Source organism: Bubalus bubalis, chromosome 23, assembly GCF_019923935.1.
Source record: "Bubalus bubalis isolate 160015118507 breed Murrah chromosome 23, NDDB_SH_1, whole genome shotgun sequence".
NCBI classification, from domain to species: Eukaryota; Metazoa; Chordata; class Mammalia; order Artiodactyla; family Bovidae; genus Bubalus; species Bubalus bubalis.
This window is the reverse complement of record NC_059179.1, coordinates 39582031-39636315: the sequence shown is the minus strand read 5'-3', so window position 1 is coordinate 39636315 and position 54285 is coordinate 39582031. Positions and strand designations below refer to the sequence as shown.

The 54285-nt window shown below is 48.4% G+C and overlaps 1 protein-coding gene and 1 long non-coding RNA gene across 4 annotated transcripts; both read left to right on the top strand.

Annotated features, from left to right (window-relative positions):
* The first annotated feature begins 7126 nt into the window (after positions 1–7126).
* LOC123465311 lies at positions 7127–8412 on the top strand. Its single transcript, XR_006640532.1, has 2 exons — positions 7127–7252; positions 8102–8412. It is a non-coding gene; the product is annotated as an uncharacterized LOC123465311 (long non-coding RNA).
* A 2989-nt stretch (positions 8413–11401) lies between these two features.
* RGS10 (regulator of G protein signaling 10) lies at positions 11402–52964 on the top strand. Of its 3 annotated transcripts, XM_025273802.3 has the most exons (7): positions 12140–12238; positions 23097–23193; positions 25045–25163; positions 26330–26416; positions 37840–37983; positions 51902–51973; positions 52505–52964. In XM_025273802.3, the coding sequence occupies exons 2-7, from the start codon at positions 23172–23174 to the stop codon at positions 52649–52651; spliced, it is 591 nt and encodes a 196-aa protein (XP_025129587.3). In that variant the 5' UTR covers positions 12140–12238; positions 23097–23171; the 3' UTR covers positions 52652–52964. The 3 variants fall into 3 exon arrangements, with proteins under 3 accessions (XP_006048505.1, XP_025129587.3, XP_025129588.2); XM_006048443.4 differs by lacking the exons at positions 23097–23193; positions 51902–51973 and adding an exon at positions 11402–11615; XM_025273803.2 differs by lacking the exons at positions 12140–12238; positions 23097–23193 and adding an exon at positions 18714–18867.
* Positions 52965–54285: the final 1321 nt, after the last annotated feature.

The window sequence follows — 54285 nt, the reverse complement described above, 5'->3', positions numbered from 1 at the left end:
TAACTTTCTTGGTTGGGTTTTATAATTTTTAAAAGCATTCTGGAGATTAGTTTATATGTATAGAAGAATAATCAGAAGACTTTTAATTGAAATCATTAAAACTTTTATATTTTTCAATATCAATTAGGCTTGGGTTAAAAAAATGATTTTGTAAATGTTTTTCATTGAATTCTGTCTAAGCGGGCTGATTAGTTTACAAAATGTCCATTGGTTTTACTAAGTACCAAGGAACATTTGTGAGTATGTTATATGATGGCCATAAACTTCAGTAATGTAACTTTTTGCTTTCATAAAGTGAATTTTTTTTAATCATGCCAGATTTTACATATCCAAAATGTGAAGAATATGCTTGTCTTAAAAAGTAGTCACCCATAGTCCTCTTCCCAAATGTGGATTCTTAGGAAGTCATTTTCGAGAGTAAATTGGCCCAGCTATTTTAGAGCTGTGTCTCACCACTAGCCTTTCACCACTGTATCAGCCTCCTCATTCTTCCGTTTTTCATCAAATAGCTTTGAGCAGTTTCCTAAAACTAGTTACATCCATGTTGCTTGCTGTTAGATACACCCAAGCAGAGGTTTTTTAAAAGGTCTGAGCAGTGGCAGCACCCAGCTGTCTCAGGAGAACGTCTGCGGGACCACACTGAAGGGACCACACTTAGTGGGAGATGGGTTGCGATACAATTGTTCAAAAACACAGTATTACTATGTTAGTGGCTCAGTTGTGTCTGGCTTTTTGCAATCCCATGGACGGTAGCCCGCCAGGCTCATCTGTTCTTAGGATTTCCCAGGCAAGAATGCTGGAGTGGGTAGCCATTCCCTTCTCCAGGGCATCTTCCTCACCCAGGGATAGAACCCTTGTCTCCTGCATTTCAGGCAGATTCTTTACCTTGGTCATGCCTCATATGTGCATGTGTGAGTTTGTGTGCACTAATGCACTTACGTCTACCATTTCTTTTCCTTTTTGGCCTTTCAGAGCGCATTTTTCATCTGAATTCTAAGGGTTTAAAGGTTTAACCCTCAATTTTAAGGGTTTGGCATTTCCAAACCCTTTTCTCTTTTAATATTTAAAAGTAAGATGAGGAAACAGTGTTACAAAGTAGACACTAGGGATAGCAATTTAAAAAATCATTTTTTCATACATTCAGTTCAGTTCAGTCACTCAGTTGTGTCCAACTCTTTGCAACCCCGCGGACTGCTGCACATCAGGCTTCCCTGTCCATCACCAACTCCCAGAGCCTACTCAAACTCATGTCTATTGAGTTGGTGATGCCATCCAACCATCTCATCCTCTGTCATCCCCTTCTCCTCCTGCCTTCGATCTTTCCCAGAATCAGGGTCTTTTCCAATGAGTCAGTTCTTCGCATTAGGTACCCAAAGTATTGGAGTTTCAGCTTCAGCATCAGTCCTTCCAAAGAATATTCAGGACTGATTTCCTTTAGGATGGACTGGTTGGATCTCCTTGCTGTCCAATGGTCCAACTCTCACATCCATACATGACTACTGGAAAAACCACAGCTTTGACTAGACAGACCTTTGTTGGTAAAGTAATGTCTCTGCTTTTTAATATGCTGTCTATGTTGGTCATAGCTTTTCTTCCAAGGAGCAAGCACCTTTTAATTTCATGGCTGCAGTCACCATCTGCAGTGATTTTGGAGCCCCCCAAAATAACGTCTTTCACGGTTTCCATTGTTTCCCCATCTATTTGCCATGAAGTGATGGGACTGGATGCCACAATCTTAATTTTCTGAATGTTGAATTTTAAACCAGCTTTTTCACTCTCCTCTTTCACTTTCATCAAGAAGCTCTTTAATTCTTCTTTGCTTTCTGCCATAAGGGTGGTGTCATCTGCGTATCTGAGGTTATTGATATTTCTCCTGGCAATCTTGATTCCAGCCCAGCATTTCACATGATGTACTTATATGAGGCACATGTAGAAGAGCACCAGGAACCTGAAGACCTTCATTCCAGTCCTATTTTTTCAGTCTTTTATTTACTTCCATATAACAAGAACGATATACAATCCTGTTGTCTCTTAAGGCAACTGTATTAGAAAGCCTTACCACACTGTCCAGCATCTCTTGCACTTTGGGTGTCTTTGGGGTTGGGTTCCCTATTCCCAGAAGCCTGTGTTTTCCTTTCTTTTTGCATTTTCTCATATTATAGGGGCTTCTCAGGTGGCTCAGACAGTAAAGAATCTCCCTGCAATGCAGGAGACATGAGTTCTATTCCTGGGTCAGGAAGATCCCTTGAAGAAGGGAACGGCAGCCCACTCCAGTATTCTTGCCTGGAGAATTCCATGGACAAAGGAGCCTGGCCAGCTACAGTCCATGGGTTCACAAAGAGTCAGACATGACTGAGTGACTTTCACTCCACTTCATATTGTTGTAGAATATCCTCCAGTAGTTTTCTAAGAAATTCAATGACAATTTGGTTTCTTTCTTTTTTAAAAATATTTATTTATTTGGCTTTGCTGGGTCTTCACTGTGGCATGTGGAATCTTTAGTTGCAACCTGCAAACTCTTAGTTGCTGCATGGAGGATCCAGTTCCCTGACCAGGGATAAAACCCAGGCCCCCTGCATTGGGAGCGTGGAGTCTTAGCCACTGGACCACCAGGGAAGTCCCAACAATTTGATTTCTGAACCTTTGTATGTGAGCTGGTTTTGATCTTTAAAAATATATATATATATATATATATTTTTTTTTTTTATTTATTTTTGACTGCATCTGGACTTAGCTGTGAAACACAGTATCTTTCATTGTGGCACTAGGGCTCTTTCTTGCAATGTGGGGGCTCCAGAATCCGTGGGCTCAGTAGTTGCAGCTTGAGGGGTTAGTTACAGCGCAGCTTGTGGGATCTGAGTTCTCCAGCCAGGGACTGAATCCATCTCCCCTGCACTGGAAGGTGGATTCTTAACCACTGGACCAGCAGGGAAGTCCCCTGATCTTTGCAATTAAAAAACTTCAGCAATTTTGTTGAGATAAAATGTATATATCATAGAGTTAACCTATTTAGAGCATAAAATTACATGACTTTTAGTATATTTACAGAGCTGTGCAGCCATCACCATAACCTAATTTTAGGACTTTTTTTATCATCCACCAAAGAAAGTTTATATCTATTAACCACAGTTAATTAACCCCATCTACTCTCTGGGGCTTCCTTGGTGGCTCAGGAGTAAAACTTCCACTTGCCAATACAGGAGATGTGGGTTTGATCCCAGGGTTGGGAAGATCCCCTGGAGAAGGAAATGGCAACCCACTCCGTTATTCATGCCTGGGACATCCCATGGACAGATGAACCTGGTGGGCAAGGTCCATGGGGTTGCAAGGAATTGGCACAACTTAGCGACTCAGCAATAACAATAATCTACTTTCCATCTCTACAGATTTGTCTATTATGAAATGTACCTAAATGTGATCATACAATATGTGGTTTTCTGTGATGGTTCTTTCACCTAGTGAAATATTTTTTTAGGTTCCTGCATGTGGTATATGTCAAGGCTTCACTCCTTTTTATTGTTGAATAACAGTCTATTGCATGGTTATCTGTGTATCCATTCAACAGCTGATAGACATTTGGCTGGTTTCCAGTTTCAGGATATTACAAACAAAGCTGCTGTGAATATTCATGTATAAGTCTGTTATAGACATATGCTTTTATTTTTCTTGATTTAATGCCGAGAAGTGGAATATTTGAATTATATGGTCTATATGTTTGACTTTTTAAAAAATTTTCATATTTCCACCCGCAGTACACTTTCCATAAGCTTTTTGGAAAAAGCTGTTTGGAAATTTCATGCTGGTGTACTTTGTTGTAGGTATATCATTGTGCCCACTTTGTGGGCTCTTTCGGTTTGGAGATGAGTTTTCTTCCATCTGGACAATTTTGTGGAATTATATCTTTCGTTTCCTCTCTGCTATTTTCTCTGCAATGTCTTTCTAGGACTTCTATTGCTCAGGCTGATTCTTTCACTAGTCTTCTTTCTTTCCTATTATACATTGTTTCATTTGTTCTAATTTCTAGGAGATTTCTTTGACTTTTTCTTCCACCTTCCTTTAAAAAATAATTGTTTTTGTATTTATATTCTAAGCTCTGTTTCTTTTATGGATGCAACAGCTTCTCTCTCTCTCAGGTAATTACAATTTTTAAAAAAGATTTATTCTACTGTCTCCATTGTCTTTCCTCTGAATTCTTCTGTTTGTTCTGGTTTCTCTCTCAGGCTGGAGGCATTCCTTGAACGTCTGTGATCTTTGCATACCCCTCATATTTGAGAGGGAGATGTCAAAAGCTCTCAGAAGCTGCATGTGGATGGTGTACTTCTCTATGATTGGTTAAATGTGACATCTTTGGGAAATCCCTAAATATTAATATCTATTGCGCTTTGTTTGATATTTATTTGGAGGGAGATATTAAATGTGTCCAGGGCTCCCGACTGCTGGCTTTCTGGGTGCAGGGAGGGGAAGGGGCCTCCCAATTCAGGATGCAGAACTTCACTTCACCCTCATAGAGCCCAGAATCCCACTTGCATGTCAGCTCAGCCCCTGGTCCCTAAGTCCACAGCCCCCGTGCCTCCACATTTCCCACAGTCATTTCTGGTTTCCCGGGCCGGGGTGGGAGGGAGCCTGAGGCCTCCTTGGAGATTGATCCAAAACCCATTTCCAGCCCTTGCCTGTCCTGTAGTCCGTGGCACTGTGCCTTTTGGTTCACAGCTCACGGGTGGCTCTGCAGGGTACACTGGCCTCCTGCCAATGCCCAGCTGCCCACATTGGGTGGAAGCTCCTTTCTCTTGTTGAAGCAGTTTCTGCTGCTCCATCGGCTTTCAGATTGGCTGGCATTTTATAATATAATAAATCAACTACACTTTAATTACAAAAAGAAGAAGAAGAAATCTCTCTTCCGTTTTTGCCTCCTTTCTTGTACACCTCATCCAGGCAGGTTTGTACTTAAAAAAAAATTTTTTTTAATTATTTATTTTTGGCTGCACTGGATCTCCGTTGCTGTGTGCAGGCTTTCTCTAGTTGTGGAGAGCAGAGGCTTCTCTCTAGTTGCGTTGTGATGGCTTCTCATTGCGGTGGCTTCTCTTGTTGCAGAACTTGGGCTCTAGGATGTGCGGGTTCCATAGTTACAGCTCCTGGGCTCTAGAGCACAGGCTCAGTAGTGGTGGTGCCTGGGCTTAGTTGCTGCACGGCATGTGGGATCCTACTGGATCAGGGATAGAACCCGTGTTCCCTGCATTGGCAGGTGGATTCTTAACCACTTGACTACCAAAGAAGCCCAGGTGTGTACCCTATTATTGAATACACCTTATTTATAATGTCTTTTCTGTCATCTTAGTGGAGTTTGGGGAGAGAGGGGATAAGTACTTCTCCTCTGGATTCATCAGCGCATTGGTGTTCCCTGTGTGACAGGCACTCCTCCGGGTGATGGGACGGCAGCTGACATTCTAGGGAGAATGGAGACTAGGGTGTGTGTAAGGACTCCATGGAGAACAGACATACGTAGTAAGTAGGTAAGTTCCAGTGTGTTAGAAGGTGTATGTGCTACAGACAGATAGGGAAGGGATGGAGGAAAATGGAGCATGGAAGTTCAGGGATGAGGCTGCCATTTGAAACACTGAGGAGGTAACATTTGGATAAAGACCCAAAGAAGCTGAGGGCATGCACCATGCATACCCAGGGCAGGCTGCTCCAGACAGAGAGAAGCACCCCAGCAAAGGCCATGAGGTGGGATTGCTTGGGGTGGGGGGTGAGGGGTAAGGAGGATTTGTTGGAGCAGATGAGTGAGGGGACATAACAGGAAAGGAGCTCGGAGGTAGAGAGAGGTCCCAGTCACGTGGGGTCTTGTCAGTCTTTACAAGGTCTTGGGCTTTCTCTTGGGGCCACATGGGGAGCCACTGCCATTTTGAGCAGAGGGTTGACATGGTGAGACATCCCTTATTTCGAAAGGCTCACTCTGGTTGCTGGGTTCAGAACAGACCATGGCAATTGGAAGCAGGGTGACCTGTCAGGAGGCTGCTACAGTAAACCAGAGCAGTGGTGGATGGTGGCTTGGATGGGGGTGATGTGGAGATTGAGATGGAACATGGGCTTCTGGATTTATCTTGAAAGTAGAACTTGCAGAGTTCCTTGGACTCTGATGTGAGGTGTGAGAAAAAGGATGATCAGAAATGACTCCAAGATAATTGCCCTGAGCAAGGGTGGAGCTGTCTTTAGTCGCGATGAGAAGGCTGCGGGTGGGTTGAGTGGGTGTGGACGGGAAGAGGAGGTTCCGTTCCAGACACACTTGGTTTGCGATGTCTTAGTTGGCTTCCAAGAGGAGACGTCAAACAGGCAAGACCAGGCTGGAGATGGAAACGTGGGAGTCCCCTGGTCTAAGAACGGCATTTCACGTGGGCTTAGGTGAAACTGATGTGTCGATGCAAGTTCGATTGCTTGTAACAAATGAACCGCCCTGAGGGAGAAGATTGATGGTGGGGGAGGTTGTAGGGGTAGGTGAAGGGTACCTGGGAACTCTGAACTTTCTGTTTAATTGTGCCATGGGACCAAAATTCTTTTGAAAAACAGTCTATTTGTTTATGAGACTTGATGGTATGGCCAAGGGAGTAAGCGTGCAAGACAAGAGATCCAAAAACCTACAGTGCCCTCCTTCAGGAGGAAGGAGAGGTGGCGGTAGGGACAGCAAATGTGGCAGAAAGAAAGAAGAGTAGGAAAGCGTGGTGTCTTGAAAGTCAAAGGAAGAAAGTGGTTCAGGATGGGGGGCAGGATCCACAGGGTCAGATGATGACAGTGGGTCAAGTAAGACGGAGATGGAGCTGACTGTCGGAATTCCCAAGGGGGAAGCCAGTGTGACTTTGCAAGAGCAGTTGAGTGGGGTGGTGAAGATGCAAGCAGACTGGAGAGGCTTAGGAGGCTGAGAGGAGACGGTGACTACAGACAACTAATGGAGGCACTTTGCTGAGAAGCTGCAGTGAAATAGAGCAACTTTTTTTTTTTTTTTTTTGGCTTTGAGATTGGAGAAATGCAAGTATGACCGCACGATGCTGTAATTCAAATCTGTCTTTGCTTAGCAGGAATCCCAATTTGAATTTTAAACATACAGAAAGCCCTGCCTTTTTTGTAGGTACATCTTCATGGATACAGCATGATACAAGACAGAAAGAGCTAAGCCAAGAAGACCACCTTCTGATGACTCAGGAAAGCAAGCATCAATCCTTGGCAAAGTCATCTGGATCTCAGTTTCCTGGTCTGCAGCGTAAGACGCTGATCTCCAAGGATCTAGCTATGATATGGCATGAATGGGTGACTTGAAAAGCAAGGGAGATCAAAGCTGGGAAAAGCAGACAATGTCTGCTTGCTTCTTCCATGGAAAGTTAAGAGTTTAAAGAAAGCACAACTAATGTTGTAAAGATGTGGGCTTAAAAATTTGTAGATTAACACTAGTAGAGATTTTGATCAGTTTCCAACTACCAAACCCATCCCCTCATTGAAAAGCATATTCACCACAGAAATTTTATAAAACATGAAAATATAATAATGAATATTAAAATCACTCATTATCCCAACATCTAGAAATAAATGATAGTAACATTGTGGAGTCATTTCCTTCAAGCTTTCTATCTATAAATATAATACCGTATTTCCTCTCTTCCCTCAATGAAAAATGCCTCTATAATTGTATCCTGTTTTTTTCAATGACAGCCTCACAAACATGTTCTCTGCATCACCAAATATTCTTCACTACTTCTTGAAAAGTGAAAGTGAAATCACTCAGTGGTGTCCCACTCTTTGCGACCCCATGGACTGTAGCCTACCAGGCTTCTCAGTCCATGGGATTTTCCAGGCAAGAGTACTGGAGTGGGTTATCATTTCCTTCTCCAGAGGATCTTCCAGACCCAGGGATCAAACCCGGGTCTCCTGCATTGTTGGCAGACGCTTTACCCTCTGAGCCACCAGGGAAGCCCATACAGCTGTTCAAAATTCCATCCTAGGAATACACTGTAACTTAGTCTTTCTATGAATGGGCATTTATAGCTATCATAAATAGCGCTGATAAAAGAAGTGTTAGGATGTTCAACTTTGCACATAAATCTTTGTATTTTAGGCTTCCCTGGTGGTCCAGTGATTAAGAATCCACCTTGCAACACAGTGGACACCAGTTCAAGTCCATGGTCCAGAAAGATCCCACCCATCTTGGGGCAACTAAGCCCATGTGCCACAACTGCTGAGCCCGTGCTCCAGGGTCCCGAGCTCCAGAATCCCACTCTCCACAATAAGAGAACCTGCGGCGATGGGAAGCCCACGCACCGCAACTGGAGGGTAGCCCCCACTGGCCACAAATAGAGAAAGCCAGCACACAGCAACGAAGACCCAGCAGAGCCAAAAGGTTTAAAAATGAATAAACAAATAAATAAATCTTTGCTTGTCTTATTCTTTCTTTGGCATAAACAGCCACTTGTAGAATTATTCACTGGTCCAATGGGTGGAAACATTCTCAAGGCTCTTGGGTATATTGCCAAAAACCACCTGAACACACCTGCCTCTCTTACCTTCCAGAGAGGTTGTAACAATTTACTTTCCCGCCTTCACTGTGTGTGTCAATTACATCATGCTGTTACAAACCTTGCCAACTTCCTATGATTTCTTTTTAAAAGTCACCTTTCACTGAATATAAGACAAAGTTTATTACTTATTAAAACAGCATTGTAGGGGGAGTGATTCAGATTCCAGTATATTTTTGTGTGCCTACATGCTCTGGGCACTGTGCCAGATGCTTTCTTGTTTACTCCTGTTTATTGTGAACACCACACCCTTAGAATGTAGGTGGCATCCTTTCCTTGTCCAATCCTAGGAGTCTGTGTTGAAAGACACACAGTTGGGGAATTCCCTGGAAGTCCAGTCATTAGGATTCTGTGCACCTACTGCCAAGGACACAGGTTTGATTCCTGCTAAGGGAACTAAGAGCCTGCAAACTTCGAGGTGCAGCCAAAAAAACCCAAAAGACACACAGTTGGTCTGATATATGGTTGAGATCGATACCCAGGGCTCTTGATTCCAAGCTTGGGGCTTCGGTATTTACTTATTTTACTACACCTCACCTGCTTCAAATGGCTGAGAATAGTCTTTATGACTCTAAGCTATTTCCCATTTATTGTGTGTGCTCAGTCCCTCAGTCATGTCTAACCCTCTGTGACCCCATAGACTGTAGCCCAGCCAGGCTTCTCTGCTCGTGGAATTTTCCAGGCAAGAATCCTGGAGCGGGTTGTCATTTCTTCCTCCAGGGGATCTTCCAAACCCAGGGATGAACCCACGTTTCCTGTGTCTCCTGTGTTGGCAGGCAGAGTCTTTACCACTGCACCACCTGGAATCAATTTTATTGTAAAAGACTAAAAGGTATTCACAGCTTACCAGTTTTTGTTTTTTAAGGTTTTGCGAATAAAAAAATATCAAATTCTAGAGTCAGTGATAATTCTGAAATTCTGCTTTACCAGGAGACATCCTAGTCCCCTGCTCCTTGCCTCGTCAGAGTGAAAGTGGTTCAACAAAAGGTGAGTCCAACAGGGCTAGGAAGGGCCAAGCTGATTGTCCTCTTCTTTCCTAGACTGGTTGCTGCTACTGCTGCTGTTAAGTCACTTCAGTCATGTCCAACTGTGCAACCCCATGGACTGCAACCTACCAGACTCCGTCCGTGGGATTTTCCAGGCAAGAGTACTGGAGTGGGTCGCCAGTGCCTTCTCCACCTAGACTGGTTACCAGTGTTTGTAAAGGCTTGAGATGAGCTACAGAAAGTGAGTGACGCTATTCGGATGGAGAGTACCTTCAGGTACTGCAAGCCACAGGCAGCACTTGAATGCTGTGGGAAGGGTGTGTGTGTGTTTTCTTTTGGCAAGCCTTAGGAGCCATGAGGCTATATACTTCTATACTTGGTCTTCTGCACAGCACACATTGAAAACTGGCTGTTGGATCTTCAGACACTTGAGACAAGTATTTATAGCAATTTCATGAGGACAGTCTTTTCATGCCCCGAAACAAATTTTAAACTGTGACCGTTGACCGATGGGTCTTTATTTCTGTACTCACTATCTGATGGGAACAGTAAAAGTGAGTTGAAGCTGTTCTATTTTCCCTTCACTTCAAAAAGGCCTGGCCACAGTCTATAGTTCAGAACAGCTTAATATGGATGTCCTAGGCCACATCAAGTGTGTTTTTTTTTTCCAGGACACAGCGAGGGTGGACTTGGAAACTGGCATAACATTGGGCTGTGCCTAACTTTCACCCATTGCCAGTCTCTCTATTTCCTGTGTTAGGATGACTTGTAATCTCTCCTGAGGAACTTTTGGGGAGGTTCTGCACAATTCCCTGGTTCTTGCTATGATAATGCAGCATCATTTAGATGCTGGACTCTGCAGGCTATAAAAGTCCTGCTCTCACAATGGCTGAACCTGCTGTCTATTTAAGCAGGATATTTAAGCACCACGATTCAATCCTGTTACAACAAAGAGGAAAGAGGAGGCCCAGAGCAGGCTGACAGCAGGAGAGGCTTCAAAAAAAACCGAGCTTCTCAGACGGTTCTCACTCTGTTCCTGGTCATGGTGGTCTCCTAGAATTGCAGCTGAAAACCCCTGTAACCTTCACGAGCTAGAAAAGCTTCTCTCCAGCAGTAGAGAGGCAGGGTGCTTAGAAATACTCTGAGCAAAATACTTTGAGAGGGGAAGGGATGGGAGGGACAGAAATGAGAAGCAGTCATAGAAGGCCAGAGACGGGGTGGGATTGGGACCAAAACGGTGGGTGGAGGGAGGGAGGAAAAATAAGCGGAATGGGAAGCTCAGAACAGAAGATATAAAAGAAAGTGCCAACTAGTGAAAATCTTGAGAAAGGATGGTTGGACGGGGGGGACCGACGACTGGGGAGCAGTTGAGAAAAATAGCAATTAGTACTGCTAAAAATAAAGACCAATTTAGAGACAAAGCCAGATACACAGGAGGAAAATAGGACTGCCAGAAAGACAATTCCTCGTAAACCAGATCCTCAAGAAAGTGGGGCTAATGACACCCCGTCTTGGGCTGTTTTGCAGAAGAAATGAGATAATAGATTTGAGGGGAGCTGGCCACGCGGAGCAGGTGACAGGCGGCGGGAAAGGAGGAATCAGAAGTGTGGCCCGATTTCCAGGGTTGATCGCCAAGGCCCTGCCGACAGGTGCACCACGTGAGTGGCGCCCAAAGTTAGGGTCTCCCGCCAGCCGGCGTGCCGGGCAGAGGCATCGCTCAGCGCGGAAACCGGAGGGGGTCCTACCCTACGGAATTCGCCCGAGGCCGGCCCTTGGAGCCACAAGACCAAGGGCAGGAGGCGCCCAAATTTCGGTGCCCGCCCAGCGCGGCCCGGGAGAGGGCGCCCACCGGCGCGGGCTCGGCTCGCTCCGCCCGCGGACATCGCGGCCCGGGGCCAGGCGACGCCCTCTCTGGCTTTCGCGGCCGTGGGAGGGCCCAATGCCCACGGTGTCGGGCAGGCCGGGGAGCGCAGGGATCCTGGAACCCGAGGGCAAGAGGGCGAAGGCCGTGGGCTGCACCTGGGCTTTGCAGAACCACCACATCTCAGCTTTCCGGTCTCGGAACCAGGAGGTGACCCTCACCTGCCGCCCAGCAAAAGCGCGCGGAATCACGAAGCGCAGTGCGCTGGAGGATCCGCGCCCGTTTCTCGGGGCTGCAGGGAGAGGGCGGGAGGCCAGGATGGGCGCTGGAGCTGGGAGCCGGGCAGGGCTGGGCTGGGCGGGGCTCTGGCAGCATCTCTGGAGAACCCCGCCAGGCGGCGAGGGATCCCCGGGACGCGCGAGCCGCCAGGGCAAGGCTTCTAAGTCTCGGGCGGCGCGGGCCACTTCCGAGCGAGTGCGCGCCTTCTTGGGCTCTTGGCCGTGCTCTTGGACTCCCCGCGTTTGGGAGTCACCCGGGTGCGCCCTGCCCGCCCAGGCACCCCGGGCGGGACCACGGGGCTCCCACGGGGGCGGGCCGGTAGGGCGCACTGATCGCGCCACGCGGCGCTTGGCCGGGAGGAGGGCAGCAGGGTGGGGGCCGCGCGCTCCGGGGCGGTGCTGAGCCAGCTCCTCCTCCTCCTCTGGCCTCCTCCTCCTCGTCTTCCTCCGGCTCAGCCGCCGCGCAGCCCGGCTGCTCCTTCTTCCTCCCCGGGGTGCTCGCGGCGATGTTTAACCGCGCCGTGAGTCGACTGAGCAGGAAGCGGCCGCCGTCAGGTAAGCGGCTTCCAGGGTTCCGCGGGCTGGGGATTGGGGCGCCCCCAGGGGCCGCGATGAGCCGCCCGGGCTGGTGCTGCCTGCCCCCACCTCCCCGGGCATCCTTCCCTCCTGCCCGGGGTCGGGCGCGGCTCAGCGATGCCCCGGGCAGGACGCACCACTTCTCCCTGCTCTGTCCAGCGTCCCCGCGGTCCCAGTCTCGGCGGGAGCGCTGAGTCCCGAGACGCGCGCTGGGGAGGAAGTTTGTCTGAAAGGAGGAACAACAGCCGTTTTCTTTTTAGTGATGGTCTGGGAGAAAAAGGAGATCCAAAACACCTCCAAACTTTGCAGGTAGTATGGGCTCTAGATTCCGAAAGCAGAACGGAGTTCTGGAGGTCTTCGCCTCCGCTGCGGTCGTTGGTGCGCAGCGCGGAGCCCGCGGAAGGCACGCCCGGACCCGGGGCATCCGACTGGGCGGCCAGGCCTGGGTTGCGGGGAGTCTTCGGTTCTGCGCCGAGGAGCCGAAATGTAGGGCGGAGAAGGAGGGTGAATACCGGGTGAAGGGCGCATCTGCAGTTCGCGCCAGGAAACAACAGAGGTTACAAAGGATTCAGCTTGGCTGTCGCTCTGGACCAGCCTGTCACTCTGGACCAACCACAGTTGGGAGCGTTTCGATCGGACAAAGAGCTTGTGGTGAAGATGAAACCATGCCCTTGATTCCAACCACCTCACCCTTTTTGTTTTTTGCAGCTCAGCCCCTTTTAGCGCTCCAGGTGGGACCTAGAGAATTCTCTCTTCACCCTTAGGACAACCCATTGAGATAGGCATTGTCCTCAGCCCTCGCCACCAGGGAGCTGTTAGGTAACTTGCTCCAAGTCACGCTTAGGTGATGCAGAATCTTTCAAACCCAGCTCAGCCTGACTCTGGGGTTCAGAGGCTTTTCTGCCACCTCCCACTCCAAGAGTCGCTTCTGCTGGTACCAAGAGAGTCTGTACATGTTGGCCCCTATCTTTTTTTCACCTCGTGTCTTATTTTATGAGGGACACTGTGGTTAAGAGGATGAGTTGAAAGTAGATCGACTGAGTCCAAGTCCCACCTCCACTACGAGGTACACTGCTGCTGCTAAGTCGCTTCAGTCGTTTCCCACTCTGTGAGACCCCAGAGACGGCAGCCCACCAGGCACCCCCGCCCCTGGGATTCCCCAGGCAAGGATACTGGAGTGGGTTGCCATTTCCTTCTCCAATGCATGTGTGCATGCTAAGTTGCTTCAATCGTGTCCGACTCTTTGTGACCCCATGGACAGCAGCCCACCAGGCTCCTCCGTCCACAGGATTCTCCAGGCAAGAATATTGGAGTGGGTTGCCATTTCCTTCTCCAACTAGGTGCACTATCTCTGTGCAGACAAGGATCTGCAGAATGGCGATAAAATACCCCTCCTTAAACGCTGAATTGAAACTGCTTTCCCATCCATCATATTTTGCAAATTATTCCCTCTAATATTGAGAACAACTCAAAGTAGGACTCCATAGAGTTATTGTAAATTGCTTATATTAGTGTTAGTATTAGGGGTCATGTAAACTTTTCTGTGTTGCCCGTGAGTCAAAGGATTTCCCTGTTGGGTGTTTGCTTTGAAAGTGATAGTCACTCAGTTGTATCTGACTCTTTGCGACCCCATGGACTGTAGCCCACCAGGCTTCTCTGTCCATAGAATTCTCCAGGCAAGAATGCTGAACTGGGTAGTCATTTTTTTCTCCAATGGATCTTCCCGACCCAGGGATCAAACCCAGGTCTCCTGCATTGCAAGCAGATTCTTTACTGTCTGAACTATTCGATTTAGCCATTCCCTGTTGTTGGATGTTCACAGGCTGAAGGAGTGGTGCTCAGAGCCTGGAGTCTGAAGTTACTTACACCCCTGGTTCCTACCCTGACTCTAGTATTCAGCTGCCTTGAGCAAGTTACTTGACCTCAGAGCCATTGCTAAATGGGAAATTTGGGACCTGGTTGCTAAACCATAGGTAGCTTGAAATTGGCTATTTTAGTGGCTATTTCCACCATGGAAATCAGCAGATGTTAAAAATCACGTTTTTTTTTGTTTTGTTTTGTTTTTTTTATTCTAGGAGAGCTGGTGTCCATACTTATGTGTCCATTTTCCCATCTGTACAATGGGTTTCATAGAGTTGTGGAACTAAATATACAAAAGCATATATATAATATAATATATATATATATGTATATATATATGAAGCCTCCAGTACAGTGCCTGGCATAACTGAGGATAATGGTTAGCTGTTATCTTTTCCACCTTTTTCCTATTATAAATAGAGCTGCTTTGAACATCCCTGCACAGGTCGGTTTTGGGGTGAGGTCTTCCAAATAGAACAAATGAATTATGGATCACACATGGTTTTAGGGTGCTATTGCATATGTGCAGATTGTACCCCAGAAAGACTAGGGGCAGTTTTAGGGATACCAGTGAAGTGTACCTCTTTCAGAGTAACACATTTTAAGGCTGATGAAATGTGGTTAGGTCACTGATAGAAAGATCAATAGGTACAAGTCGTGGATTGGTGTTAAATGTCTGGCTTCCAGGAGCCTGATTTCTTTATGATTTTTAGGTTTAACGTCTGTCTCTGGGTAGGAAAGGACAAATGAGCCTCTGCAAGTTTGGTCATCACCACCCAGCAGTGAGAAAGGGGGAATGTGGGCCCTGAGGCAAAGGCACTGGGAAGCCAGCCAAGTGATCCAGGGGACTGTGGACTGAACTTTTTTTTTTTTTTTTTTCTTTTTTGGTGATTCTGAATTATTTTCCTAAAGTGGCTGTCCAAATTGTATAAGCATCTGGCCCCACAAAAACTCGATCCATCCCTGCTGGACCCTGACTCAGACCTGGCTGCAGTCCTGCCTCCCAGCTCCTTTTACTCCAAACCTTTTCTGTTTTTCCACAAAATCTAATTGGAGACCATGTCTTTAAACTGAGGTTTGGCACTCCCAACCCTTAATTCCAAGTTCTGAAGTGTGATTCAAAGTGTGAATGTTCTCCTTTCTGAGGTTTCTCAAAGTGTGTTCATGAACCACAAGGGGGTGGGGGTGGTCTGATAAAATGCAGCTTTCCAGGCCATGACCCAGACCTCTCCCCTGTCTGATTCTGTCTTGGGCACCCAAGGTGGGAGGGAGTGTTGGCTGCATTTTTGACAAGCGCTCAGTTGTTTCTTAGGCTACTGAAGTGTGAGGAACCCTGGATGATTCCCTGCACCCACCCTGCCCCCCACAATGACTTGTGACGTTGATGGTACCTGGGATGCTCTTCACTTGAAAAAAAAAAAAAAGCCAAAGCCATAGCCTTCCACCGCCCCGTGTGACCAGAACAGGACTGAACCACCGGGGGAATTCCCCACCTAGCCCTGAGCCTGTTATACATTATCCCATTAAACCTCTGGGACCAGCTGCAGATTTATTGCTGGGCTTAAGTTTTTATTTTAAGATGACAGTTGACATAACAATTTAATGTCTTTGTTATAACACTCCAACAGTTGGCTGCTGGGGGAAATTTTCCCTGCAGAACATCACTGGGCTGGCCTGTGGGCTCAGAGAGAAGGAAGGAGACAGAGAGGATGGTCTGGGAGAGGGGCATCGTTTATACACGCGTGTTCCATGCCGGCTGAGTCCTCGGTGCCAACTCTGAACACGGGCACGGGCAGCTTGCAGGCTGGTGGGTGCCAGGCGCTCAGGGTGCTTTACTTGTCTTCACAGACTTTGTATTGGAACCGATGTGTTTTTTTTTTCCCTCGCTGTTACAAATTGTGGAAACTAGGCAGGTGCTGGGCTGGCCATGTCCTCGGGTTTCCTGGGTGAACTGAGTCACTTCCCTCCCTGGGGTTGAGTAATCCCCTTGGGCTCCTGCTGCTGGGCTCTGGGAACTTGCTGTTTAAACTGTACTAAATTTACTCCCACCCATTTCATCTGCTTCCCCCAGATAGCTCTCCAGGGCAGCAACCCCGGGGGTGGCAGTGGGGGGCAGAGGGGCCCACGTGGGCGACAGCAGCAGCTCCCCGATAAGAGCTGTCAGGAGGCGTTCACTGGGCCAAAACAGTGCCTTGCAGGCTTCCGGGGACCAGTTTCCCTCCCGAGCAAGTACCCTGCTCTCGAGGGCCCAGTGCCTGTGGTTCGGTTCTGCTGCCCCTGGTCTGGAGTGCTCTCAGGGAACCCCTCATCTGGCCTGCCTTCTCTCCCAGTGCCCCCATCCCCAGCTCTGCTCCTGGTGGCTGGACATCCCTCCGCCTCTGACCTGTGTCCTCCCAGAACTCCAGGAGACCCACTCTTCCAGACCTCCTGCCTCCCTCTCTCAGCACCAGAAACACAGCCTGTCCATCTTGTTTCTGCTTGAACAGTGCAGAGACCATCAGGGGACAGGGACAGTCTGGAGCCGCCTATTTGAGAAGGACTCAGAGCTCTGACCTGAGCCCAGAGCTGCTGGTGTGACCTCACGCAGTATCCATTTTGTCCTCCTAGCTCACCTGTATTAATATTGAGAGTGAGTGTGATGCGCTGGCTTTTCTTTTTCCTTCCCTGCCTCCCTGTTGCCTTGCTTCACATCCTTCCTTCCTTCTTTCTGTCTCTCCCTCTCCAATCAGGACATTAAAAGCCAACAACACCATCATCAACCGTCTTTCAGTTCAGTTCAGTCACTCAGTCGTGTCTGACTCTCTGCGACCCCATGAACCACAGCATGCCAGGCCTCCCTGTCCATCACCAACTCCCAGAGTCTACCCGAACTAATGTCCATTGAGTCGATGATGCCATCCAACCATCTCATCCTCTGTCATCCCTTTCTCCTCCCGCCTTCAATCTTTCCCAACATCAGGGTCTTTTCAAATGAGTCAGCTCTTTGCATCAGGTGGCCAAAATATTGGAGTTTCAGCTTCAGCATCAGTCCTTCCAATGAACACCCAGGACTGATCTCCTTTAGGATGGACTGGTTTTATCATCCCACATGTCTTTATCATCCCACAAATGAAGGATGTTTCAACACCCTCAATAGTAGGAAAGATACAATCTCATGTAAAGAACTGTCCTGATAACAAGAATCTTCTCGAGGCTGTTGCTTCTAGCGAGAGGCTCTGGGTTGTTGAGGGACAGGGAAGATAGGAAGACCTGTCCCACTGTAGCTCTTGTCTTTTGTACCATGTAAATAAATGCATTTATTTGCTTAAAAAAGACAACCCCAGACTGCCCTTACTTGGTCAACACAGCTCACTTTGGTAAATATTTCCTCCTGCTCATTCTCATTCCTTCATAGACCAGTGAAGAAAATTTCATGCAGTGTGTGGCAAGGCAGGCAGTGGCCATCAGGGAATGCCTGGCTTCATCTTCTCTGTCAATTTTAAGTTCCCTGAGAAAAAGGGCCTGCCTTTTATTTCTTGCATCTTACTCTGCCCTTCCCTTTGAAGCCTCTGCAGCCAGACAGCCTAGGGTTGAGTCCTAGCTCATCTAGCTCCTGGCTTGTTCCTTTGCTTGCCTTGGTTTCCTCATCTGTAATGGGCCAGTGATGGACCCAGGCTCCAAGGGTTGTGGTCGGGTTGAGACGGGAGGTAATCGGTGTTCAGTACATGCTGGATCTTTATACAACCATCATCCTCCTTTCTGCCTTACCCTCCACCCCAACAATCTATCAGAAAACTGTTATCACTGTAAATCTATACATGAATGCCAAGCACTGTGGACCCTGAGGGAGACACAACTGTTACTCTCAAGAAATACACAGTCTACCCTACTGACACTGGAGGGAAAAAGTTGCTTATTTGCCCAAATGTAGGGGCCGGGGTTGGGGGTGGGCCTGCCCTGTGGCTCAGTCGGTAAAGAATCTGCCTGTAATGCAGGAGACCAGAGTTCGATCCGTGAGTCAGGAAGATCCTCTGGAGAAGGAAATGGCAGCCCACTCCAGTATTCTTGCCTGGAGAATCCCAGGGACAGAGCAGCCTGGAGGGCTACAGTATGTGGTCACAAGAGTTGGATGCAATTTAGGGACTAAACCACCACCAGGGGCCAGGGGAGAGCGAGGGCACATTTCTGCATAAATGTCTAGTACCCTGATGCTGGGAAAGATTGAGAGCAGGAGGAGAAGGGGGCGACAGAGAATGAGATGGTTGGATGGCATCACCGACTCAATGGACGTGAGTTTGAGCCAACTCCGGGAGACAGTGAAGGACAGGGAAGTCTGGCGTGCTGCAGTCCAGGGGGTCGCAGAGAGCTGGACATGACTTAGCGACTGAACAATAACTGGTTCCAGAGGAAGCACAGGGGCTTCTGGAAAGTGAGAAAAAACACTGTCAGGGTCTTTACTTTCACCTCCAGAACTGGGCTCTTGGGGAGTTTTTATTTTTTCTGGGCTTTTGCCTAGAAAGTGAGGACTCTAAGAGGCTACAAATAACAGTCTGGCGCTCTTATTTCCTTCCCTCTGGTAGAAACTGGAAACCAGTGGCCATCTGTTGTTTAGTCCACTCAAAAGAGGATGTTGAGGCTTGTTTTTCCTCTGGACCCAAGGGTGCTCAGGAGCCCCGTAGCCCCTGCATGTCTTGTACAACTTGTCTCTGAGAAGACGGCGGAGTGTGGGGCTGCGTGAACGTCCCCAGGCGGTCCCCAGGGCATGGCACGTAAGGAGGGTTCCCATCCCTGGAGCTGATATGCTCTCCACTTAGCCATCGCTGGGTGCTGGCAGGCAAAGTAGGGTCGGGGTGTGCATGGTGCAGTCACAGGTACACAGGGGGCCTTTTTGGGGGTCGTTGAGCACTTGACTTTTTTTTTGAGGCTTCAGAACTCGTGGGAAAATGCCAGTGAGGCCTTTTCTGAGCTGACCTCTCCAGCCTGTGGGCCTGTTCTGGTCTTTGATGCTTTCTATTAGTATGATTATTTCAAAACGTTTTTATTTTTATTTTCTGCTAATGGCAGTTCATGCAAACCTCCCAACCAAGGGAATTGCATGCCTGAGGGTCGTTATTCTCAGAAGCTAGATACTGGAGCTGATAAACACTTAAGGAATATTTAGATAGAGGATTTCCATGACCCAGTTTCTCTGGAGCCTTCCATGGATCACCAATTTTAAAAATGGATTCTCCGCTTCTAAGTTGGGATGACTTTTAAAAAAATGTAATGTTTGGCGTGATGTAGGTGATACAAGGATTTGAATAAATTCTGTGGGTTGTGTACTTTCCCTGCGTATTTTAAAGGAGTCTGGTGTGTGTGTGTGTGTTTGTGTGTGTATTACCAACCACTTCAGAATTTAGAGCTAATGTTTTTGCCTTTTCCTGGGCTTGAATGTTTATTTTTAAAAATAAGCTGTGCATTTGGGGGGGGGTGCCTTTGACAAACCTTTTGAGGATGTAAGTTGACTCTGCTGTTGAGGAAGCTGGATATTGAGATTTTACTAAAATCTTTGGCTTGGGGAAATTGTCTCAGGATCATTACTCAGACCTTCCTGTAGACTAACAGCAAGAATTTATACTGTAAGCACTTGGTTGTGATGAATGTTAGAGATGCCTTTTGAATGTGGATTTCCAAGGAATTAATGTCTGGAGAAGGTCTCGGGTAGATATGACATCATAACATCTATAAATAATGCATCACAGAATATGCTACAGGCAACCAGCCTCAGGCCTCTGCACCTGGATGGTGCACTGGCTTTGCAATATTAGCTTTTACTGAAGTCAGAGACTGCAGAGAACAGCACCAACGTAAATGAAAGCATATGCCCGTTGTATTTATGTGCTGGATGATTCTGGCCCAGTCGTGTGTGGGATTTTGTCTGCGAGGAGTTAGACTCTTGTTTCACTGTCTTCTCCCACATAATTGTTACCATTCTTTTCAAGGCTGGCATGTTCTGGCCTCTGTGAGGGTGAAGATCAGCAGATATCAAAAATAAAGATGGCAGTTGAGCCAGTGGCAAATGGTGTGTTGTGCTTTGGAGCCAAGGCTCCCTGGCCTTGGACCATGAGTCCCCATTTTCAAAGCTGGGTGACCCTTGCAAGTTAGTGTGCCTCAGTTTCCTCATCTGTGAAGTGGGAATAATCGTAACTACATCAGAGGGTCATTGTGAGAACAAGATGATTTAACCTATGGAAAAAGCTCAGAATAGCTAGTGCCCAGCATGCTGTGAATAATTTTTAAGTGTAATGGTTACTACTGCTGCTGCTGCTGCTAAGTCGCTTCAGTCATGTCCGACTCTGTGCGACCCCAGAGACAGCAGCCCACCAGGCTCCCCCGTCCCTGGGATTCTCCAGGCAAGAACATTGGAGTGGGTTGCCATTTCCTTCTCCAATGCATGAAAGTGAAAAGTGAAAGTGAAGTCGCTCAGTCGTGTCCAACCCTCAGCGACCCCATGGACTGTAGCCTACCAGGCTCCTCCGTCCATGGGATTTTCCAGGCAAGAGTACTGGAGTGGGGTGCCATTGCCTTCTCTGATGGTTACTACTAGCCCATAATAAACTCATCTGAAGATGAATTTCTTGAAAAGTAAGTATTGTGCTTGCAAAAATCTGAAAAGCTAAAATACTTTGAAGAGCCCAGGAGGTAAAAAACCTATTTTTTTCATTGCAAAAATGCTTTGCAGCTGATCTAAATGACAGCAAGTGTGCAGAACTGAACAAAATTGAAACAAACAAATGTTATCACCAACAGTTCTTTACTAACTTGAGTGGTCTTAAAGCTGCTAGATAGATAGGTTTAACTTTTTTCCTCCTGTGCTTTTTTTTTTTTTTGACTGTGCCCTGTGGCATCTTAGTTCTCAGACCAGTGATCGAACCCATGCCTCCTCCAGTGGAAGCACTGGACCACCAGGGAAGTCCCTCTACCTGTCCTTTCCAAACCTACCTTCTTGTGTAATCCATCTAAAATGGAAACTTTTGTCAATGAAAAAGGAAAGAAGGGTGTTGGGCCTTTGTGTTTCCAAGTGCTAGGGACTGGGAAGGAATTGGGAAGCTGGGTACCCTTGTTATAGTTGCTCAGTTGCGTCTGGCTCTGGGCAGCCCTATGGACCGCAGTCCACCAGGCTCCTCTGTCCCTGGGATTCTCCAGGCTAGAATACTGGAGTGGGTTGCCATGTCCTCCTCTAGGGGATCTTCCCAAGGGGGATTGAACCCTCTGCTCCGGCCACATCTCCTGCATTCCAGGTGGATTCTTTACCTCTGGGTTTTGCTTTATTCTTAAGCTCAGAAGTATATCTGATTGCTATGAAGAAAGGTTATTTCTTTCTCCTGGACATCACTGGACTGATTGTAACATTTACAGTGAACCAAGTTGTCTTAGGAAGTCCTTACTTGTATGCATTGGAAAATAGTGGAAGTCTCCTTGTATAGAGGCTCCCGAGGAACGGAAATGCCTCAGGTGATGAGGCAGTCTCTAGGGCAGTGCCAAAGGGAGTGGACCTCTGTCAGGCTCATTGGAAGCTGGGGATAATGACTTGGAAAAGAGAGACACCATTAAGTGAATGGAGTTTGCAAATGTAGCTCTAACTAGAGCTATCTATGTATATTGATACAATCAAGAAGGATTTTTTTTTTTTTTTTGAGGCAGAGGCAGAGGCCTTAATCAAAATTGAAAGACAATCGGGAAGTCTTTGCAAAATTTGAACCAATATTTCTGGAGAAGTGAAAACACATGACAGTAGAGTGTGAGTAGAAGATTCTTATAGTAAGGACTGTTAGGGCAGAAGGTGAGCAAAAAAGCAAGAAGGAATTTTTCTTTATCCAGGGCATGAAAGCCAGAAGGCAGTAACCATGGTTATGGGGGTACCTACCGTATCTCCGTGTGCTTTCTGAGCTAGCCCTAAAAATTCTATGCCTTTTGTAACAGTGTCGGCCATAGATATATTTCACAATGTCTATGGAAGGGAACTGGTAGTCCAGGAGGGAACTGAAAGGAAGGGTCACCCATTTGCAAACTCCTGTATTCTGAGGAACCCTGGGGTTCCAAGGAGGTGGTCCTGGTGGGGACAATTGCCTGTACATTTAAGTCCCAATACTGATTCCATCCACCAGTTCCTTAGCTGGGTCACCTTACCCTCTGGACCTTTATGTCTCAGTCTATTAAATTAGGAGACGAGATCAGATGAGTGGGTTTTGAGCTGTAAAACTTTTTGTCAAGTGGCACAGAAAGCTGACCCAGAAACCTAATGTGCAAAGTGAGTAGAGTATGAAATGAAACGGGGGAGGGAGGAAGCGATTGGCTCACGGTGTCTCATAAGACAGCTGTCTTATCTCTCAGTTAACCAGAAGATCTAGTTAACCAGAGCACTCCGTTGGCTAAATGGGAATCCACCAACTATATTTACTTGCTAGACTGTGAAACTGTGAAAGCCCAAATGTGGTTTCATGTATTATTGAAAAGAATGTCATAGAGTTTTGGAATCACCACAGGCCAAGGTTGAAACCTTATAGACAAAGGAGTTGTTCTGCCACGGCAAGAGAAAGTTCTGGCTGCCTAAGTTTATTCCTGGAACAGCAAATTGTGTCTCTAATTTATTTACTTAAGAGAAAACCTGCTGGGGAAGTGGAGAAAACCATCAAACTGTATTCTTCGGGCAGAGAACAGAGAGTAAATTTGTGAAATGCTTGGCAGAATGAACCCTGCTGCAGAATTCCTTATGATAATGATCTTTTAATTTGATTTATACTTCATTGGGAAGAAACACAGTGTTCAGAAGCTTGCCATTTTAGCATTTGCAAAGAGAGCAGAGAACTAATTTAATATCCACGAGCTGGAGATTCACTTTAGAGAAGCATCAGGTCCATTTGTGATGTTTGAGTCAGTTTGCCTCTCAAAGGAGTGGCTTTGTCCCAAACAATTCTCTTACTCTGTCACCAAAGTGTATTGCTTCTGGTTTATTTAGCCTAGTGGCAAGATGCTGGGAGAACGCAATCTCTGCTGTTCACAGACATGAACCTGTGTTGACCCCCAGTAGTGCATGAGAGATCACGGAAGCGGAGGTACTTCAAAGTTCATTGTATTCTGGGTACAACTTTCCTCTAAAAGCATTTCAAACCATATGGCCCCCTAGCTACCTGCAGCAATTAATATTCGTAAGACTTTTAAGATTTATCCTTATTTTAAAATGATTTGTTTTGCCGATTCCTTGCAGCAATCCCCAACCTTTTTGGCACCAGGGACTGGTTTTGTGGAAGACAATTTTTCCATGGACCGGAGTGGTGAGGGGATGGTTTCCGGATGATTCAAGCGCATTACAGTTATGATGCACTCTATTTTTATTACATCAGCTCCACCTCAGATCACCAGGCATTAGATCCCGGAGGCTGGGGAGCCCTGATTTAAAGTTTGTTTCCTCCCAGCTTCAAACTTTTCTTTAGAGAGACATAACTATACTTTGAAAAAAAAAGCAATGAAAAAAGAAGTGTTAGTTATAAAAATATTCACTTGATAGATCATACTTTTAAGGAAGCAGAGAGAAGAACTAGTATTTCTTGAGGGTCTGCTGTGAGCATCTAGTTACCTAATGAGTTTCCTTCTTTAATCCTTACGATAACCCCGAGGGATGTGGAGATTATCTTCATCTTACAGACAGTTTTGCCCATGTTCACATATTAATAGTTCAAGGGCTTCCCTGGTGGCTCAGTGGCAAAGAATCTGCCTGCAATGCAGGAGATGCAGGTTCGATCCCTGAGTTGGGAAGATCCCGTGGAGGAGGAAATGGCAACCTACTCCAGTTTTCTTGCTGAGTCAATCCCATGGACAGAGGAACCTGGCCAGCTCCAGTCCTCGGGGTTGCAAAGAGTTGGACACAAGTGAGTGGCTCAACCAGGCACGTAGTTCAAATTGGCCAAAATGGCTTTGGAACCTGGGCCCATCTGAAGCGACATTCCATGGTTTTTCCCTTGACTCCAGGGAGGGGCCAAGTGAGATGAGATGTGTTTGTGCTGTTGCTTCCTCCTTCAGGCAAGTAGCCGGAGTACGTTAGTTGGAGGTGCCAGTCCCCTTTCCTTTAATCAAGAGGCTCTTTTTGGAGGCAACAGGAAGAGAGTGCATGAGCTGGGCACGTGCAGTCATTAACTCATTTAGTCTTTATCCTTTGTGCCAGGGTGACGCCAAGCCATACTGGAGTCTGAGAGGCACAGGAAAAGTCAGTTATAACGACTCTGTCTTTAGTGTTTGCTCATTATGGAATTTTTTGCATTAATTTTGTTTTTTCAATATATTTTTGCATGAAAATCTCTTTTATCTGATGCCTGAGTTTTTTGGCGTCCCCTTAAAATTTGCACCTGTGTCCATTGTCTCCCTTTCCCCACCTTAGTCCCAACTCTGGTACTTTCTTTATGTGCCAGGCAATGAGCTCCCTCCTGAGATACAAGATCAAGACACAGAGGAGCTTTCAGACTAGTGAGAGCCGACTGTGCAAACAGTCACAACACAGCAGGGTAATTACAAGACTGCGCACAGAAAGCAATGGGGACGAGTTGCCGTTGAGTCAAGGTCCCTGGAAGGAGGGCTTGAGGGAGACCTGAAGGCTGCCTGTGGGTCGGCCAGTGGATATGTGGGTGGCGGAAGGATGTATGGGGAGTGTTGGAAAGTGACAAGTCCCTTCTTGACTCTGAGCCTCAGTTTTCTGCATCTGTAAAATGGAATGGTAGCACCCACTTCATAAGGTTGTTGTCAAGAATGAATGAATGAATGAATTCCCTGTGTTAGCCCAGAGAGTAGATTCTGGTGTGTAACCTGATACTATGTCTTAGTCACAATGGTGGTGATGATGATGAAAATAATGCTCCTTACAAGATGACAGTATCTTTGGATCACATACACAGTCTCTGAACTTTGCTTTGCAGACATCCACGACAGTGATGGGAGCTCCAGCAGCAGCCACCAGACCCCCAAGAGCACAGCCAAATGGGCGTCTTCCCTGGAGAATCTGCTTGAAGACCCAGAAGGCGTGAAAAGATTTAGGGTGTGCCTTTTTCCTTGTTGACCGGAAATGACACACCACACAAAGAAGTTTAGAAGCCTGTAGGGGAAACACAGGCCAGTTTTTGATACTGTCCATCCCAACTTGAGAGAAAGAACTTCTCACCTGTCATGACCAACATGGGAATGCTTTCCCGGGTGCTCATGGACCAGCACTGAGGGGCTTGCACTGACTGTGTCTGGTTTTTATATAACTGGGAGGGGTGGGGGATGGGGAAGAGGTACTGTGCCATGGGCAGAATCTGCAAAGAATTTCCAGCTCCGTGACACCTAGGAGGGGGTGGTCAGGGTCTCCCTGACGTGAAGGTTTGTTCTCTTGTGTGTTGGGGCTTCTCAGGATACACTGCTCATAGAGTGAAAGAGCTGGACAACAGCTGGTAAAGTGAAGCTGAACTCAAAGGAGGACAGGCGGGTGGGGAAATGTCAGGACTACCTAAAATGGCCTCCAGAAACCCCAGGTGTCAGAAGAACTTGTAAATTTCAAGAATGCCTGTATCTGCCTGAGTCGCACTGACTTCTGTCTTTAGCCCTGGGTCAGGCCATCAAAAGCCATCATGCTGTTGATTCCCTTTGCAGACTCCAGGGAGCGGGTGGCAGCCACCCCTGGACACAGGGCCTTTGTAAGCACCATCTAGATCTTGGGGAGAAAACTTTTCCGTGCACGTTAGGATAGCTGGCTGTGCCACTGACCCCCAACATCTGCCGAAAGAAAGCGCACCTCCAACTTAAAATAGTTTTCATTGTGGCGTTTTTAGACATGCTTAATATGTTTTCTTTTCTTTTGTTTAAAAAAAAATGAGCCTGATTTTAGAGGAATGTACTTTGTTTAAACACTGTCTGGAAGGAGCTAATATATCTTCCACTTTAATTTACTTTTTGGTAATTTATTGTTAGTTGAGAACTGTTGAGTAGATTCCTGCTCCGTTTTTACACTTCTTCACAATGTTAAAACCATTAAGTTCGAATGCATATGAAATTCTAGCTTTTAACATTAAGCATAACTCTGTTTTGGGGGTGGAGCTTTTACAGAGTGAATGAACGTGCTCATTTGTTGAATTTTGACTTATCACTTTTTGAAGGAAAATGCGTTGTTTCTTTGTTTTTTAAGTAGAATACTGTTTGATATTTTTTTCTTCTCTTCATCCATAGGAATTTTTAAAAAAGGAATTCAGTGAAGAAAATGTATTATTTTGGCTAGCATGTGAAGATTTTAAGAAAACACAAGATAAAAAGCAGGTACTTCTTTCATTCTGTAACCATGTTCTTGCTAACTTTTTTTCTTTCTTTATAAAGTTACAATTGCCTTTCCAATAAATTTTGAAATTGCCAACAGAAATCCAAACCATATTAGATTTAGGGGAGGATTTAAGATTCAGAATAGCTTACCTTGTGTTGATCAAATATTAACAATTTTTAAAAGAGTGTGTTAATCTATTTTCAAATGGACAGATATTTAAAGTAAAAATAACGATTTAAGTCACTGAGAGTCTGTCATCGAGTATGATTTTATTTTTCATGAATAATTTATGTGAACGCTCCCTCCGGGGCTTGGCATGTTGGCGTTTTGTATGGACATCGTAAAGCAGATGCGTGGTGATAAAAGCACAAGGCGCATCAGATGGACCGTCAATTATTCAATCTATCTTTACAAAACATCTTGTAGTTGGCAGGCATCCCACATAGAAAGCTTCTGACTGTTCTCCTGGGTGAATATGTGCTCTTTGCAGGAGGTAGTCTTTAATTCCAATGTCAGCCGGATTTTCTGCCACTGAAGGTTGGGTGTCAGGGGAGGTGGAGGAGATTCTGGGCAAGGAGGCTTGTGGATTGGATGTGTTTACAAGGCTCGTGCTTGTGTCTTTCTAAGAGGCTCATGGCTAAATGCCTACATGCATGCATGCTAAGTGGCTTCAGTTGTGTCTGACTCTTTGCAAGCCTATGGACCTATAACCCACCAGGCTCCTCTGTCCATGGGATTTTCCAGGCAAGAATACTGGAGTGGGATGCCATTTTCTCCTCCAGGGTATCTTCTGGTAATAATGTGCATGAAGGAGGTTTTTGGTGTGAGGCTGTAGGGAGTGGTGGGGATTGGGGCATTAGGGGGTGGCCTGTCCTGCCTCCAGTGGCTGGTTGTTTAGCTGACTTTGGCAGCAAATGCTTTGTGGTCTGTGGCTGTCTGAGCTTTCCCTGCCTTGGGTTCTACTCACTTAGGTCTTCACTTGCCCCAGAACCCTGAGGGACCTTGCTTCTTAGGGCATCTTCTCCCATCTTCAGTCCAACCGCTGCCTGTTTTTCCAGAGAAGCTGGATGTTTGGTTTCTTATGTGAAACCATCCAATCTTATAAATGATGGAACTAATTTAAAAAAAATGTAAAACCTTTCCTGCCAAACAAAACATAGCCATGGGCAGATGTGGCTTGTGGGCTGCCAGTTTTTAAGCCTCTGGCTCCAAAAAGCTGGAATTCATGAAGCCAGAAGCCATTATGTGTTTGCAGAAAATATCTGTCATTGGTTTATTCAAAGGCTTTTCTGCCTCAGACACTCTTTCCCCAAGATGGAGTGGTGTGGCCTTTGTTCCACGCCTTCCCTTCTGCAGGGGCAAGGATAGATGGATTCCGAGATTCCTGGAGCTGGAATTCCCAGGTTAGCCCAGAAAGCCATCCTGGGCATGATCCTTGACATTGGCTTCCTTCTTGCTTCTCCCCCCTGGATGACTTTGCCTGAGCCCTTTGGGCTTCCCTGGTGGCTCAGATGGTAAAGAATCTGCCTGCAATGCAGGAAACCTGGGTTGCATCCCTGGGTCAGGAAGATCCCCTGGAGAACGGAATGGAAACCCATTCCAGTATTGTTGCCTGGAGAATCCCATGGACAGAGGAGCCTGGTGAGCTGCAGTCCTGGGGTGGCAAAGAGTCAGACACGACTGAACGACTAACACTTGGCTGTTGTCTCACCCATAGCTCTCCTTGGCCACCAGCACCCAGCCCAGAGCCCAGGGGCCACTGTCGATAAATGCTGACCTGAGCAATGGATTCATCTGGCTCCACCCTAAAGCCCTAGCTCAGAGTCAAGTGGGACAGATGGCCATTCTTCTGCCTCAGTTTGCATGTTGGAGGTGCGAGGGGCTGACCAGTTAGCCAGCCACTCCTCTATATCGCAAACCAGGCAGCGGAGGTCCCTGCACGGCTGAGCTGGGACTTGCCTCCTGAGCCTCCCAGGTGTCCCTGCCCGTGACGCTGACATGCCCTTCCATTCAGTTGAGTTTGCCAGACCTCCGCAGTGCACCTGCTCAGGGCCAGGCCTTGTAGAAAGCATGGGCAACATGCGGGGACAAGACAGCCGAGCCTCTTTAGGGAACAGACCCCGAGAGGGGAAGCTCCCTGTTCACCAAGCCTTTGCAAGTGCGATGAGCCCAGAAATGGGAAGTGCAGGTTCCGTGGGAGCACAGGCAGTCGGTGTTGGGCAGGGCTCTGGGGAAGTGACTCTTCAGCTGACACCTCAGTGGAGTCTGGGGATGGGGGTGGGCGGAGTGTTCCCGGAAGAGGGTACAGCCTGTGGGGAGGAAGGCCTGGAGAGAAGAGCTGAATGAAGACCAGGTGACAGGAGGCTCGTGTTTGGGGGCGGGCTGGCTTCGCTGTGCCTGTTTGCACGTTGTGCTGGGAGGGAGGTGGGGTCATGGTGGGAGAACCCGGGTGCCAAAGTAAAGACTGGAAAGCCATGGGCTGGGGGTGCATGAGCCCATCCAGCTCCTACAGCCAGAGCCTCCAGAATCCAGCAGCCCCTCTCTGTACCCCCAGCCCTGACACCCAGGGTTTCTGTCCTGAGGTCTGGATGTTGCTTCAGGGCAGTGAACGCTGCCTCGCCCATCAGCTGCATGCGGATGTGGACGGCTCTGGGACAGACGGAGCATCCCATCCGGGAGGCCCGTGGGGTCCACACCTCCTTCCCGGTCATCACACTCAGCGTCCTGACCGTTCCCCCTCCTCCCAGACACCGGGGCTGCAGTCTGAGAGGTTAGGCTGTGGCTCGCCCACGGCCCCCCAGGCTCAGTGCAGAGCTGGGAATACAGCCCGGCTCTCTCTCCAGACCGTCTTGCGGGTCCGGCCGCAGGGAAGTAAAACCAGAACTAAGTTCTGCTTCAGTAATTTTAAGATGCAGAGGAGGACATGGCCCAGGGAGAAGTCAGCCCAACTGCATTTCACAATCAGACTCGTCACGTCTGAGCCGGCAGGGAGTTTGTTGACTGTCTGTCTCTACCGTGAACTAAGGCCGCTGTAAGATGGAGGCCGGTCTCACCTTTGCCTGGTTTAAATTGGACCTGTGCTAGGTGTTGTTTTCATTCTTTTACTATCATGATCCAGTCAGATGGCTCCATAAGCTCTTACTAACTTACCTGGTACCTTATATTTATTTATCTCCTGTGCAGTTTGGCTTTCCCTTTATCATGAGGGCTGTCTAAGGTTGGCGAGCTTTGTTTGTCTTCTGTCCCAAGCCTAGGATGGTCCCTGGCTCACTGGGTCCTCCCTGATCTCCACTCAGGTCAGCTGACCCCTGAGGACCCACGATGGGCAGGATCCTGGCCTCCCTGCTCATCTTGAGCAGCAGTCACAGTTTTAGGGGTAGACTTGAGAGAGGGGCGTGCTCTCTGTTCTTCTGGGATTTGAATTCTCAGAAACTCCAAACAGTGGACCCATCTGTGCCCTCACTGCCTTCCCTGGTCTGTGCTTTGCCCCCTGGCAGGCAGGAAAGCAACCCTTTAGTTTGGGAGGGTCTCAGTGCTCTGTTTATGGTGGGGGGTGCTGGGGCTTTAGGAAGTTGGGAGGTGATGCCTGCCCCCCTCCCGTCTCGGGGTTCCTGAGGGTTGTAACTGCCATGTGTTCCTATTCTGCAGACAGCTTTCAGAGCCGTTCTCTCCCTTGGCAATTTCTTTATGGTTTGACATTTTTCTATAAAGGGCCTCTTCCCTGTGAGTTAGTACGGGAGATACATCTACCTTCTAACACAGAGCAACATTCATGTCTTTTAAAACCTCTGAAAAAGCTCCAAGAAGGTGTTTGTTCTTTGGCCATCCCTCATTCATTCATTCATTTTTACTCATTCATTCATCAGCACATGTATAAAGGGCCTATTTACTATGTGACAGTGACTGAAATGGATACAGCAGCTCCTACAGATTTGTAAAAACCAAACTGAGTGGGGGTGGGGAAGTGGTGGGGTGGTGCAAGATTTCTAATAATCAAAGCTCTGAGAGCAACTTGCACTGGTATTTAAATGTAACAAACAGTAAGTACCTTGCCTTTTTATAGTGGTTTAGAGTTAACCAGAGGGAGGGGTCTATAAAAGAAGAGTGAAGTCGCTCAGTCTTCTCTGACTCTTTGCTACCCCATGGACTGTAGCCCACCAGGTTCCTCTGTCCATGGAATTTTCTAGGCAAGAGTACTGGAGTGGGTTGCCATTTCCTTCTCCAGGGGATCTTCGTGTTTATTAATTTTATTATATTTAACACTAAAACTTGATCCAGGATTTTAGTGTTTGGTGTTCTTATTTAAAGTAACCGTAAAGGTCTTCCTAAAAAGACTAACACATCATCTTCTTTATTAAATATATATATATATATATATATATATTATTTAAAGATCCAAAAGTGCTCCTTACATGAAGCTCATTCACTTCACAAGTGAATGGAGTATGAAGGTCTCGTTCCCGTCAGCCCTCAGGAGCCTCCAGATTTCCCTCTCTCTCTGGTTTTGGGCTGTGTCTTTCTGACCTTTGACAAGGACATGGCTGGGTCCAGGCAGGAGCGGATAGGAGCTCAGCGGCTCATAGTGTGGTCTGGGGCCCGGTGTGGGCCTGGCCGGCATCTCCACCCCGTCCTGGCTCACTTCATCATTCTCCAATATCCTCTCCTCATGTCTTTTCACCATTACTATGAGTTTCTACTTACTTTATAGCCCTGTCTACGGCATTTTCATTATTAAAACTTTATTGTGTATTGTTTGCTACTGAGCCAAAGAAGATGCTACGATTACATTTTTTTTTTTCCTTCTTGGATCATTTTTTTTAAATTTATTTATTTATTATTTATGGCTGCACTGGGTATTCCTTGCTACTTGTAGGCTTTCTCTGGTCACAGCAAGTGGGGCTACCCTCTTGAGCGCGGCTACAGCAGTTGTGGAGCATGGACTTAGCTTCCCCGAGGCATGTGGGATCTTCCCGGACCAGGGATCGAACCTGTGTTCCCTGTATTGGCAGGCAGATTCTTAACCACTGGACCACCAGGGAAGTCCCTGGACTGTTTTTTGCTTTTCTTCTTTTTATACTTTCTAGTAGCCTGTGAAATGCTTCTTGTTATGATGTGGCTCAGGCCTCTCGTCATCTCTGCAGTCCAGATTCCCCTGGGGGCCCTTCCTGGGGCCCTCAGACCACAGCTCCCACCCAGATGTTCCCAGGTCTTTCTTTGCTGCCAGTGGCCACTCCCTTTGCCCCTCTCCTGTCATCTGGACCCAGGCCCTCACTTGTCCTGAGTCACTTCCTCATCTTAATGGAGCAAGACCAGTCATAACTTCTTGAGAAAGGGCACACAGCAGGTAGACCTTTAAAGATCTTATTGAGTGAAAATGTTAATTGTTTTCCTATTTTCCTGCTTCATGGGTAATCCAAGGGCATAAAATTGAATTCCAGGTTAAAACTCATTCAGAACTTTGAAGGCATTGTCCCATTATCTTCCATTTTTGTCACAAATCAGTGTGTTACATGTAAGCTGTTTCATTTTCTTTGCTTTTTCTCTCCGGAATGACATAAGGCCCTCTTTTCATCACCAGTATTCTAAAGCTGTACAGTCAGAGGCTTGGGAGCTGGGCGAGGTGCATTCATTGTGTGGGACATTTTCTGGAGCCTTTTCATCTGGAAATTTGTAGTTCTGGGAAATGTTCTCGTATTTTTATTGTCATTATTTTTTTTGAAACTTCTTTCCTTCCGGTCTCTCTGGTTTCTCTCCCAATGATGGCCCTCCTCCTCTGGACTGAGTCTTTAGTTTCCTCGTCTTTCCCTCTGAGCTTTTCATCTTTGTACCTTTCAGTTCCTACATTTTCTTTTGGAGATTTCAACTTTATCTTTAAATCTTTCTATGGAATTTTTTCCGCTTCTGTTTCCTATAGACCGGGGCCCTCTCGTCCTGGTGGTGGCAAGCCTGATAGGCTTATAAACTGAACATATTTCCAGTGAGCTGGGTTGGGAGAAATTTGCTGCGTTCCCTGTATTGGCAGGAATCTGTATGCGGATTTTCAGTTAACCCTTGTATTCAGTTTGGCATCTCTTCCTTTCCCTCCCGCCTTTCTCTGTCTTCAAGAGAAGAAAACTCCAGGCTGGGGGGTGGGGGTGGTAGGTGGGTGGGGAGGGAGGAGATGACTGCTCAGCGCTATGGGTCAGAACCTGGGGGTCTCACGGCTTCTTCCTGCTGCCCTCTTCCTCCCTCCCGCCTGGGTTCCCAGAGGCCCTTGAGTCCCTACCATGTGAGGATGCTACTTTGCAACCCCACAAACTTGCAGGGCCTAGGTTTCCTCCTGCTGCTGTCTGCTGTGTCGTTCACTGTTCCTCCAACTGCTTTCTGTTTCCTGAGCCCCTTCTCAGAAGTTATCTCAAATCATTCACTTGACCTTTTCCTTGCCTCAGTCTCTTTCTGAAGCTGATAGTAACACAGGTAGTGTGTGGCTTGATCTTTGCCTTTTCTTATTGTCCTGTCCCATTGTCCATCTCTGGCAGAGTGATGGGAACAGCAGGGGAGGGGCTGACGGAGGCCAGGTGAGCAGGACTCAGTGACAGGCAGGGTGCAGAGATGAGTGGGGTGTTAGGGGATCACCACCCCCAGGTTCCTGCAGTGGATACAGGGAGACCCCCCCAGGCCAGAAGGGGACCATTCCTTTCCTTGGTTTTAGGTGTGAGATGTCTGTGGGATATCTAAGCCCACAATTCTAGACACCAGTTATCTGCATGGTAAGTTGCTTGGGGCAGAGGAATGGGCTGGAATCTTGGAAGACCATGTGGTTAGGAAAGTGGTCAGCCTAGGGCCAAACTCAGGAAACCCCAGAATTTGCAGGGATGGGGGGGACAGAGGGACAGGAGCTGGCAAAGGATACAGAAGCAGCGAGGTGTTGGAGAATCCTGAGAGGGCAATGGGGGTGAGCAGTGTGGGGGCCTGGAGAGCGGTCCAGAAGAAGGGTATCGGTGAGCCGGTGGGAGGGCAGGAGCCAGGGATGGGGGAGCAGGTGGAAGGGAGAAAGTGGAGACAGAAAGTGCACTTGTGCTTTCTTTTGAGATGTTTCAGTGAGAAGTCATTAACTACAGGGGCATGTGGAGTAAAAGCTTTTATTTCTCCCAGTGGATAAAGTTAAAGCACACTTACTAATGAGGGAGAGAAGCCAGAACGTCCAGAGGAGTGCTCATCTGCACTATGGTCTGCGAATGCCTTTGCCTTTGTTCTGGGTCGATTTATCTTTCTGGGGCTGATGATACTCAAGTGAGTTTGCTTCTCCTAAACGTGCACTTGCTGGGAGCGGCATTTGAGTGCTGACGTTGCTCTTGTCTGATGCGCTGCCGGGCTGGGAGGAAGGCCCTGGGCTAGGGACCATGTCTGGGAGGCAGACCTGGCTACACACGGCTTCTAACGGGGGTCTTCAGGTTGATACCGGGAGTCATCACCTGCACCCAGGGGTGATCCTTTTCCAGCACCTTCTGGGGCAGGAGTGGGAGCCGGGTGTGGCTGCTGTCCATGGCAGTGCAGATGCTCTGGTGGAGGCTGAAATGACTGGAAGAGAGTGGCCAGCCATCCTTCCACATCATACCTCGGGTCCTAGACCCTGGGGGCCCCCACCAGTGGGGGATGGTCTCACCCTTTCCCGACAGGAACTAGAATAGGGTTAACCACGCTCTGGAAAATATCCCCAAATAACTCGAGAGACCCGCTTCTTCTTTTTTGTTATGCATCCTCGGCGTGGACACCAGGCCTTCCTGTGACCAACTTGTGGTCAGCAGTCTCAGGGTTTCCCTTCTCAGTCACGCTTCCTACCCCGGCCAGATAAGCTTTGCCCATGAAGCTGTCACCCCGAGCCATCAGCCAGAGATGAGAGTGGCCCATGTCCAGGCACCTCAGGGATCCTGCACTCTTCGACAGATCCTCGAGGTGGTTGCAGACACACGGTGGGGCTGAGAGGCCCGAGGCCTGTATACCTACAGGCGTCCCCCACAAACCTGCTTCCTGCTCTCCCCCCACCCCCACCTCTAAGCCTCAAGCTACTCAGTACACTTCTTCTTTTCAGAACCACCCAAGACAGCCTGGATCCATCTGGAAAATGTGTGTGTGTGTGTGTGTGTGAGTGAATGTTCAAGGGGGAGGGGAGGCCTAAAGCCATTTCTTCTTCTAGGGCCCTACATGGAGTTTGCTAATCTGACTGGTTAAAAGTCTGCTTTTATGAATTATCGTTGAAACAGGAAGTGGTTTTCCAAAAACGTTCCTTTCTGACAGAATGGGGGTGGTGGGAGGGAGGCTCAGAGCTTCCTGAAATGAGTGGGTCTTGGAGGGGTGTGTGACCCTGACGCACAGGCCCCCTGGGTCTCCTCGATGGCCTCCTGGCCTGCCCCCCCAACAGCCATGTTACCTTAAGGCTCCCACCTGGGTGGTCTTCCCACACTTCTAGCCAAGGTTTTCTTCTGGGGGATGGGAGATGGGTCAGACCTCCTTCTCATGAGATCTTTTGTCTGCTAGTCCCCGGAACCAAAAGAAGTGAAAGGATTGCCTTTGTCCTCCTTTCAGCATCAAGTGTTGAAGCCTTCCGGTGGTTTCTATGAGCCCAAAGGGTTTTCAGAGCCTGGGGTTTCCTAGGCCAAGTCCTGCAGCATGCAGGACCCCAGGTGGGCTATCTAGAGAGAGTGAAGTTTTCCACATAGACCCTGAGAAGCCCCTGACTTCCTGTGCAAATCATAGCTCCATAGCTCCATTTCTGAGGCTTTTATTGTCTGGCTTCCTCTGTAGGGTGGGCTACTCCTGAGGCTCTAATGTTTGGAGAAACAGCCTTGTGCGGGGTGAGCACAGGAAGTCAGAGAGCAGACAGCCTTCAGGGAATGTCCTGCAGACCCTCGCATGGAGGCCTGCTGTTTGTAAGACAAAGCGTTTGCCATCATTGGAAAAGACCCTGATGCTGGGAAAGATCGAAGGCAGGAGGAGAAGGGGATGACAGAGGATGAGATGGTTGGATGGCATCACTGACTCGATGGACATGAGTTTGAGCAAGCTCCGGGAGTTGGTGATAGACAGGGAAGCCTGGCGTGCTGCAGTCCATGGGGTCGCAAAGAGTCAGACATGACTGAGAGACTGAACAGCACGTTCCTGCACCAGTCACTGTTGGCTTTCGGTGCGGCCTGAGTGCAGGTGTGCATACCTTTTCCAACCCCGCTGACAAGCCCTCCCAGGGCAGTGCCTATTTAGGGCTGATGCCTTCTGGCCTGACTGCTCTTGGGGTTCAGGGCAGGCGGCATGTTCTATCTCTTGCTAACGCTCATCTCTAGTTCTGGGAAAACAAACCCCGGTCCTGCAGGGCTGACAGTGCATCACCAGGGGCAGGGAGGGGGCAGATAATGTATGTCACAGGTGTGAAACTGAGCAGAAATGCAAGGCTCGGGAGTCAGATCGTCCCATGTCTCTCTGCAGGCTTCATGGATAACCCATATCACCCCTCCTGGCCTCTGTGTCCCCATCAGGGACATGGCAGCAACAGGAAGATGGCACTTTGCTGGACTCCTGAGGGATTAAGGAAATTGGACCATAGATGTAAAATGCCTAGCTTGTGTTTGGCACTTAATAGGGGCTTGATCACTGGCTGGGATATGTGTTCATGGTTTAACTTGATTTTTTTGGTATTGTGGTAAAATAAAAGGGGCTTCCCTGGTGGCTCGGTGGTAAAGAATCTGCCTGCCAATGGCTGTAAAGAATCCATGGCCTCTTGGGTGGTTCTCCCCATTTCTCCCTCCTCGAGCCAACCACTTATCTATCTCTCTGTCTCTGTGGAGTTGCCTAAATATTTCATATGAATAGAATCATGTAACATGTAGCCTTTCATGTCTCGTTTTCTTCACTGAGCATAATGCTTTCAGGGTTCATTAATGTTGCAGAATATGTCAGTCCTCATTCCTTTTTATGGCTGAATAATGTTCTCATGGGGCTTCCCTGGTGGCTCAGTGGTAAAGAATCTGCCTGCCAATACAGGAGAGGCAAATTCAATCTCTGGGTTGGGGAGATCCCCTGGAGAAGGAAACGGCAACCCACTCCAGTATTCTTACCAGGATAATCCCATGGATAGAGGAGCCTGGCAGGATACAGTCCATAGGGTTGCAAAGAGTTGGACATGACTGAATGACTGAGCACACCCATGGTGAAATAGACATACATTTTACCATGCTAACCATTTTTATTCTGAAGGAGATCAGCCCTGGGATTTCTTTGGAAGGAATGACGCTAAAGCTGAAACTCCAATACTTTGGCCACCTCACGGGAAGAGTTGACTCATTGGAAAAGACTTTGATGCTGGGAGGGATTGGGGGCAGGAGGAGAAGGGGACGACAGAGGATGAGATGGCTGGATGGCATCACTGACTCGATGGACGTGAGTCTGAGTGAACTCCGGGAGTTGGTGATGGACAGGGAGGCCTGGTGTGCTGCCATTCATGGGGTCGCAAAGAGTCGGACACGACTGAGCGACTGAACTGAACTGAACCATTTTTAGGGCTCTCATGTTTAGCATTTTAACCATTTTAAAGTTCAGTGGCATTGAATACATTCACGGTATTACACGGCTGTCACCACTGTCTAGTTCCAGAACTTGTTTATCACTGCAAACAAAGCCCTTAGTCGTTAAGCAGTCACTCCCTGTTTCCCCCTCCCCGAGCCAACCACTTATCTCTCTGTCTCTATGGAGTTGCCTATTCTAAATATTTCATATGAATAGAATCATGTAACATGTAGCCTTTCATGTCTGACTTCCTTCACTGAGCATAATGCTTTCAAGGCTCATCGATGTTGCAGAATGTGTCAGTCCTTCATTCCTTTTTATGGCTGAATAACATTCTCATGGGGCTTCCCTGGTGGCTCAGTGGAGAAGAATCTGCCTGCCAATGCAGGAGATGCAGATTCAATCCTTGGGTTGGGACGATGCCCTGGAGAAGGAAATGGCAACCCACTCCAGTATTCTTGCCTGGGAAGTCCCATGGACAGAGGAGCCTGGCCGGCTACAGTCCATGGGGTCACAAAGAATTGGACACGACTGAGTGACTAAACAACAACAGCAAAATTTTCTCATGAGGCCTTAATTTGGAGAATTCACAGCATGGTCATGAATGCTACTGAATGTCCCACACTGGGCTGGGATTCTTCCTGTCCTCATTTCGGAATGAATAGTGTAGATGTTGAGGCAGGTGATGTGGCCACAGATGCATTGAAGGGGAGGGGAAGGGGCAGGGTGACCATGAGCCTTCCGCCCCCCTGACCCCCTCATCCAGCTTAGCTCTGGAGCCACAGCCAGATCCCCCAGGGCTCTTCCAGCAGTGGTTCCTTCTGGGCTCCGACTGGCAAGGGCTGTGCTCACAGATGACAGACAGGCTCTCCGTGTCTCCCCGCAGATGCAGGAAAAGGCAAAGGAGATCTACATGACCTTTCTGTCCAGCAAGGCCTCGTCCCAAGTCAACGTCGAGGGCCAGTCCCGCCTCAATGAGAAGATCCTGGAGGAACCACATCCACTGATGTTCCAGAAGCTTCAGGACCAGGTAACCTGACTTCCCTAGCTGCACCTTGATGGCAAAACTGACATTTCTGCCCACCCCTGTTTGGAAGAATTCAGTTAAAACTAAATACTGAGCACCCTAGAAGCAGTCCCATCCATCTGGGTGGCCTGGGGCACATGGAGGGGCGTGGTTGGTGAAAGAGACAGGCTGGCTTGCCAGGCCCAGGATTTGACCCGTCGGATCCGCCCGCAGGCCTCTTTCCTCTTGGTCTACTCACACTTTGAGCAGGGTTGTCAGTCTTCTCAACCAGATTAGAAGGGAGGCTGGAGCTGTTTGAGGCACCCACACTGAGGAAGCAACATGTGATAACTGCTAAAGGTGGGAGCAGCCAGATAAGTCTAGAAAAGCAAGCACAAGACCCAAAGTGGCAGGAAACCTGAGGCTTTTGTAAAAATATCCAAACCTCACCACCTACTTCAGTTGGCCCGTGGTCCACTTTGTCAAGGTAGTCCACTTAATGCAGGAAAAGTTAGGTTTAAAAAATGGACTTCTAAGGGATAAACTTTAGTTTTCTGGCGAATTGTCATATGAGGAATGCCAGCAATAAAATAGGCAACAGGCTGAAACTGTACTGCAGAGGTTTTTTTCGGATATGTGTTTGCAGATGTGACTATTCATAGCAGGTTCTGTTCTTGTGAAACGTTATATACACACCCGTGGACCATGGAACACTGACAGATTGCTAACTTCTGCTGGCCCTGTTCTTACTGGGGAAGCAAAGGCCTTCTTTGGCACACAGGTGGAGACTAGCTCTTAGCTTAATTTAGCAATCCTCCAACATGAGCAAGCCCAGAGCCACCTGAAGGGCTCGTTAAAAGAGAAACTGGGCTCCACCGCCAGAGTTAACTAGCAGACTTGATGGTTTCCAGGTGAGTTGAGACCTTGCTCTCCTAGCAAACCCCTAGGTGATCTGACACTGCAGGTTCTGAGACTATACTTTGGAAACCACTGGTCCACAGCATCAGTTGGCCTTTTTTTTTTTTTTTTGATCAGCTGGAGTGTGCACAGAGCCCAGAGCATGTCCCAGCATCCAGAAAGCTTCATCTGCTCAACATCAGATAGAAAACAAACAGGTAGAAATTACAAATATGAGAATTAACTTGAGAATGTTTTCCAGTTGATACAGTGGCAAATGCAAATTCCACATGAATTCGACCTCAAATTGGGGTGTTGAAGGGACTCTATAGTTAGCATGAGAGACTTGTTGAGGGCCTCCTGGAGGTGGTGATGTCGAGCGGATGGGAGGGATGCCATGGACATGGGCTTGTGGAGGGAAAGGAAGGCAGGGTTAAAGGCAGTGCTTGTGGCTGGAGCCACACGGAGGTCTCCGCTTCGCCTGGACCTCAGAATCATTTACAAGCTTCCTAGGGTATTGTGAAGGGATGCCAGGGTGAGACAGACTCTGCACTGACACCCCTGTGTTCTAGGTGTTCTCCATAAGAACAATATCCACGCTTCAGGGGTGCCCTTCTGTGCCCTCTTGGCACGTATCATCTCATCTAATCTCCAGTGACGAGCTGTACTCCCGTTCTGATGATGAGAAAAGCAAGGATCAGGGGGACTACATGGTTTGTTAGCACAGAGTCCCACAGGTCTAGGACGTGCCGGAGGCCGATGCACCTGCCATCAAAGACTGTACTCTGGGGGTTCCCTGGCAGTGCAGTGGTTAAGACTCTGCGCTTGCACTGCACAGGGCTCAGGTTCGATCCCTGGTCGGGAAAGTTCCACACAGCGTGAAGTGCGGCCAAAGGGAAAAAAATAGGACTGTACTCTGGACTCACACAGCCCGTCACAGCTCCTCAAAGCCCCAGGAGCTGGAGCAGAGGGGTTACCATGTGAATACAGCCCTTTTCCGGGACTGCAGAAGCCAAGGCAGCAGCAAGGAATGAGGTGGGCTGCTGTCACCTCGGTCTCCCAAAGACCCTGCTCTCCTGTGAGAGTTAGGCCTGCAATGCATCTCAAAAAGGAGCTGGGCTGCTGGGACCAGGGCACTCCCATTGGATTCAGACCTCGGGAGGTTTAGCTGGTGCAGAAAGAAGGAAATACAAGGGACCGAGGATGATGTTTTTAAGTGACAAAAATATTTTAATTTAATTTTGTTTTTTGGCCACACCATGCAGCATGTGGGATCTTAGTTCCCTGCCCAGGGATTGAACCCATGCCCACCTCCAGTGGAAGCCTGGAGTCTTAGCCCCTGGACCACCAGGCAAGTCCCAAAAACATTTAAAAAATAATTTTTGTTAAAAAAAACTTTCATCTGGCTAACTAGAAACATTATATGTACTCAACAAAAGAAACTTGAGAAACCAAAATATAAAAATGAGAAAATTCGTAATTTTATACTTGGAGTGAATCACTAAGTAACATCTGATGTCTAGACTTTCCATCATTTTTTTCCTGTAAATATGCATGTGTACACACATCTAACAGATGTGGCATAATACAGTTCAAACTACTTCCTGTAAAGAAAGTACTTTTATATCCTGTTGTTGAACGTCATTTACTTGAGAGGGAGAGAGAGGTGCTAACTGTCTTCCTTGGGCATAACTGGATGGAAGCAAGGTACTTGGAGGGGCTTCCCTAAATGGTTCAATGGTAAGGAATCCAGAGCTGTAGGAGAAGTGGGTTCAATCCCTGGGTTGGGAAGATCCCCTGGAGGAGAAAATGGCAACCCGCTCCAGTATTGTTGCCTGGGAAATCCCACGGACAGAGGAGCTTGGTGGGCTACAGCCCAAAGGGTCACAAAGAGTGGGACATGACTGAGCAACTGAGCACAGCACAGGGTGCTTGGAATCTGAGTTGATTCCGTAGTGAGTCCCTGTGAAGGCCTCTGGGTTCTGTTTCACTTCAGAAAACTCTGTCTCTCAGGGGCCTTGCTGCTGCTGCTGCTGCTGCTGCTAAGTCGCTTCAGTTGTGTCCGACTCTGTGCGACCCCAGAGACGGCAGCCCACTAGGCTCCTCTGTCCCTGGGATTCTCCAGGCAAGAATACTGGAGTGGGTTGCCATTTCCTTCTCCAATGCATGAAAGTGAAAAGTGAAAGTGAAGTCACTCAGTCGTGCCCGACTCTTAGTGACCCCATGGACAGCAGCATACCAGGCTCCTCCGTCCATGGGATTTTCCAGGCATGAGTACTAGAGTGGGGTGCCATTGCCTTCTCCCAGGGGCCTTGCTGGTAACCATCAAAATGCATGCTCAGCAGTTTGTGGTTCTTTGCTCCTCAAGGCCCCCACAAGAGCCTGTTTTCCTAAGGAGAGTGAAGCAGAGGAGAGCATGTTTGGAACCACAAGACTTCAGATAACTTAAAAACCCTCCTCAGCGGCTCTGACTTCATTCAGCCAGGCTCTTCTGTCCATGGAATTCTCCAGGCAAGAGAGTACTGGAGTGGGTTGCCATTTCCTTCTCCAGGGGATCTTCCTGACCCAGGATCAAACCCAGGTCTCCTGCATTGCAGGCAGATTCTTTACCAACTGAACTACTAGGGAAGCCTTGATTTCATTCAGCACCACTTGGTTTTATGGCTGAGCTTTCTGAGCAGGCTGCTTTCAGCACTAGCTCACCAGGAAAGCGTTAGGGAACCTTAACCCCTCCCCATGCTGGACAGTGCCCAAGCCCTGGAGGCTGCTATTAGGGTAGCATGGACTTTGGGGCACAGGTGAAGCCTAGAAGGATGGGAAAATCTTCCCTGAGCATCAGATGAGATGACTTGACATCCATGAATCTCATTTAAAGGAGAGCTTCTTGGGTCTTTGCTCAGGTCCTATTATTCTTGGTTTACACACAGTTCTAACACATTTTGGTTTTTCAGTTCACAGCCTATTTGAAGTGCTGGTAGAGGCTGTGGAGTGAGGAGCTGCAAGAAGCAATGGCTAACAGCCAAGGAGGAGGCAGAAAAACGATACTAAAAACACAAAACCATAGCACAGTGATTGGGAACCACCAAGGGTGGGGGACCACAGTCCCACACACCACACTGGGGGCATCCCAGTACTGCAGGATGGTGATGCACTTAGTGATCCTAATGACCCTAAAATTTCAAGCAAAACTTATACTGTGGTCAGCATAGTTACTGTAGAGCATGTTAGATGTTTTAATAAGAATTGCATACTTATTAAAATGATATCTTAAGAGAAGTGTGGAGGCTTAAAACTTTGTTATCTAGAAAATTTGTCATTGGAGAGACTGTTCTCTGATTTAATTTTCCTCTGCTGATGGGGCCCAGTTGTGTTGCCAAGCGTGCGCTGGTAAGGCCAGGAGAGGCAAGAGTAGTACTGGGAGCATCCTTGGCAACTTCAGCCTATAGTCAAAGGCTGTTGTTGGATAAAGTTAAGTTTCAGGAATCTGGAATGGGGAGGATATGATCTTACAAAGAGTTGATTTCTTCAATGAATTGCAGTTCACTGCAGCGACTTTTTATTCTTCAGAATTCCCCTGGGGGACTTCCCTGGTGGTGCAGTGGTTAAGACTGCACCTTCCAAAGCAAGGGGTGCAGGTTTGACCCCTGGTCAGGGAGCTAAGATCTTACATGCCTAGGGACCAAAAACACAAAATATTAAAAAAAAAAAACCACACAAAAAAACCCCAGAAGCAATATTGTAACAAGTTCAATAAAGACTTTAAAAATGGTCCACATTAAAAAAAAAAAAAAAATTTCCCCTGGGAGGTCTATTTTGGTTCTAGTTGGTTTGCTGGTGTGTGAAGTTGTTTTTTCTTTCATTCCTTTATGCTATTAATATTGGTGGGGGGCCTACTATGTACCGGGGACTGTGCTTGGAACTGTGAGTGCAGTGAGGAAATCAGCATCTGACTAACCACGAGGATAGGAAATACAACAGGCAATGGGACTGAGAGTGACCGAGAGGGGTCTAGTGATCAGGGAGTACTCCTTGAAGATCCGAGTGGCAGAAGGGGGAGCCAGGTGAGAAGCCCGGGGCAGGACCTTCCAGCAAGAGCCAGTGGCACATGCAAAGACCCTGGGGCAGGAATCCACTGGGTGTGTTGGAAGAGGTCAGTGTGGCTGGAGGGGAAGGAGGGAGATAGAAGAAGCTAAGTTGGGAGGGACTGGCTGGGGTTAGGCCCTGAGGGAACCAGTTTAATTTCAATGGTGACTATGTGCCAGCTGGGCTCATAAGGTTTGGTCCTCTTGAAAGCCAGGGCCCTTGGCTCTGACCCCTGATGCCAGCTGCTTCCGTCCTTCATCGGGGTCGGGGGCGGGGTTGGGCGGCAAGGGAACGCAGATGACTCAGTGCAGAGCCATCTCTGCTACTAGAAAGTCAGTTGCGCACCCACAGTCTTCTGACCATGGCTCATCTCTGTACCCAGTGGCCTGACTCCCAGCCACCTCGCTCCCCACTCCCTGCCCATCACTTCCTGGACAGCGAGCTCACACTCATGTCATCATCACTGTATGTTAGGTTAGGCAGGAGGGGAAGTACGAGCTTATGATCCAGGACAGCCTCATCCCCCCGCCCCCCAACTGGGTCCTGCTTCCTGGTGTGGCTTCTGTGGCCTCATCGGTAACTCAGGGCTCTTGGCAAACATGGCTGCCCCTCCAGGCTCCGCCGCGAGGCAGTCCACGAGCCTTCAAGGACCCGTGTTAAAAAGTCGCTCCCTGATGGCCACAACCTTGTGCCCTTAGACCCGACGTGTCTCTCTTTTCTTTGATGTGAGCATTTAGCAGCTGTGAAACTTTGGGCAAGATGCCATCCTTCTCTGAGCTTCAGTTTCCTTGTTTGTGAAATGCGGATTATGATAAGGCAGTTGTGAGGATGAAATGCACTCATGTCTGTGAAGTGCTAACCTAGTGCAGAGGCTGGTATGCAGTCCGTAAGTGTTAACTGCCTACGTGTTAACTGTGTGTGTGTCCTTTAAATTGCCTTCAGCAGCAGTTCTTAACTGGGGGTGGTTTTGCCCCTCTGGGAATGGGCCGTGTCTGGAGACATTTTTGGTTGTCACAAGTGGAGTGGGCGTGCTCCTGGCACCTAATGGGTAGAGGCCAGCATGCTGTGAAACACTCTGCAGTGCACAGGGCAGACCCCCCACCCCCCACCCCCAATGCAGATGTATCCGGTTCAAAATGTCAGTGGTGCTGAGGTGGAGAAAAGTATTGAAAGTATTAGTCGCTCAGTCATGACCGACTCTGTGCGACCCCATGGACTGTAGCCTGCCAGGCTCCTCTGTCCGTGGGATTCTCCAGACAAGAATACTGGAGTGGGTAGCAATTCCCTTCTCCAGAGGTTCTTCCCAACTGAGGGATCGAATCTGTGTCTCCTGTATTTCAGGCAGATTCTTTACCATCTGAGCCACCAGAGAAGCAGAAATCCTGGCTTAGTGTGGCTTTCAGAAATGTAGCAGAATTCATGTGGCTTACCCTCACTGAGCCTCAGGACCCCCCCTTTTATTAAAAAAAAGCAACAAATAATGTATATGGCAGTTTTCTACACTTTAGTGAGTCCTGGGAAAACACTCAGGCTGCACTTCTTCACAGTTAACACAGTGCCTCCGTGTGTGCATCTCATCTGACTCTCAAGTGGTCTTGGGGAAGGTGGGACCTGGCACCTAGTTTATGGGAGAAAGTTCCCTAGAGGGGGTGGTGACCTGGCTAGCCCGAGCTCCCAGAGCTGGAAGAGTGGAAAAGGGGCAAGAACCCAGCGCTTCTCGTTCAGCTGGACTCTTGCTGCCACACGGTTGCCCTGTGAGGCCCGAGCTCCGTGGGAAGCCGTGGTGTTTATTCTCACAGTTCTCTTTCTGGCCTCTGCCGCCTTCTTCCCTTCCTGCGGGCTGGTACAGCGGCATGGTCTTTGGCATTCAAAGACCAACCAACACGCTTACCTTCTTCTCTTTTCTCCCCCTTGGCCTTCCTTGCTCAGTCGTCCTATCCTGTACCTCCAGCCCTGGCTAATTCTAGAACATTCCCAGCAGTCACTGAGGCACTGAGAATCACCTACAACCTAAAGGGATTAAACTGGTCATAGCAGCCTAACATGCTTTTCTTTGTACGAGAAGTGACGGTGCCTGTCTGTGCTGGCCCTGACAGCTAGGCGTCCTGCTCGCCCACTTGGCCGGAGCCCCAGGGAGGAAGGCCAGCAGAGGAACCCACTAAGTCCCCACTAGCCACGAGCACATCTTGTCACTGGCTCGCCCAGGATTCTGGACAAGTCAATTTCGTTTTTGGCTGCACCCCACATGGCATGTGGAATCCTAGTTCCCTGACCAGGGATCAAACCCATGCCCCCTGTAGTGGAAGCTTGGAGTCTTAACCACTGGAGCACCAGGGAAGTCCCCTGGACAAGTTAATTTTTTAAGTTATTTTTAATTGCAAAAAAAAAGCAAGAGCTGACTCATTGGAAAAAGACCCTGCTGCTGGGAAAGATTGAAGGCAAGAGGAGAAGAGGGTGACAGAGGATGAGATGGTTGGATGGTATCATCGACTCAATGGACATGAGTTTGAGAAAACTCAGGGAAATGGTAAAGGACAGGGAAGCCTGGCGTGCTGCAGTCCATGGGGTCACAAAGAGCTGGACACGACTGAGCGACTGAACAACAACTGTAAAATTACTATGTGCATTGTTAAGATTAAGAAGAGAAAATGTCACCATCCAGAAGATGACATGAAAAGCTAAAATTCCCCAGTTCCTGCCTCTTCACTCTCACTTTCTGCCTCATGTTGTGTATCCCTCCAGACCCTGAACATTTGAAAATGGAGCACTTAGAAATCTGCTCAGTGACTTGAGGTTGTGGCAGATGAAAGATTTAGAACAGAATTCTGCTCCATAAGTTGCTGGGCACCCGTTTACACGCCTGTCTTGCTCTGAAGCTTCTGGGTTGAATTCCACAGTGTAAAATGATGGGTTCCCTAGGACAGCAAGGAAATTGGAGAAGAGGGAAGGTCCTTGCTCATGGGACCACGAAAGAGAAGGCTGCAGGTTTGAGGGGGCAGGGGTGCTCTTTCTCCTTCCACAAATCGTAGGAACCCCAATGCCTACACTTACGGCAGATTTTGAGGCTTTCCAGGAGGCCCTCAGGCTTCAGGGCTGATGCATGCTAAGTCTGGTCTGGGGAGGACAGAGTGGAGGCAGGTTTTTTCCACTGAAAAGGAAGTCCTCAACCTCTGATGTTTAAAAAAAAAAGAAAGACTTCAGTGAGATGTCAATGCTCCCAGCCACATCCTTGACAGAGAAAGGAACCAAGCACCAGACCTCTTCTTTTTTTTTTTTTTTAGCAGTGTCGTTTCTTTGAATTTCCCCAGACCCCAAGAATTAAGAATCGCTTCCTTTGTCGGCCTCAGTAAGAAGGGCTGGAGCAGCTGGTAGTCTGTGATGGTGGCTGGAGCAGGGGTTCCTGGGCACCTCGGTCTTGGTGCCAGCTGACCTTTGCTCCCAAAGATCAAGCCCAGTCCAGAAAATGGCATGTTCCAACGGGCACAGCCAGAAAGAGCAGTTTGTGGGTTTCCACTCAAATGCAAGGAGCGTTGGATCCTGGCGTTTGCCACAGCCCTTTGGCTTCTGAGGGTGGGGCAGGAAGGACAGCATTTGAAATACCTTTTTTTTTTTCATCAACTTTAAAATAGTGTTTAAGGGAAGAAGAGGGGGGGGAGGGGTACCAGTATAGCTCTGAATTCTCTCCATGATGGCAAAAGGCAAGGATAAAACACCTTCACCCCACGCAGAAGGTGTGTCCTTTCAGCTTTGGATTTGAGGATTAGGGACTTCAGGAACAAGTGGATGGCCACCTCCTCCCTACCCCAGCCCCCATGGGCCTGCAAGGGGATTTTACCTGGGGCAGGGGCCGCTGTCTCCATCTGTGTTCGGCCTCTCTCTGGAGTTCTGACCTCACCTGGGCACATGGTCCACCTCTAAGGGGGCCCGTTCCAGAAGCAGGAGCAACATCCAGGTGATGGAACCTTCTCTGTGGCCTTCCCTGAGACTTTGGGACCGGGGCCAACCTGAGCTTTGTCTCCTCTCCCGCTCTCCGCCAGCTGCCCTCGGCCTCCTCTCCCATCCCCCCTTCACCAGAGGGGAAGGTGGTCTTTGACCCAGCGGTGGGGGTGTCCCCAGCTGTGCCTCTGCCCCAGGAGCCTCTACAGCACCCAGCTGATCCTTGCATGAGGGCTGGCTTTCTCCACACTTTGCATCTATTTGCGTCATGTGAAAGTTTATATGTAGTCTACGTGTGCAATTACATTCTAGAACTGCAATTTGTGGACACTTGTGCACTTTTGCAATCATTTTTACATCAAAACTAAATCAAGTGCTTGAAGCAAATATGAAATCCCATTAATAAAATCTTCTGTTGCAGGAAAGGTTTCATGTTTTTTCCTCTTGGTACCCAGTTGAAATTACATTGGTGGAAGGCTTTGCAGTGTATGTGTTTAGTTTAGGTCTTTAATGTCCTTGTGTTTTTTGTTTTTTGGGGGGGGACCATGTCGCATGGCATGCGGGGTCTCAGCTCCCCACCAGACCAGGGATGGAACTCATGCCTCTTGCAGTGGAAATGCAGAGTCCAAACCACTGGACTGCCGTCTTGTCTTCTAAGATGGGTTAGAAGATTTATTAGGCTTGCAATGTACTTGATCGAGACAGGGATGAAGCTTCCACAGATGGGCCCTCAAAGCTGGTTAAGCGTCTCATTCTCTATACGACTGAGTGTGTGTCCATGAGGGAATCCTTTCCAGAGCAGCAGACAAAACAGTCTCAAATCACAGCCCCTCATGGATATTTTCCGTCACGGAAAGGCAAATCCTAATTAGTTGCGCTGTCTGGGGTCTGGGGAAGGTGGGGCGCCTTGCTGTGTATCAACCTTGAGTTGGGGACCCTCGCGACAGGAAGCCTCCCTTCTTGATTTTCACTCGAGTCCTACATCCAGCAGACTAAGGGTTGGATCCCAAGGCCAAGACACTAAGCGATTTACAGTCCTGGTATGTAGCTCCCAGATGTGGGGCTGCTGAAATCTGAAACCTGGGCGGACACAGCTGTGTTGGCAAGAAAAAAAAAAAAAGGTACAAACGCAACTTTGCTGCCAACTTGGGTTTTCTGCTTGGTCGGCTGCCTGTCTCCCCCAAAGGCTGTCTGCGTTAGTTAGAGCTCTGCTCCCTTGGTCTATGGTCCACTGCCCATAGTCCCAGCCCACCTGGGTCTCCACCTTCTTCTTTCGCTTCCCTGCAGACAACTCGAGGTGCATGGTCAGGCTGATGACCACAGTCCAGCCCTGGTGAGTCCAGTTCTCCCATCAGAGAGTCCTGGTTTTGTGGAGCCTTCTGGAACCCCTAAGGGCCATCTCATTTTCTGCTCTCAAGCAGGAGTGAGGAGAAGTCAATAATTTACCTGTGTTCATTTCCAAGAGCTGTCGTAACAGATGATTGCAAACTAAGTGGCTTAAGAAAATAGGTGTTTTTTTCCTCTCTCACAGCTCAGGAGGCCAGAGTCTGAAACCTGAGTGTCAGGCAGGGCCGTGGTCCCTCTGAAAGTTGGAGGGGAGATTGTATTCTTATCTCTTCCAGCTCCTGGTGGCTCCTGGCAATCCTTGGTGTCCCTGGCTTATAGCTGCATCCCTCCAGCCTCTGTCTTCGCATGGGCTGCTTCTGGTTGTATGTCTCTCTGTGTGCTCTTTTTTTCTTATAAGGACATCACTCCTTGGATTTTTAGTGAAGTGAAAAGTTGTTCAATTGTGTCTGACTCTTTGCTACCTCATGGACTATAGCCTGCCAGGCTCCTCTGTCCATGGGATTCTCCAGGCAAGGATACTGGAGTGGGTTCCCATGCCCTCCTCCAGGGGATCTTCCCGAGCTAGGGATTGAACCCAGGTCTCTTGTACTGGAGGCAAATGCTTTATTGTCTGAGCCACAGAGAAAGCTCCCTTGGATTTAGGGCCCACCCTAAACCAGGATGACGTCATCCTGAGATCCTCAGCTAACCCTGTTCCCAAATAAAGTCACATTCTGAGGTTCCAGGTGGATGTCAATTTGGGGGACACGCTGTTCAACCTCCTCTACTGACCTTTGGGGACGTTTATTTCCCACTTAAATACACAAGCTAACACATTAGAGAATGTACTTGGGGTCATTGTTTTCAGTTTTAGTGAACTTTAAACATTCGGTGTTCAGTCACTTGACACACAATCTCCGTTTTTAGTGACCACCTCTCACTCTGCCATATGAGTGGTGGGATGGCCCAAAGGTAGGCGTGTGGGCTTGAGAGCTGGACAGCCAGTGTTTGCATCCTGCCAGCCTCTTTTGCTCACTGTCACAGGCTGAATTGTGTCCCCTCCTCAAATTCAGATGTCAGACTCCTACGCTCCAGGACCTCAGAGTGTGACTAGTTGGAGATGGGGGTCTTCAAAGAGGTGATTAAATGAGGTCCTTGGGGTGGGTCCTAATTCAATCTGACCAGTGTCCTTATAAGGAGAGGAGATTAGGACATAAACATACACAGAGGAGAGACCAGATGAAGACGCTGGGGAAGACGGCCACCTACAAGCCAAGGACAGAGTCTTCGGGAGAAACCAGCCGTGCAATCACCTTGATCTTGGACCTCCAGCCTTCAGAGCCCCAGGAAAGGAAATTTCTGCTTTTCAAGTCACCCAGTTGTTGGTACTCGTCATGGCAGCTGAGCAGACAATATACCAGCCACTGGGGCAAAGCAACAAACCTCCTGGGCTCGGTTCTTTCCCTTGTGTGTGTGGGGTCCTCGGGGGTTCAGTGGAGATCAGAGAGCATGCCCCACGCACTGCCTGGCATGTGGTTTGAAGGCGCTTTTACTGGGATTGGTGCACCTTGAATTGTTTCACCAGCCCTTCTGTCGTTGCTCAGTGGATGGGCCCCGTTTATTCACTGGGTGAACCTCCATTATGACCATGTGCCCTGTGATGAAGGCTGCTGTGGTCAGCAACGGGGTACCTGGTCTTTGGTCACTTTCTTGAAAGAGATTTTTAGGACAGTCTCTAAGTCATTGCTGAGTACCCTTGAAAGGCCCTGGGTTAAAGCTGCCTATTGCCATGAACTCCAAGGCCAGGGCCCAGGAGACCCTTTGCTGGTGGCAGTGAAGACCCCGCCAGAGATCCCAGGCAGTTCCTATCCCCAGAAAATGAGGCTCTTGGTAGCCACATCCCTTTCCTTCTTCAAATCTGTCCCAGTCTGATGCCTCCAGCTGCTACTGGGTGACTCAGTTTCACCAGGAGGCAGGCGAGGGCTCCTGAAGAGGGAAACCCCAGCTCGAGGGCCTCCACGGGCACCTCACACCCGCCCACGGCAGGGAGTGGTCCTTGCGCTCTTGTTAAATAGTTCGTAGCCTCCTCCCCCTGAGCTTGCTGGCTCCAAGTGTGCCGAAGGAGAGCCAAGCATCTCCGGGAGGTTCAGCCCCTCTGCTGGAACCACCTCCCCTCCCCTCCCCCCTCACCTCGGGCCAGGCGCCTCCAGCCCCGGCCTTTCTTCTTCTTTTCTCGAAGAGCCGCAGCAGGCAAACAGGATGCACCACTCCCACACGCAGAGACTCAGACGAGACACTTGGGTCGAACCGCATCCTGCTGGTGGTGCTGGGTCCCATCTGCTGCGGGCCTGGTTGGAGGAGGGGGTGGCGGCTTGGTTCCCCGGGTCGGGGGCACTCACGAGCCTGGTTTCATTAGTCAGACTTCGAGCATCATTTCAAACGGTGAACTGGATGGGCATCTCAAAGTCCCCTGTGGGGGTTCTTGTGCCTGGAAGGGCTGAATAATGCAGGTGGTGATGAGGGATGGTAACACACCCACACGGCATGCTACTGGCATTTCGCATCTCCTGCCTCACCCCCACCTATGATTTTTGGATTTTCTGGGAGGTTTGGGGCTTTAATGAATACTTTCTCCGAACCTTATCGAAGCAGTCTAAGATGATAAGATTGCTACAAAATAGAGGCCCACTCTGGAGAGGCGCAAGGTAGGGGTCTTTGGAGGCGTGCTCCTTGTGAGCAGGTTGACCAGACTGGAAGGGCACTCACAGAAGGGCAAACAGCAGTTCAAGAGTTTTAGGAAAACCCAAACCCCGGCTGAGAGCAAAACGATGCAGGCGGTCCTCCCGTGATTGGAGCCGTCTTGGGAAAACGAAGGTGTCAAGCCCAAGTTCCAGTTCTCCCAGCCCCCAGCCAGATGTCCCGAGTCCGTGGACACCATCAGGCGTTTCATTTGCAAAGCAGTTTATGTGCCTGTTGTGAGAGGGTGGATTTAAAAGATGTTTTACCACCCACTTGGTGACCCCGCCTGGCAGCGAGCGTCTTTCTAGACGCCCCTGGAACTTTCTGTTTGTCGAGCCCATGGCGGTGCCGTCAGTGAAGGTGCCAGGTTGCGTGGTGTGAATTTTCAGTCTGCGCAATGTCCTGCGAGTCCAGTGGGAAGGTCTGAGATGGAGAGAAACTTCTCAAAATAAGAGACTGTCCCTCGACAGCCAGAAAGTGCTTCCTTTTGTTTCCCCTGTTCCCACCCCTTGGCAGGGCAAGGAAGGACTGCAGCAAAGCATGGGGAGGCGCTGGGGGAGGATGTTGGAAACAGGGACTCTGGCTGAGAAGGGGGGGGGACTCTTTGTGAACTTGGGGTGCAGCAGGCGGCAGTCCTCTAATCCGTCGGGGGTCCTCCCCTCGCAGCTGGCAAGTGTGCATTAGAATGACTGCTTTCCCAGAGAGGCGCTCCTGGGCCTGTGTGAGCGAGCAGGTGTCTGCGTCCTGCAGCTGACTGCTATTTTCTTTAATTAGGGCCTGTTCCCAAAGCCCCTCCTGCCTGAGCTTGTCATTCCACTTCTCTGCCCTGCACTGAATAAGCCCCATTTTGTTTCTTGGTGTAATAATAGGGTTGTGTAAGACCTTGGTTGCCAGACTTACGGGGGTCTAAATATTAGCATCGTCTGATATGATAGGGGCCTTTATTTCATCGTCTCTACAGATATGGCTTCTCTTCTGCTACCTCAAGTTCCCGGAGACCTACATCCCTGTAATATCTAACCCGAATACAGTGGTAATTCTATTTTTTTTTTAAGTGGTGATTCTTAAAGTACCTCTTGATCCAAGGGTATGCATCAATGTTGTGTGAATCTAGACTTCCATGAAAAATATAGATTTGCTTGTGCTCTTTAAGCTCTTATATTCCATTGAGATAATTTCATAATGACCCTAAACATCCAGGAAATCTACCTGGTCTACCACAAGACTTACTTTAGCTTTCCTTGGGTGTTTGGCATGCATGTGCGTTCCTTGGCACACGATCGTGCTCATGTTCAGTCGTTCATTTATGTCCAACTCTTTGTCACCCCATGGACTGTAGCCCTTATAGGCTCCTCTGTCTTTAGAATTTTCCAGGCAAGAATACTGGAGTGGGTTGCCAGTTCCTTCTTCAGGGGATCTCCCCGACCCAGAGATCAAACCCTTGTCTCCTGCATCTCCTGCATCGGCAGGAGGGTTCTTTGCCACTGTGCCACCTGGAAAGCCCCAGCACATGATAGGTATTTAATAAAAATTAAATGATTTATAATTTTCCTTTTCCCCTTAGATCTTCAACCTCATGAAGTATGACAGTTACAGCCGCTTCTTAAAGTCTGACTTGTTCTTAAAACACAAGCGGACCGAGGAAGAGGACGAAGAGTCACCAGATGCCCAGACTGCAGCTAAAAGAGCTTCGAGAATTTATAACACATGAGCCCTCCAGGCGCCGGAAGGACTGGCAGCTTTCAGAATTGAAGGAACTCACTCTCAGGACCATGCAGGGTGCATAATGGCTTTGTTATCTGCAAGGACTGAAATGTACAAAAACCCTTCCATGGGATCTGTGTATTTTATTATCTGCTTGACCAGTAAGTTTTGCATGATGGCTAATCTTAGATAAAAACACAAATAGCTTTGAAGTTTTAGTTCTGTCTCACACACAAAAGTGAAATAGTCCTTATACACTGGACATCTTGAGTATTTTACGGCTTGATTAAACTTCATGTGAGGCCTCCAGGTGAAACTTACAGCCACATCTTCCCTTTGACGTCTTCACCTTCCCTCCGTGGGTGGGTCGCTCGGGTCCACGGCTTCACCTGGTGAATCAGCTAGAGAATGAGTTGATCTGGCATGCTCGGGCCACTGGGGGCTTGTCTGTCAGATGCTGCTTGGGTTAAATACTTCTAGAGAATAAGTTCAGTGTTGGGAAAAGAAAATTCATTGCAGCCTCTAAAGATTCAGGGAGTTGTGTGTGAGTATCATCAGAGGGCTCTTATTTCTGAGGTTTGGGTTTGTCCTGGTTTTGCCCACAATCTGTGATGTTTCATGTAACACAGATAAATAGTTCATTTTGACAGAAACAAGATCTCAACCAGGAAGAAAGAAAACCGGGAGATTGTTCAGGGTCCCCATGGCGATGCAAGGTGGTGCTGAATGGGATGGTGGTACCCAGCCCCTTCTGATGATGGAGGGTGGGGGATGTTCGCTCTTCTCACAGCCCATCTGGTGAAACCGTTTTTTCTTAGTGCCTACCCTTCGCTAGACTTCTTAACTCTGGGCTTGAGACTTCAACCAGAGGATGGAAATGCTGTCTTTGGAAGCCCCCTCTTGGGCTAGAGGCTGTGAGTGAAGTCCGATGGTCCCAGGCAGTCCTAGCCAGCCCAAGTTCCCCTCCAGCAGAGCCCAAGGTCAGGCACGGTTCCCTTCTGCTCACTGTTCTGCCATCTGCTGCTGCCAGACCTTCTCCAGCATGTTTGCCAAACCTTAAACTTCTGTTTGTACAAACAAAGCAACTAGACTCTTACTTGAGAGCCTTCCAACTTAGACATTCCATTTGCAAAACTCCCTGCTGTTGAGCATGACTCTATGATTTATCAATCAAACCAGGACACTTGAGAGAGAAGGGCATTGAGTTGAATCATCACGCTGGGATAACAGGGCATCAGCTGGTTCTGTTCTGGGTGAAACCCATTTGCATAGTCGCCTTGCTGGCCCCCCTCTCCTCGCATGACCACTTGGGCAGTCCCCCAGATTCTCATTGTCCCTTCACTGTGGTCAAATGCCCCCTGTCTTTCCTTTTTGGGTCTTAGGGAGCCATTGACTGCTGCCAACTGAACCACACAGCTGAACCTCATCAGAAACAGTAAATACTTGATCTCCGCCCCGCCCCGCCCCCACCCGCCCCCCAGCTCCCAACAGGGGGTTAACTGCCTCCCCTAGGTCATCCCAGACAGGTTTTCTCTCTGCCTGGAATGAGATGGTCATCCTGAGAATGACACCCAAGGGCCCTGTCATCTGGGAAATTCAGTCCATCTTCAAGCAGAACAGACTGATGTACTTTTAAGAGTA

Coding starts and splice junctions, on each gene's coding strand:
- RGS10 (XM_025273802.3), top strand. CDS start 23,172: ATGAGAGATCACGGAAGCGGAG. Junction 25,164..26,329: donor AAGGCGTGAAAAGATTTAGG/GTGTGCCTTTTT, acceptor CTTCATCCATAG/GAATTTTTAAAAAAGGAATT. Junction 51,974..52,504: donor TATCTAACCCGAATACAGTG/GTAATTCTATTT, acceptor TTTTCCCCTTAG/ATCTTCAACCTCATGAAGTA.